General features: G+C 34.2%; 3 protein-coding genes and 1 non-coding gene across 4 annotated transcripts; all 4 read left to right on the top strand.

Moving 5' to 3' along the window:
- Positions 1-34,376: 34,376 nt before the first annotated feature.
- Positions 34,377-35,167, top strand: LOC107636785 (uncharacterized). Its single transcript, XM_016340273.1, has 2 exons — positions 34,377-34,757; positions 34,865-35,167. Exons 1-2 carry the CDS (start codon positions 34,377-34,379, stop codon positions 35,165-35,167), a joined length of 684 nt encoding a protein of 227 aa, XP_016195759.1.
- Positions 35,168-35,927: 760 nt separating this feature from the next.
- On the top strand, positions 35,928-44,817 carry LOC107639574 (AMP deaminase). Its single transcript, XM_016343113.3, has 19 exons — positions 35,928-36,591; positions 37,637-37,809; positions 38,018-38,231; positions 38,426-38,604; positions 38,710-38,761; positions 38,879-39,006; positions 39,118-39,297; positions 39,907-39,974; positions 40,080-40,222; positions 40,791-40,852; positions 41,351-41,464; positions 41,662-41,802; positions 42,444-42,596; positions 43,021-43,074; positions 43,153-43,263; positions 43,342-43,515; positions 43,594-43,674; positions 44,125-44,223; positions 44,342-44,817. Exons 1-19 carry the CDS (start codon positions 36,216-36,218, stop codon positions 44,408-44,410), a joined length of 2,571 nt encoding a protein of 856 aa, XP_016198599.1. The 5' UTR covers positions 35,928-36,215; the 3' UTR covers positions 44,411-44,817.
- A 17,111-nt stretch (positions 44,818-61,928) lies between these two features.
- Positions 61,929-62,032, top strand: LOC148568858 (small nucleolar RNA R71). Its single transcript, XR_015882385.1, has one exon. It is a non-coding gene; the product is annotated as a small nucleolar RNA R71 (small nucleolar RNA).
- A 6,672-nt stretch (positions 62,033-68,704) lies between these two features.
- LOC107636784 (uncharacterized) lies at positions 68,705-69,382 on the top strand. Its single transcript, XM_016340272.1, has one exon. It carries the CDS (start codon positions 68,705-68,707, stop codon positions 69,380-69,382), a length of 678 nt encoding a protein of 225 aa, XP_016195758.1.
- The last annotated feature ends 2,707 nt before the right edge of the window (positions 69,383-72,089 follow it).

Raw genomic sequence — 72,089 nt, 5'->3', positions numbered from 1 at the left:
AATAAAAATTAATTATAAATAATATTGTTCTAAGTTTTATTATTTAATTTAATTAGACTTAATTCATAAAAAGATTTGAATATGTAGCATTATTCTTATAAAAAAATTGTTACCTATAAACTAAAGTTTGGGACTCATTTTTTTTAGAGATGAAAAAGATCGTATGTAATTCATTGTAATGGTTAATTAGTATGTATTTTATATGGATTTTAATTATCTTTTTAAATTTTAAATAACAAATTGGGCCTTTAAATTTAAAAAATAATAAAATTTATAGAAAAATTTGAAGGTCAGATTTCATCATGATTCGATTTGTGTTGAAACAATTTCTTTACTTTAAAACAAATTGAAAGATCTGATTTACACATTAAAAAATCTGACCTTTGCTTAAATTTACATTTTAAAAAAATTTGAAAATCATCAGATTTATGATCTCTACATTAAAAAACACACAACGTCTCAATATTGTTGAAAAACACCACTACAAGCACAACACCAAAATTAGAAAGCGAAAGTTTGGAGACTTAAATCCAGAGACTGGTCCTTGAAATTAGTGTCGTATATTAAAATTATGGTAAATTCTATGATACCTTTGTTGTGATGCTTAAATTGCCTAATTTATCTTTTAAAGTAAAAAATAAAATGTTTAAAGTAAAAAATAAATCATTTAAAATTTATTAAATATTATTTATTTACCTTTTTTAGTAACTTAGGTACAAAGTAATAGGCATCATAGGATTCACTTAAAATTATTTTTGAGATTTTAGTTGCACCAATTATATTTTTGAGATCAGTAAAAGTGTACTACGTTAGTCTCTGACTCATTTTTTGTTAACGACGTGCAAATATAGTTTGATGACATGGATGGTTAGTGACTTCAGAGTTTGACTAGATATAATGGTACGATGATGAGTCGATTAATGACACGTGTCAGCTTGTGCCACATGTCGTAACATTATTCGTCCATGTGTCATCCGCTATGTCATCATTGTAAATATACCAAATTGGTTTTTGACTTTCCATTAAGTTACTCATTTTAGTTACTGAAATTGCATGTCATGCACAAAACTAGCCCCTTCACTATTTTTTTATATAAATTCAAAATTCTCAATATCTTTGAATGCATTAATTTTAATTCTATTTTTTCATATGCCATTTAAATACAAGTGTTTTTATAAAATATTTTTAGGTTTTTAGTTTTCATTATATAAATTTTCTATAATAATTTAACATTGATAAATTTTATGATATATAAATGCTATTATAAAAAAATTATATGATTGATTAAATACACTATTATTTTTGTCCAAAAATACACGTATTTTTAGCAATAAATCAAGAATTAAAATACACACTTTTTTTCCGATTCTTATAAAATACATGTTTTTGGACTTAAAAATATATTTTTTTAATTAATCATATCATTCTTTTATTAAGGGCCTATTTGGATAGGTTCGTAAGTAACTTTTTTTAACTTTTAACTTATGAAAATGTATAGTATTAATGTCTGGTACAATTTTCAATATCAAATTGCAGCTTTCTAAAAAGCCATTTAAGTGCTTATGGAGAAGTTTAAAAAAATGACTTCTTTCATAATAAAAAAAACTTTTTATCACTCTTCTCTTAAAATAAGTATTTTTAGAACTAAAAAATCAAATACAAAATAATTTATTTATAAGCTACTTTTTATATAAGCATTTATTGTTTAAGCTATTTTTTCAAAAAGAGTTTAATTAAACTGGTAACCCAAACTGGACCTAAATAACATAATCATTGTTACGAGGTGTACCTAAAACTGATTGTATACAAAGGAGCTAGACAAAAGAGGTCTAAGATAGTAGTGAGAGTGCTTGAAATTCTTTCATGTTAGCTCCAAGACAACAATTGTCACTCTTGTGAGTACTTGTAAGGAACTCCCATGCCTAAATACGCAAGAGTTTAAGTTAGTTTATGTGAAAATTCGGTTGAGAAATACCCGAATCTATTGAGATATTTATATGGAGAGATGATGACTTAGTCAACTAAATTGATGATCTTATCTAAAAAGAGTATATGGTTTTCTTCTCTTATTGCATGGGAAGTTAGCCACATCATATAGTTATTGGTACTAAATTATTATGGAAAATATTTTGTACGATTAAAACTAAAATCTTAAAATTATTTATCAAAAGCACTTGTATTTAAACAAATAAATAAGAGTAAATAGCTATTTTTAATAATAAAAAATTGAAACGCTAACAATATTAACCATGACTAATTTAAATAAGAATTATCACCATCAATGTTTATCTCCATCTAACATTTTTTAATCAAACATTGATTTGACAATAAATATCATTATGATCATAGGTGATTATCAAGTGTCCAACATAACAAATGATAATCCAACATGTCATCCAAACTCCCCTTCCTCATTCCCTCCTCGAAATAACTCATCATTCTTCACTCGTTCTCATCTTCTCCCCTAAATAAAATTTTGATTCCCCAAAACAAAAACCCTAATTCTCAATCCCCCAAAGAGAAGAGAGAGACAGAAGCGAGAAGTGTCGAGAGCAGAAGCTACTTGTAACACCCTACCACACAGACCTTTACGCCTAGGATGTAAATCAAAGGTGGTGAAGCGCTACGACCTCTAAAACAAAAATACATAAATAGATATATAAGAAGAATAGTTTAACTAGGAGCCTTGGAAGAAAGGATGATCAAAAGCAGAATGAAAACGCGTCACACTCGAAAGGCGTTTGGATAGAAGGCTTATATAGATATATAAAATTAGAGTTCTAAATGATAGTTATATAATCAAGATCTAAACTCGACCTGCGAAGCAAAGGTCGGCTAGAATATATATATATATATATATATAAACCAACAGATAAATATAAATCCTGTTTCTCCAAGTCAACCTCTAAGAGGGACAGAACATAATATATACAAGATGGAGAATCTATACACATATATAAACATAAACCAAATACAAACATCAAGTTCCAAGATAGTTCTTCACTTCCAAAATTTACCAGAATGCTCAGTACGGTGCCTCGCGTCCTGCATCTGAAAATAACATAGATATGGAATGAGAACATGGTAAAAGTACCCACATTGATAATATATAAGGTCCTGGGAAAGCTAGAGGCAATCCTAGAACTCCGACACTCAGATTTAAATCTTAAAGTTCTTATTTCTAATTTCTCTCTAACTTAAGCCCTAATTTTCGCCTTCCTCCAATTCTCCAAAACTCTGGTGCACAGACAAAAAATACAGACAAAGCAAATGCAAGTAGGACACAGATACAGCAGGTAGCAAATATAGCAGGTAAGCATAATAATCACATAGGCAAGCCCAATTAATGCATAATCAAACAAAACACACATATGCATATGATGTATGTCTGCCCTATGGCCGATGAGTCTCATTTGTCGATTATAAAGCCAAACCCGATATGGCCAGTAGCTAACCCTGGACAGAACACCAAACACTGAGCAAGCGGGACAATGCTGCAACCCTTGCATCTTACCCGCGTACTCGGGGAAGGGGACAACCTCACCACTGCCTCTTACCCAGGCGGTGTTACAGTTCTCGACCCGGAGCAAGTGGCGAAAGAACTCAGCCCTTGCATCTTACCCGAAGCCTCGAACTTTCCTAGAGCAAGTAGATAACACCACTGCATCTTACCCAGAGTCACATTCAGAAAATCATTCTTATTATCATTACAATTTATTCATATTCATTCAAATTCATAATCAAACTTAGTCCTCAACCTTCCTCTTCCTCATAGCCAACCTTATCCTCAATCATATCTCATACAACTTCATCACTGACCCAGAGTGAGTGGACAACGCCACCGCATCTTATCCGGTGTCTCAATTTATTCCCGGCCACATATATATATATATATATATATATATATATATATATATATCAGTCAATCACAATCAGTCATCATCATCTCAATTCAAACTCATTCATCATCTCATTATCATTATAATTCATTCATATTCATTCAACAATTATACTTAAAAATCAATTCTCGTCAACCTTCATTCCTTATTATTAGACCTCCCATTTCGTCCATTAACAATTCATACTCAAAACAATTCAATATTTTCTAAATAAAACAATCTCAAAACGTAATCCTTTTCTTAATAACTCAAAATCAAATTATAAAATCCTTAAAAATCAAATCTTTCTAAATAACCACTTCAAACGAAATCTCCTATTTTCATAAAAATTTCGGCAGCATCTCCTCTAAAACTTGGACTTTTGCCACCTTTCAAGGGTTCCAACCACCAAACCAAACATCTCTCAGTCATTCAAATCATTCCAGTATTAAATTATTTTAAAATCAAACTAACTCCAATATCAAATTGTTTACAAAATTAAATCACACATTTCTCAATCAATCCATTTGATTCAATTTCACAAACCTACCATCAACCCTCAACATATTAACAAATCATTATTAATCTATACTCATTAGAATCATAATCTAACTCATACAAATTCATTCATCATTTATACACACATTATATACCATATACACAATCCATCAATAATTCATTCAGTTCATTCCTATCTTAAGATCTTTTAACCTAAGTTTTCACATGACATTAAACATTAACTACGAGAAACCAAAATCATTCCTTGTCCAGTTCCTCCCTAAGCTCGGAACACCTTAAAAACCTATCCTTTCACAAAATCCAAACTTCCAAACGTCAATTCCTCAAGCTTAATCACCTGGATTTCGTTCCAAACCGCTCAATTGAACTCCAAATCAACAAGAACACAATCTAATTCACACAATATCACTATAATCATCAAAGAGTTTACTAATTTACTAATTCACAAGAGTTCAACAGTTTCTTACCTAATAGTTTCCTCAAGTTAAGTCAAGCCTAGAAGATCAAAATCACATAATCTATCAAACTTAAAACCTTAAATTTTGAAATTAGGAAAGAGTGGTTGAGTAATAAATTTCTAGATTCTTAAAAAATTGATATGTGAGTTTTGTAGAGAATTTCGAGATGAACACGTAGCCACTGATGGCTCGTCAATCGGAGCTCCGAATTGAAAGATACGGGTGATTAACTTTTCGGAGACGTTAGGTTTTCTCTCCCGATTCTCTCTTCCTCAACATAACTCCCAGGGCTGAAACGAAAGAAGGAGAGCACGTTCTTTGTGTTTAATAGGTTGGGCTTTGGGCCCAGTTCGGGTCCGGTTCAACCGGTTTAGTCTGTTCGGTTTAATCTTGGGTCAAAACCTTTAAAATTAGTGTTAAAATTCATATTTTAATTATTGCTACTTCATGAAACTATAAAATTTAATTTTTTAATTTCTTTAAATAATAATTAATTTATTGTTTAATTATTTACTAATTACTCGGGGTTTATACTTCTCACTCAGGCAACAATTCAATATCCCTTCTCATCCTTCCTCTCGGCGTCGCACCATCACCGTCACCATCTCGCAGTTTGCAGGTTTGTTCTTAATCTCACAATAATTCATTCTGGAAAAAGTGTTGTTTGATTATTGCGTCTAGATTTCAACAGATGAATGTCACCATGATTCATGGCTCAAACATACAAGATTCATAATAATATCTGTGTTTTTCCTTCTTTCTGTTAGAGCTATAGTTTCTTAAACACACTTATGAACTTCAACCTCCAAGCAAAATGCTCCAATTTGTTATGTGTTAATTTTTTTTGCCTTTACAAGTAGAAAGCACGAAGAAAAAGAAAAGACGAGCAAAATCAGATTCAGATCTTCTCATCTTCTCGAATAGTGGCTCTTTCTCCTCCCGATTGGGCTCCCTCCTCACAAATGGCCTCTGGAAACTACACAAGCCCGATTCACAAACGATGAACGACGGTTCAGAACAACAATTCCATTGGATTTATCAGAACGGAAACCATCATTGTTAGAAAGCTCTCTTTTTTCTTTGCACGAAATTACTTTTTTCATGACTCTTCTTATGTTTAAAGCAAAAGACGGGCAAAGTTAAATATGTAAATTTCACGGGTTAAATACAATTTTGGTCTCTAAGGTATAGGTCGAAAAAAATTTTCGTCCCTAACATTTTTTTGTATACAAAATCGTCCCTTTTACTTAAATACTAAAATTTTGGTCCCTAAAATAAGTACGATTTTAAAACCAAGTTAAACCTTAGAGACGATTTTGTATACAAAAAAGATATTAGTAAAAAAAATTTGTGACCTTTACCTTAGGAAATAAAATCGTACTTAACACTAAATTCCACTAATAATTAAAATAAGTATTGATATGTTGGATAATCATTTTTCATGTTGGACACTTGACAGTCAAATAGGATTATAACTAACGACGTTTATAGTCAAAGTAATGTTTCGTTAAAAATGTTAGATGGAGATAAACATTGATGAGTATAACTCTTGTTTAAATTACTCATGGTTAATATTGTCAGTATTTTAATATTTCATAGTCAGAAATGATTATTTACTCAATAAATAATATGTAAAAAAATAGAATTAAAATTAATGTATTTAAAGATATTAAAAATTTTAATTTTATAAAAAAAATGAGAAAATAGTAAAGAGACTAATTTGATGCACGATATTTAATTTTAGGGATTAAAATGAGTCACTTAGTGCAAGTTCAGGGATTAATTTGACGTATTTACAATAATAACATAGTAGATGACATGTGAACAAATAATATTGTGACACGTGACCAAATAGTATTGTCACATACGGTACAATTATCTATGTCAATATGCCGCGTGTCACTGATAAATCCACTACATACTATTATACATGATCAAATCATAAAGTGATGCATGTCACTAACGATTTACATCATCAAGCCACGTCGATATGTTGTTAACAAAAAATGGATAAGATACTAATATGGTGTACTTTTGTCATCTTTAAAATATAACTAATACAATTAAAATCTCAAAAATAATTTTAATGTACAACATCAATCTCAAAAATCACTTTAGAATTTAATTCCAAATTTAGATTAGAATCTTTGGACTATGATAGGAGGAAGATGAAAATAATTAAAATTCTATGTACTATTCATATAGAAATTTGATTACATATTACCAGTTTATTACTATAACTCTAAAAAGAATTTTAAATGTTTTTAAAGTATCGATATTTCAAAAATTTTAATGTCCATTATAAAAAATATATAATACATATTAATTGAAATCAATGATATACTAAAATTATTAGAATATCAGTGTTTCAGCAACATTTAAAAATTTTTCATTACTATAATAGAAAGAATTATATTTTATACTCATTATTTAAAAAGAATAAAATATAATAGAATTAGTTAAATAAATGTGTAGTAATATATAAAACGTAACAAAACTCATATATATTGAAAAATGATAAATTATCGAAAATGCACCCATATAATTTTGTTGCTAATAAAAATGTATTTGAATTTTTTTATTTACAAAAATATTCTTAAATTATTTAAAAACGCGACAAAAATACTGAAAAGAATATTTTTTTTATAAGCGGCAAACAACTTTTGTATTTATATTTGACAAACTGTTTATATGCATTTGATCCAAAAATTTATAGGAATATTTAGATAACTATTTAAAAAATACACAAAAAACGAATACGAATTTGATCTCTATATTTTTTTATTTTTTAAAAGTATTATTGGTTGTTGACAAAAAATCACAAAAAATTTATACTTAGTAAAAAATTACCACATTTTAAGAATAAAAATATCTTGTTTTTTAATCATGCTTACAAAAGAGCTAATCAAAATTTAATTTTTAAAATATTTTTTAAAAATACATATTTAATATTGAGTGTTTTTGTGACGTTTTTAAATTATCTAAAAGTATTTTTATCGATAACAAAATTCGAATGTACTTTTATCAATAATAAAATTTTTTGAATGTATTTTTAATAATTTATCCATTAAAAAATGTAAGTGAGTTCTATAGAGATGAAGAAAGAATAAGAAATGCCTCAAGATGAATATGATAAGCCAAAAGAAAGTTGGTTGAGAATTTAATAATCACACACACACACACTAATGCTTAGTCGAATAATTAACTCTGCTAGCTATCACCAACAGATTCTGTTTCTCAATTTGTTATATCTTATGTCAATAGTTTAAATTTTAAAAAATTAACATACCGATTAGGTTAATCACTTAGCTTTTTTGATAAAATTATATAAAAAAAAAAAAAACCAAAAAAGCTGCTAATTATTTATTATTTCTAATAGTAGATAATTTTTAAGAAGCATTGCACTTTCTATTTTTCCTAGAATAAATTAACATTCACCAAAATTGAGATCATACCTTTTTCTATTTAGTCATATTTTAAATTTGTAACACTTTTTATTTCATTATTTTTTAAATTAAAAATATTATCAAATATAAAAATTTATAACTTTAATTTATCTACACGTTTTAAATATTATGAAAATTTTGTATATTATAATAACGATCACAGTAACATTCATCTATTAATATTCCTTGTATTTGCTATTTCTTTCGATGTTTCCTTTATTCAATATTTCTGTTTAACAAGGAAACATAAAGACCCACTGAAAGAATTATTAAGATCATTAATTGAAGAATTTTTGACATGTTGATGGGATGAGGATTGAGAATTTGAGATGACACTCATCTATTTGGCATGTTTTTGAAAATGAGTGGATAATGACAATGACGCAATCCACTCAAAATATATTTGGCACACACCACTGCTTGACGAAGCAGCACCTACTCTCTCGTCCTTTACTGCATTATTTGGCCCACTTCCTCCTCCTTCTTTTTTTTTTCTTTTTAATTTTTTAAGAGAGATTGGCCCACTTCCCTCTTTGACATGTGTTTCTTAAACAACACATTATCCATGACAAAAAACAAAAGAGCACATTATCTGTCCCAATAAAAAAAAAAACAATACATTATAATTGAAGTAAGAGTTAATAGTCAAATTAATCCTGAAAAATAAGATATTTTTTAAATTATTTTTTAAAGATTTTTTTAATTAAATTGGTCAAAGACTACAAATTAATCATATATGTCCTTCAATTACTCTACTCATAATTTTCGTCAAACAGTTGATAATGTAAAATAGTAATTGATAGCATATATGACACATAACATGTTCAATTAGATATTGACTAAATATGTTTACGAAAATCTATCAATTTAGTCACTAGGTCATATTAGGAATAGAATTTTTGTAATCGAAAAAAATGACAAAATTAATAAATTTTCATAAACATATTTGGTCAATATCTAATTAAATATATCAGATACTATATATGTTATCAATTAACATTTTACGACATCAATCTTTGAAGAAAATTGTTAATGGAGTGACTCGAGGACATGATTAATTCGCAATCTTTGAATGACCAATTTGATTGAAAAAATCTTTTAGGATGAACTTAAAGAATATCTTATCTTTCAGGGACTAGTTTGACTATTAACCCATTGAAATAATATACTAATATCTCGTTCTCTAACAAATTTTGAAGGAATAAATTAACTTTTATTAAAATATTTTGATAAATCAGTATTTAATTTTTTTAAAAGATTAAATAGATAATTTTTTAACAAAATATAAGGACAAATTAATTCATAAAAAATCAAAATTGACTTTTTTTTTTGTGGAAAGGATTTTACCTATAAGGATCTATCAGCCCAAGTTTTTTAGCATTTCTTAGTATCCAAAGAAAATTTAATATATCCTAGTCTCCTAGAGTTGCTTGATGTTGATAGAAAACAAAGAAAATATAATAGAAATAGAAATCATTGGCTGTAAAATAATGTGATGTAAAAAAAAAAAAAAAAAGAGAAAGAGAATATCTTCATAAAATCAGGTCTCCTAACTTTCTTGTTGATCAAGAGTTCCAATTCTCAAAGTTTCAAAACTGAATTTGCTCAACGTGGGTAACAAAATGACAATGAAAAACTACTTAAATTATCTTGAGAAAATGATGTTTTTTTTTATGTAAAATGTTTAAATTATGCTTTTTTTTTCTTTATTTATAAAATATACACTTTTTTTTCTTGTAAGATTAAAATAACACATTTTTTAGTCTTTACTTAACCAAAATATTGTTCAATGATTATTATAATTATATATATAAATTAATGTTAATTATTTAGTTGATTCAAATAATAATTAAATAATAATAAATATAATATAATAAAATTTATTTGTTTTTATTACATTATTATTATTATTAACTTTAATTAAATAATTATTACTAATTTATATATATAATTGTCATGATTATTGAAAGATGCTTTAATCAAATAGGCCAAATAGTGTATTATTTTAGTCTTCCAAAAAAATATATATTTTATAGTTAAATATAAAATATCATATAAATATCTCACAAAAAGAATTTTTTTTTATAGATTAAGTGATTAATAGAATATTATGCCGAAAAAATATCATATAACATTACATGAATCATTTAAGATTATATGACTCTTCTCACATCATTATCTAAAATTAATCTTAGAATATTACTTAGATGATCCATAAAATAGAAATATGCCATTTCAGTTGGACTCTTCCTTTGTAAAAAATATCAGACTTCCAATAATTCTGTGTGAAGAGAAATTGAGAGTGAGAAAGAAGAGTAGAAAGTGAATTGAGAGAAAGAGAATGAGTTTTATTAGATATTTAGTAGGTGATAAGTATGATATATATAGTAGAGTACTTAAATTCTAATTAATTGTATTACATCTTATCAAACTTGGATTAATTGTAACTAATCTTGATTAACTCTAACTGACTTCTATACATTTTCATCCTCCTTCAAACTCAAGGTGTAGTGAGTTTACAACCTGTGTTTGTCTCAAAATATGAGGAATTTATCAGAAAAAACAACTTTGGTCATGATATCAATAATTTGAACATCTCCTGATATCTGACTAATTTTCAAGTACCTTTTGGTAATGTGATCTCTAAAAGAATAAAGATCAGTTTCAAAATGTTTCGAACGTGAGTGCTAAACTAGGTTGGCAGACATGAGAATAGCTTTTTGGTTATCACAGTATATCATAGGAACTAGCAATGTGATGTGAATTTCAAGTAGTAGCTATTCGATTGCAAGTAATTCAGTGGCAAGATTGCAAACACTTCTGTATTCCACTTCGGTACAAGATCTAGAAACAGAAGTTTGCTTTCTGGATGACCAAGAAACTAGATTAAGACCCATATAAACACAGCACTCAGATATCGACTTTCGATCTTCAAGATCTGAGGCCCATTCTATGTCATTATACCCGGTGAGCATGAGAGATTTTGCACGCTTTAGATGTACTCTAAGGATGATTGTTCCTTAAATGTATCGAAATATGCATTTTACTGCTTTTCAATGACTTTCTCTTGGAGCTTGCATGAACTGGCACATTTTGTTTACTGAGAAGGAGAGTTCTGGTCTTATCACTATAAAATATTGAAGGCTGCCAACTATGAACTTATAGAGACTGGAATTATCAAAAAGATCATCTTCATTTGCTGTCAGCTTCAAATTTGAAATCATAGGTGTAGGAAAAAGCTTGCAGTTCTCTAAACCAGCTTTCTTCAAAAGATCAGTCATGTATTTGGATTGAGTAAGAAGCAATCCATCTACTACAGGTGTCACTTCTATACCCAAAAAGTAATGGAGATCTCCCATATCTTTGAGAGAAAAGTTGGGATTGAATTTTCTTATAACTTCTATAATAGCATTATTTGATCCATGTAAATTTAGTGCAAGCATCAATGAAATGCAAGTAGTAACGAGCTCCATTTATTGTTGGAACTGAGGAAGTCTCTAGATGTCAGTGTATACAAACTCTAATGGACTATTATATTTTGTATTAAAATGAGAAAAGAGAGCTATTGTGATTTTTATAGACAGCAACAGACATAAATAGAACCTAAAATTTGAAAGAGAATATTGCATAATTTTAAGACTCTAGATACACCATCAAATGAAAGATGTCTTAATCTGAGATGCCAAAGTTTGAAGTTGTCTTTATTTTGAACAGATGTGACAAGTGCAGTAGGTGACTCATATCTTTTATTATTTGGACCAAAGGAATAAAGTCCGTAATCATCTAATCCTTGGAGAAAAATCTTTTTGGTATCCTGAGATTTGACAAGATATTTTATCAGTATGAAGTTCAACCCAAACATCATTGTCAGTATCAAATTTGTGGACACTCAATAAATTCTTTGTAAGTTCTAAAACATGCATTAAATTGTGCAATTTAAAAGATTTAATTGCTGAAAATAGTTTAAACAATGAGCTACCAATTTTAGAGATAAAAAGTGTGTTACTACTACCAACTTGCACTTGTTCAGTTTCATGATAGGGTGAATAATCTGTGAGTTGTGATCTATCTGGTGTCATGTGGTGAGTGACTCCAGAATCTGGATACCAATTAGAATCAAAGACTGTTGATGGAGAAATAAATGGATCAGTGGTAGTGAGATTATCTTGTGATCTGAACTGTGAGTTGCTGGTGTCAGGAGCTTGTACATTGCTTGAATACTTTCTATTAAATCTATGCTAACAATCCATAGTCGTGTGTTCATACCTGTTGCAAAATTGACAGGTAGGCCTTTCTTGATATTTTTGCTTCTTCCTCTTGAAGGCATTAAGGGCGGCAGCATGCACACTACCCGTGGGTATCCAACCTTATCCAACCCGGTCAGGTAGAGTTGCCAAACCGATCCGCTGCGGATAGGATTGAGTGCGGAACGGGTTTGAGTATAGGTAACCTGCACCATATATATGTATATGTTATAAATATATGTTATAGGTTGATGTTGAACTAAGAACTTCTCACTTAATGCAAAAGGTCTTTACTATTGAGTCAAGATCATCAAGTAATAATTTAACATTTTTGTTTATATAAAAACCAATTCTATTTTAGTGATATATAAATACAACATTGTATCACAATATTTTATTTGTGTTTGTGTTATTAATTTAAGTAAAGACTTTTATGTAGAATTGAACATTTGATGGTAATATTGTTTATGAGACAATTGTGTTATTTGTGCGATGATTGTGTTGTTTGTATTGAATTTTTAATTTGCATGCTCAATATGTTATATAATAATATTGCATATTTTGTGAAAACTCGCGGGTAGAATCAGATACCCACGGGTAGGGTTAGGGTTGGATTGTTCTCAACCCGTGGGGTAGGGTAGGATTGAGTTTTAATAACAAATTCAATCCGCAGGTAGGGTTAGGGTTGGATTCAAACCCTACCCTATCATACCCGTTGCCACCCTAGAAGGCATATAGTTTCTGCCTCTTCCTCTTGAAAAATTTTTAAATCCTCTTCTAAAATTGTTACCTCCAATTCTATTGTATCTATCATTCATGTATCTTTCTGAGCCTCTTTTATTGTTTAATCTTCTTTAAGTTAAATTTGCTTGAATAAGTTGAGAGTTTGATTTTGTAAATGTTTTTATTCATGCTTCTTGCGCCAATAACAAAGATTTAAGTGCTGCTACTGAAATTGGTGTTTCTCTTACATTGATTACAATAACAAACGGTTCATACTCTTCAAATAATCTTCCCAAAATTGTTGTGACATTTGCTACTTCATTCATTTTCACTCTTATAGATATTAATACATTAATTATTTTTTTGATTTCAAGTAAGTAATCTGTCGTTGAACTTTCTTTTTTAATATTATTCAGCTTATTTCTCAATTGATTTTTCTTGGCTATGGTCAGAGATACAAAGAAAGTTTTCAATCTCTTTCCGATCTGATACGAGAAAGTGCAACCTACTATTCGTGTGGTGAAAGAATCGGACATTGAAGCTAAAAGCCAGGATTTAAAAAATTCATCTTGTTTTTTCTAAATTTTATATTCTGATGTGGTTATTCTATTTCTACGATGCTCGTCTAAGTTGAACATCACTAAAATGTTTATTCTAAGAACATGATTCAACAATTTGTGACCTATGGTTAATTCAGCTTGATCTCTAATTTGCTTCTTTCAACTTGATTTCGATTGGATTTGAGGAGCTATGTACTCCAGCTCCAATATTTGCTTCAAGATTTGCCATGATTCAAGATCTGTAAGTTCTGATATTATGAAAGATATCAGACTCCAAGTAATTATATAAAGCGAAAAGGAGAGTGAGAGAGAAGGGTAGAGGATAAGAGTTGAGAGAAAGAGAATGAGTTATATTAAATATTTGGTAGGTGTTTAGTACGGTATATATAGTAGAGTACTTAAGCTCTAACTAATTCTTACATCTTAACAAATTTGGATTAATTGTAACTAATTCTGACTAACTCTAACTGACTTTTATACTCTTTGATTTTATAAGATAGTGTGTTATTCTCATACTCATTTTTTCAATTATCTTAAACTTTACCACTAATACTCAAATCCAATTGGTAAATTACAAAGTGTTTTGATTTTTGGTGAAAAAAAAATACTAAATCGCTATCAAAATTTATTATTTTTTGTTATTAATTAATTATTAATATTTAAAAATATGAGTTAAAATATGTTGTTAAATTACTAAATTAAAAAATTTAGATTAATAATTAAAATAATAACAAAAAATAATAAATTCTAATAACTTCTAATAACATTACCTCTGAAAAAAAATACGGAATGAACAAAATCCATCCAACTTTACTAAGTGCTCTAATCCATGCAAATTAACTATTGAAATCTAATCATGCAAGTGTAAATATAAATTAGAAGAGCATAATAAAATATGGTAGACTTTCCAACATACTACAGGTTGCGTCCTACTCTCCTACACTACTAATGGGCTAATAATCCTAACCACTTTTTATATTTAAATAGACTTTTTACTAAAATAAAATAAATATAATATGTGATAATTGTAATGACAAAAATTCTTACGTGCATAGCTCATAAATCGTAGTTTAAAAGTTCAAATATATGTAATTCATGTTTAAAATTATTATTTATGCACAAATAATATAAAAAAATAAAGAAAGGAATTGTGATACTAAGCCACAAAAATAATTGTTGTTTAATATAAATATAAGCCCTACATCTTTTAAAGATATGATTTCTAAATATTTTATAAATATTAAATATTTTTATTTATTTTTTTAGAGATTAAATTAAATTTACTCAATCTCAATTTTAATATAATATCAAAGTCTATTTAATTTAATATCGTAATCTCTAAATAATTTATAAATATTAAATATCTTTTATTCTTTATACTAACTTTTAGAATTGAATTAGATCTACATAATCTCAATTCTAATAAGATTCACCATTCATTCATTATTTTAATTAACCAAAGATATAAGAGTGATGATTCATGTGAATAAATGGTATATAATAAAAAAAGTTTTAGAGCATTAGATATTCATTTTAAATATTTATTTCAAAAAAATATTTTTTAGATAACACAGCCGGACAACAAAGAGGAATTGATGATAACTTTTTCAATTGCAAAATCTATTTGGCATAGTCAATTGCAAAATCAGTTTTACACATAATCAACTATAATTTTCACTTAAGAGGATGCACTTTCGGGTGTTGGTTGGTAAATAAAGTCAACTTACTTTAACCTACTTTTTGGGCTATATTTAAACGGAGCAAGATAAATGATCTGACCTAATAATATGTGTTCTAATACTCAATCTATATTATGTTTGGTGGATTAACAGTATTAAGTAAAAAATATTATATTAATTATTAATTAAATAAATTTTAATTCTTTATTTATTATATTTCAATTAATGACTTAAATTTATTATTTAGAAATTTAAATTTAGAGTTAGGGTTTAAAATTTATAATTTAGAATTAAAAATTTAAGAAAAAATTAATATTAAAAACCGTTAGGAAGATTTAATTATTAAAAAAATTTTAATATTAAAATTATTTAGAAGTATTAATTTTTATAATAATTAAAAAAATGACCAAATTTTTTTTGTGAAAAAACAAATATATCTTTAAGTTATTTTTTATTTATTTATTTTTTTGTAAACATATCTTTTCTCTACTTTTTTATCATACTCAAATTCTTATTGATAAACCTTCATCTTATTGACACACTTTCATCCATAATTTATAACAGAGATTTATTGGTGCAAATCACAAATTCATCATTAGTAAGTCTTCTAATTTTTTTTTAATTTGTTGACTAATTATTAACTTTAAAAAACGTTGATAATAGAATAATTAAGAGATAGATACAGAGGTAGAGCAAAGTCACAGTAATTAGGGTTACAAGTTACAAGGTGTGACATTCTTGATCACCGTTTTTCAAGTCTCAAAATTGATTTAAGCATCATGAATGCTGAATATAAATTTATGAATTCCAGATGTCACACATTTATCATGCATGGTTCATGAGACATGGCATGATGCGAATCAGGGTCGGTAGTTATTTTGGAACTGGCTTCAAAATTAAATAAGAGGCACAACACCATATTGCTATATTAGATTGATATCATCCCATAATACTAGAGAGCTGCAAATTCTTTTTTTGGAATAGCTAATAAGGTTACTAATAATAAACGTATGTAAGATCTGGGGAATATATTCCTCTTTTGGTTTTATAAACTAGTTCTTCTCAAACCTTAAGGCTACAGTATTCATATAAAACTCGTTGATTTATTAGTCAAAGCTACAGTATTCGTATAAAACTCAACGCTACAGTATTCATATAAATTGTCAAAGCATAAAATAATTAGGACGCATTTATTAGTCTTTCAGCTTTATTATTTGATTCACAGCAACAAATTTCTATTATGAGTTACGGATGAAGGTTTGTCAATAAGATAAAGGTGTATCAATAAGAATTTGAAAATGATAGATAATTAAAGAAAAGATATGTTTATATAAAAAAATAAATAAATAATAATTTAAAAATGTATTTATCTTTTTATAAAAAAGATTTGGTTATTCTCTCTAGTTATTATAAAATTAATACTTTTAAATAATTTTAATATTGAACATTTTTTAATAATTAAATATTTTTAACAGTTCTTTGTAATAATTTTTTTAAAATTTAAAGAATATTGCACTCGTTTTTTTACTGGGGCGTATTAGCATTCGTCCAAGTTAATATATCATTGATAAAAATAAAAATAAAATAAAATAAAAATAAAAACAATTAAAGATGATCCTGATTGAGAAATTAGAAAAGCAAGTAACATGGAGGCAACGATTGATGATAAGGGGAAGAATACATAAATCATGAAGAGGAGGATGGAGGAAGTGTAATGGCCAATGGTTGCTGAGAATATATGTCTCACTTATATATACTATGGCCCATCCACTACCATTACCATGCTTGGCTACTTGTCATTAGAAAATAGTTGCTATACTTACATACTTACATGTATTTGAGTCCACTTGGCATCTTCTCCTCATTTGTTGTGCTTGCCTAGCGTCGTTAATAACTTAATATTACGGTATGACGGTATGTCATGTTATGTGCTCGTGAATCCGATATATGAAAAATATTTATTTAATTCGTATTTTTATTAATATTTTTAATTTTATTTTTTATTATTTAATTTATATAAAAATTATTAGGAGTCTTAATTTATTTTTTAATTATTTTTATAATTTTTAAATAAAATTTATTTTTTTTTATTTTTTTAGTATTGAAAAGATATATTTAAATTCTTATTCATTTAAGTATTAAGAAGATAATTAAATTCTTATTCATTTTTAATAGTGTTCTGTTAGGGTTTTTTAGTGCTCTGTTAGGGTTTTTTAACGGAGTTTCTACTGCCGTCAAGACTACATTGTCAACGTCAATTAAATCTCAATACAAGTCTACGTAATTTGCATGGCTGAGACAACGAGGGATGAAGATCGGACCGAGGAAGACAACCAGAAAGGAGGTAGGAATGTGATTCTACTGGAAGAGGCAGACATATAAGAAGGTATTAACGCTTGCTCCAATAGTCTCTATGGCAGACTCTTTGCTTCCAAAACCTTCTCAATTGGAACCATGGGGAATGCTTTAAAGGCTATATGGGAAAACCCGGAATGATTTAGCGTGATTGACAAAGGGGATAATTCCTTCCAATTCTTTTTTAATAAAGAAGTGGATGTCTTGCGTGTTGAACGTGGTTCTCCATGGCTATTCAAAGATTATGTGCTCCATGTCAAGATATGGAAGGAAGATCAGAACTGTGAAGAAGAGATTATTTCCAATTTTTCAGTTTGGGTTCAATTTTGGGATTTGCCAGTATCGTTTAAAACCCTCGAAGTTGGACGTAAATTGGGAGAGAAACTGGGCACAGTGTTGGAGGTAGGTAAATTTCAGATGCGAGGCAGAGAAACTAGGATTGTGAATATCAAAATCAATATTGATGCTGCCAGGCAAGTGAGAGATCAGTTAATAGTGGCAGGACCTAATAAAAAGGAGGTAGAAGTGGCACTGCGCTATGAGAGACTTGGAAAGTTTTGTACCTATTGCGCAAAATTGGGGCACGAGGTGAAAAACTGCCATGATCTGCTGAAGGACACAGAGAGTGATATGGTAAAAGAGGATGACATTGGCGAATGGGTTAAAGCCAGCCAAGTGGGAATGCGAATCTACTCTGAAGGAGAAAGAACATTCAATAACTCAACCCAAAACCAAAATAAGGCCACTCAACGTAAGAAAAAACCGGTCTTAAACTGCTTATTGAAAGAATTTGCAGGGATGTCAATGCAAGAAGGGAAACAAAGTTTGAAACCACAAGACACTGATAACAGGGCAGCACCTGAGTCACCTCAATCAGCCAATTCTAGAACAGAATGCATGAAGGTTATCATAGCTGGCCAGTCCAATACCAAGGAGGATGAAGGGCAGCTTATGCAATTCGCTATTGGACAGTGTCTCACCACAGAGAAAGGTAGGAAGTGGAAAAGGTTAGCAAGACAAGGTGCTGCAGAGTTAGATACTAAAAGTGAACCCAAAAAAAGGTTGATGAGTGGTATAGCTGAAGGATCTACAAAGAAAGCAAGAACAGATGATGAAAATGCAGTTGAACAGATGGTGGAGGGTGCCAGACTACAAATGGCACCCAAGACGCCATGAGAACTATAGTTTGGAATTGTCCTGACAATTCACACCTTAAAAGGGATCTGTAAATCCCACTCCCCCGAGATTGTATTTATAAGTGAAACAAAGAACCAATCTCGACAGGTGGAAGCAAAATTTCGGGTATGTGGCTACGAAAACTGGCATATTGTTAACCTGGCAGGAGTGGCAGGAGGACTTGTGCTAGCTTGGAAGGACAGCATCAGTGTTCAAATTATTAGTAGTGGAGAATTCTTTGTGGCAGCCGAAATTAAGGAAGTCGGAAGCAGTGAGGTATGGGCGTTCATTGGTGTCCATTTAAGTTGTTCGGAACAAATTCGATCCTTACAGTTTGAGGAGCTTACAACAATGAGCCAACATCTAAAAGGAAAAGTGGTAATAGCAGGCGATTTTAACGCTATAACAAGTCAAGCGGAAAAGGAGGGTGGAGGCCAAAAATCAGCAACCACCATTGCAACATTCACTAATTTTATTGACAGTAACGAATTAGTGGATATTGGAATGGTGAGGCGCCCTTTCACGTGGAAAAATCAAAGACAATTAGAGGATTTGGTGAAGGAGAGGCTTGACCGCTATTTAGTTGGGATGGAATGGAAGTTGAAGTTTTCGAATGTAGTGGTGCACAGGCTCACAGAGTTAGGATCGGATCATGCTCCAATTTTGATGGAAACCGAACCTCAATCCTGGCATAGTAAAAAGCGGTTTAAATACCAGGAACGTTGGTGTGGAGAAGAGGATGTCAAGAGAATTGTCAGTGAAGTGTGGAGAATAGAAGTTGTAGGCTCGTCTATGTTCTCCTTGGCCCAAAAGTTGAAAGTTTGTAGACATAGACTAGTTCAATGGCAGAAAACTCACAAAGCAAACTCCCGGAAAGAAATTGAGGACCTTCAAGCTAAACTAGAGGAGTTGCGGGTGGCTGGAATCAATGGGGGAGAGGAGGTTACCGGTTTGGAGGAGAAGTTGGAGCTGGCATATTTGAAAGAAGAGAGCTATTGGCGAGAAAAATATAGAGTCAAGTGGCTAAAAGAAGGAGATCAGAACACTAGATTCTTTCACCAGAAATTTCAATCAAGGATGCAAAGGAACAGAATCTGGAGATTAGTGGGGAGGGACAATGAGATTGCATCGAAATCGGTGGATATTGCAAAGGTAGCTGAAGACTACTTTTGCGATATTTTTACTTCTTCTTGTTCGGCTGACCCGAATCCATACTTAGAGGATTTGGAGCCTAAGGTTACAGCTTCCATGAGCCGTAGGCTCCAAAGGCCAGTAACTATGGACGAGGTCAAAAGAGCTACATTTAGTGTTCATGCTCAGAGTGCTCCTGGTGATGACGGGTTTACAGCTAAGTTTTTTCACTTTTTCTGGGATATAGTTGGAGGTGACGTTTTTAAGGTAGTGAGAAGTTTCTTTCACAGTGGTAGAATTCTAAAAAGTTTCAATCATACTCAAATTTGTTTGATTCCAAAGGTGCCAGATGCCAGTGACATGACTCAGGTACAACCGATCAGTTTGTCTTCAGTTATGTATAAAATTATTTCTAAAGTTATGGTGCACCGATTACATGTATTATGAATAAAATTATAAGCCCAAATCAGAGTGCGTTTCTTAAAGGTAGACTCATTTCAGATAATATTCTAATTGCCCACGAATGTATGCACTATTTGAAAAATAAGAGAAGTGGGGCAGAGCATGAGATGGCTATTAAACTAGACATGAGCAAGGTTTATGATAGGGTTGAATGGCATTTTTTATGGTATATTATGGATAAGCTGGGCTTTGATGCTAAATGAATTAACTGGACTAAGGAATTGGTAACGACTGTTTCTTACTCTGCCGTTGTGGAAGGTCAACCTTTTGGCTATTTTAGGCCAAATAGGGGCATCCGACAGGGTGACCCCCTATCTCCATATCTCTTTCTTTTTTGTGCAGAAGGGCTTTCCTTCTTGCTACACAAGGCAGAGCAAAATAGATTAATTTAAGGAGTTCAAGTTAATTGGAGATGCCAAACAGTTAATCACCTTTTGTTTGCTGATGATTCAATCTTTTTTTGCAAGAGTGCACCTAATACAAGCCAAAGTATTCTAGAATTGCTAGAGATCTATGAGGATTTCAGTGGACAAAAAGTCAATTTGAATAAGTCGGCTATCTTTTTCAGTCACAACACACCTCAGAACACAAGACTAGCAGTTGCTCAGACACTAAATATTGAACATATCGGAGCATAAGACAAATACCTGGGACTGCCCTCTATAGTTCAAAAATTAAAGAAAGCAATCTTTGGAGCTATCAAGGATAAAGTTCAGAAGAGGATTATGGGTTGGAAAAGAAATCTATTATCATCAAGTGGCAGGCACACGCTATTGAGAGCGGTGGGGGAGGCGATTCCTATTTATACACTCTCTTGTTTCAAGCTCCCGGACACGCTGTTGACTGAGATTCATAGCATGCTCTTGCAATTTTGGTGGGGTCAAAAAGGCGCAGAACGAAGAATGGTTTGGATTAAATGGGACACAATGACAAGACCGAAGAAAGATGGAGGGCTGGGGATCAAGGACCTAAGGGCGCAAAATTTGGCTTTATTGGGCAAGCAATGTTGGCGTCTAATGAAATAACCTAATTATACTCTATCAAGAATGCTCAAAGCTAAATATTTTAGATATACAGATTTTCTACATGCAGAGATAGGAAGCGTACCGTCATGGGGCTGGAAAAGTGTTCTTGAAGGGCGCAAGGTGATCGAAAAAGGCTTGTTATGTAAAATAGGCTCTGGCACTAATGTTCGCATCTTCCATGACCCCTGGCTCCCACCACCAGTGCCCCTGAATGTCCCTCAAAATGCACTCACAATCCCGCCAAATCTGCAAGTGTATTACGTTAGTGCGTTACTAAATCCTGATAGAAGTTGGAATAGAAATCTAATTGAGTCGATTTTTTCAGCTGATATATGCAATAAAATTTTTTCAATCAAACCAACAGAGGAGGAGGGTGAAGTTAATTGGTGCTAGACAAAATCTGGTATATATGAAGTTAGGTCAGGATACAAAATTGCTTATGGATTCTTTCATTCTCCTACTTCATTGAGGCCCCAGAACATACACAACAGAGTCTGGAATAGTATTTGGGAGTTGAAATTACCACATAAAATTAAGATTTTTCTATGGAAAAGTCTTCATGAAAAGCTTCCGGTGTTGCAACAAGTTCACAGCCGGTTCGCATCCACTCCTGCCACTTGTCCAAGATGTATGTTGAAGGCTGAATCAATTTCTCATGCTTTGTTCCAATGCCCCCTGTCTTCAATAATATGGAGTCTAAGCTTAATAACCCCTGACCTATGGATGAGAGAAGAAGAGACATTTTTCAATTGGTGGCAACGAGTCTTATCCTGGGCAGCGGCTCAATTCGACGGTAGACAAAAGACCCTCCTCATAGCGGCGCTGTATTGGAGCACTTGAAAAGCGAGGAATCGGTGTGTTTTTGAGAAGGTAATAAGCCCGGCACTAGAGATAGTGAAAGAAGCCAACAATTTAGTGCGTGAACTCGTAAGCCATACTTGATAGATGCTGCTAATTTTCTTTACTCTTACTTTACTCTTCTTTAAGCTCTTAGTATTTCAATCACAGTTGGTGATAAATGGAAATACCCAATTCTTTTGTACTTCTTTACAGAAACACTTTTATTTTATATTAATAAAATAACATTTATCTTTGAGAAAAAAAAAAGATAATTAAAAGAATAAATTAGGTCTCTTAATCATTATTTATATTTTATTATTCTAGAATGATATTATTTATAAGTTTTATTTTTAATAGATATTTGACTAATTAATTCAAATAATGAGGATTATATATTTTATTTGTAAATTATATTAATTAAGGTTGATATATAATAAAAAAAATACAAATTAGATTTATTAAAATAATTAACAATTAGTAAGATTTTAGTTATTAAATATCAATTTTTATATAATTTTAAAAAAGATATTTTTTAAAAATATTCTGAGAGGAGAGAGAGGTATATATATTGACACAAGAATGCATTATGTCAATATTTTTGACCCGGATACTACCTATTGTAAAATAATATTAGTGTATGTACTCGTGCGATGCACAAAAAAATCTTATTTTTATTTATATCTAAAATATTTTTAATAAAAAAATTCTTCAATATATTTAATTTTAAATTAATCTTAATTTATTATTTTTTATTGGTGTAAATACTAAGCAAGAATGCATAACAAAGAAATTAACAAAATAATTAGATTAATTAAAAAAAAAAAGTAGCATGCATGCAATAAATAAATGTCTTAATTTTTATAAAAAAATATGTTTATAATTTTTTGTAAACAATCAAAATTTTAGTCTATGTTTTTGAAACATTGATCATTGCACAGTCACAAGCTGTATTTTTATTTCCGTATTAAAATATCCTAATTTTAAATTTTATGTCCAGATATTTTTTTGAGATTCTTAATAAGATTATACCTGTAAAATAATTAAGATAAAATCAAAAGTGAAAGAATCTAAGTAAACAACTTAGAAAAAATTATATTTAACAATATATTAAACTCAAAATTAAAATATAACTTAGTAGTCATAATAATTGTTAAAAAAAATATAAGTCTCAAATATAAACGTTTACAATTACGTAATACACTAAAAAGACATATATATAGTGTAGGATTCATCTAATAATTTAAATTAAAAATAAAAATATTCAATTAATACTAAATAATTAATTTGATTATCTATTTTTAGAACAATCATTTTAATTATACGTGATCAATAAAAAAGGGATACATATTAGATTTATTATAGTGATCAACAATGAGTAGAATTTTAGTCATTAAATATTACTTTCGTATAATTTTAAAAAATATACTTTTTTAAAATATTATGAAAAGAGAGAGATATACATATTAGTATTAAAATGTGTTAGGTTGGCATTTTTTTTTGCCAAAATATTACGTGATCTAAGATAATATAATAATATTATTTGTAGGTTTTAATAAATATTTGACTAATTAGTTCAAACAATGAAATGTATATATTTTATTTATAAATTATATTAATTAATGTTGATACAATAAAAAAAGATATTAGTTAGATTTATTAGAATAATTAATAATTAATAAAATTTTAGTCATTAAATATTAATTTTTAAATAATTTTAAAGGAGATATTTTTTAAAATATTTGAAAAGAAAAAAAATATACATACTGATATTAAAGCGTATTATATCCGTTTTTTTTTTTTTTGCTAGAATATTAAGTGTGTTTTAAGATAATGTAATGATCAAGGAAGACTTCTACAATAAATAAATAAATTAATGACATGGATAAGAATAGAAGAAGAGAAGTAGATATGCAATGTAAACTAGTGAGAGGAGGACAAGACTTTAAAAATAGGCAAAAAGAAAAAAAATGACTTGAGGATTTAAGTTAGGTTTTTTTATTTATCTTCTTATGTACTATTTTTATTTATAATATCTAAAAATTATATATAAAACTCTTGTTGGATAAATATTTAGGTTGAGAGAAAAGGGTTTTTACAGTTCAATTTACTTATTTAGAGGTTAATTAGATGGATAAATTAAATTTTTTCAATCAGATCAAAAGTTTTGTACTATTAAAAATATTTGGGTGCATTGTAATGGATTAGATTCTTTTGCCACTTCTAAATGAAAACATAAAAATAAAATAAGATTGTATATAAAATATATTATTTTTTTGGTGGATTATAAAATATATTAATTTAAAACTATTGGTTTTTAAAATCTTTTAACAATAATAAAAAATATGTCAAATATACTAAAATTTGACCGTGTTAAACGATTTTTCTGTAGTGTTAGATTTTGAAAAATGTTTAGTGTGCGTGATTTGTCAAAAAAACTATTACTTTTATACATAAATATTTAGAATGCAATAGAATTATTCATAAAAATAAAATTTAATTTTAACAAGTACCCTTTGTCAAGAATCGATGACTTAATGAATCAGTTGCAAAGAATTAGAGTGTTTTCGATGATCAATTTGAGGTTAGGTTATCACCTGATAAGAGTGAAGGGGAGGATATTCCGAAAACTGCATTCAGAACACGTTATGATCATTATGAATATGCGATAATGTTCTTTGGGTTAACGAATATACCTGTTGTGTTCATGGATTATATGTGATATGACCAGTAAAGTCGGTTACGAGTTATAAGCTCGGTAACGTGCTCACAATCATAACCGAATATTTGCAATAACCAGCATTCATTTTCACTTAATAACGTCGGACAGACAATCAATTTCCTCTCCAGACGTTACAACCTACATCTAACGTTCAGCCTCAAATGGATATAAGAAGGAAGACAGGAACGAAGGAAGGTATGTAATCTTTCTAAGAAATATTTACATACAAAAATACTCTCACTAATTTGAGCGTCGGAGTGCCTTTGCAGGTACCCACCTCCCTGGTTCCTCATCGTCGGCATCGCCCGCGTTATACTTCGGAGATTCGCCGACTTTATCAGGAAGGCGATCTATTCTTCGGCAAAGTCTGGTAAGAACAATATGAATATAGTATTTCGTCCCTTTTTAGATAAATTTATGGTGGTGTTTATATATGACATCTTGGTCTATTTAAAGATGAGAAAGGAGAACGAGGAGCACCTGAGAACAGTGTTGCGATTTCTGAAGGGAGAGGAAGATTTATGCAAAGTTGCCTAAGTGTGAATCTTGAAAAGAAAAGGAAAAGTTTTTAGGCCATGTCATGAGTAGAGGAAGAATAGCAGTGGATCCTTTAAAGATTAAAGCGGTGATGGAATGGAGAAGACCGACGTCAGTGACTCAGATTAGGAGTTTTTTGGAATTAGCCGGATACTACCAAACAAAAATATCTAAATATTAAATTGTTGGTGACTCCATTAAAATATTATGTTCAATTTTTAAATTATCTAATTTCATCATTTTCAACCTTTTGAAATTCTCATATTTACTAATAAAAACCTTTAAATCAATCATTTTGAACTAAAAAAAAGTCAAACCATCTTCGCAAACTATAACATCAGTGCCACCAAAATAAGAATAACAATAGGTTTATCATCAATGACACCATCACAATTGCATCTCCTTCTATATTGTTACAATCTCTCTCTCCCTTTTCTAATTGAAATCTGCCATTGCCATCCAAATCTTCTCACTCTTTATTCGTCTTTGTAGCGTTGTGTCACCCTCTATCACCATCTTCATCTTTTCTATGCTTTTAGGTTTCAAATCCATGTTAATATCCTGCCAAAATAATTCAACAAAATATGTAACAACACTTCAACCGACAAACACTACCTTACTATCTCTCCCCCTCCCTTTGTTTTTTTCCTAATTTTTCTTTATAGCTTAATTCTTCAAACTCTACTTATTACAAATAGGGATGACAATAGGTATTTGTGAGGGCAGGTACCTTTTTCATACCCATTTTTATTTATAAAAATGTCTCCTGTTCTCTCTCTATTTTTGTTGCGAGTCCTCATTTAATTGTCCTTGTGAAGATGATGAATATTCGCGAGTATCTATATACATAATCTCTAAAAAAGTTTTAAAATAATTTAACGTAAAATCCATAACACAATCCTTAAAAAATTCAACAAAGTTTAACTTAAAGATAATCCATTCAAAGTTTGAAACACAATTTAACACAATTGAAGACAATCATTAAATATTCAACATGATAACATATAACTTTTACATATAAATAAGGATATTTTGGTAAATTATCTCCGTGAAAAAATTTTGCAGCTCTTCAATGGGCAAATAATTCTACCTCGTCTTCATTTATTCGTGGCGACTAGTCCCCATCACATGGAGATTTCACGGATACTCGTTTCTATGGGTATTTTTGTCATCTTGTATAAATTTTCTTTTTCTTTTCTCAATGATTTTGAAGGGTTGAATGTGGGCCATTATCAACATTTAGTGATTTGGGTGACAAAGGACAAGTAAGAAATGGTGGAGGAAGATACATATTTTGTGCACAAAAGATTTGAAAAAAGGGATGTTGAAGAAAAAGGAAAGGGAGGTGTTCAACAAAAAATGAGTAAATAGTTATTTCTGATCATTAAAGATTTGGATGCTGACATTGATAATGAAAAATTGAAATTAAAGTTATACCAATATAAGATAAGTTTCATTATACAAAAATGACTAATTGTCAAACTTTTGTTGATAATTTCATAAATATCCCTCTCCTTTCCTCTTCTTTTTTCATCTTTGTAATACCTTAAGTTAAGTCCTATCTCTGAAGGCCTTTGGATAGGGTGTCACTCTTTTGAGAAGTAACTTATCCTCCAAGCGTTATGAAAGAAAGAAAAGAATATTCATAAAGATCTGGGTAAAATCAATAACGATTAAAAGATGGAATTGAACACACATAACCAGGTTCGAGCAAATAAATAAAGAAAGGCAAAACAACAAGGTTCCCATGAGTATGGCTCCTAATCGAAAGAGAAGTGGTAAACAAAAATAACTATGACAAAAAAATTCAACGTGTCCTAACTAAATTCGTCGAAGAAACTCCCATCTTTGTGTCATATTTCGTCCTTCGTCAGAACCCTTTAGTCCTCTATAAATCGGGGTACCAACAGTCCTCTCCTAACACTTTTTCGCGAGGTGAAGATCCGGTTCTGTTGTGTGGGGTGAACTAAGATCTAACGGGGTGCTGAAATGGGAGAATAAGGCACGTACTCCACCTTTGGGCTCCCATGAAAGGTTAATTTCTCCTCCGGGTCCTCCTCCTGACTAGGGCTGCTGGACTCTTCTTCCTCTGTCTCAGAATCTGATTTGAGATAGACCACCTTGAGTGATCATTTTTTGGGTGCTGGAATGTTCGTATCTAAGAAGGTTATGACAGCAGTTGGAGGTTTTCTTCTACGGAACCTCAACCTAAGTAAATAGTCTAGAGCACGTTAGTAGTGGTCGTAACTACCCACGCGTGCTTTGAGGGATCATACTCAAAAGTCACCCTCGGGGGGCACTGTGTCGTCTCCACCCGGTGTGCCATGCTCCTCTAGAGATAGTATGGAAAAGAGAAAAGGGTGAGAACTTAAAAGATCTCAATAGGAGTGCTATGTAACACCTCTATATCTATTCTCAGCTCACTTATGGGATTTTAAAAATGATATGGCATGGCATGTATTATGAACTTTTCTTGTAAAGCATAAAACATAATATGCACAAAAGGAAAGCATGTAACGTTGATAGACAAGCTAAGTAGAAAGGATAATAACTTATGAAAAATCAACATGACTTAAGAAAATAACCTTGAAAATAATAATCACAATCAAACTTCCCTTTATACTTTCCATTTCTTAACTTGTAGCTTTTATAGAAGGTATTGAGTTCAAACTAGTATAAAAGTGGGAGTCCCCTTCACTTACTGAAGGTTCTTATCTCAAATGTTTTGGCAATCACATGCCTTTACCGAAGGATCATCTTGATTGATCACCTTCCCTTACCAAAGGATCATATCGATATCTTGTCTTTGGGGGTCACCTTCCCTTATCGAAAGATCATTTCCTCAGTTCAATTTACAAATAAGGTTGTTTAGGCATACACTAAAAGAGAATCATGCAAAGGAAATAAGTGTATATGAGGGTGACAAAGGGGCACGTTAAAATAATGATATCATAATGATAGATACATGGAATAGGAGAGACATGTACTCTCTAAAAAGATAGTAATAGTGACATAAATTACATAAATGCAAGATCGTGTAGTATCACATGTTTTAAAGAATTCCATGATAATGGGGGCATATTAAGGAAAAGTATTGGGAACCAAGATAGAGTCTGCCAAGTTTTGACAACAACAATTAATTATTAATTTTAAATTAAAAAACAAAATTTGAATAATTAGCATTAAACAGAATTTGAAATATAAGGATTAGGCAAATAGTAACCTCCCCATAAACATCTCCACCCCTTCTCATCCCAGCTTCTGAAGTGCCCTGGCTCCCATCGTGCAGACTGTCGCATCGTCGTTTCTGCAGTGCGTCGCGCACGTCGCCACTCTCCTGTCACACCGCCGGCTGATTTGCATCACTTGCATCCACGCTGCTCGCTTGTCGCATCCTCGCCGCTTGCCACTCGCATACCCAAGGCCAAGCTCGCGTTTGTGCTCCTGCAGCCTCCACCTTGATGATCCTTTGTGCAGTGCTAATGCCCTCCGCAATCAATCTCCGTCGTCGCAACGCGCTCTCTACATGTGCTGTTTCCTCCTCCACAGGACCACCATAGCGCCCTTCCCATCGTGATTTTTTGCGTCGCCGCCGTCCACCGCAGTGCGCTCCCTCTCTCTTGTATCCACCTTCTCAATCCTTTTTACTCTCTTTCTGGTGAGCCAATTCATCTTCGTTTACTTTTTCTTTTCTAATTTCCTTCTTTTTCTGGAATTTAATTTAAAAATACATTTTTTTAATTATTTTGGTTGTTCCAATTTACTTGTTTTTATTATAGACTATGATGATGAGTGTGGCAGATAGTGAATTTGTGTCGAAATTTATGATTTTTTTTGTTGTTGGTTCATTTTTGGAATTTGCACTGTTTGTTGATTTTGTGTTATGTTGTTGCTAATGAAGATTTAGGTATGCGATTATTCTTGGAATATGATTCTACCTTTGTTGTGAAGTTGTTGCCCTGTCAAGAATCATGAAAATTTTGCCGAATTAAAGATGTGAATATTATAGCTTAGGTTAAAAGTTTTAGGTTTCAAAATGTGTTTTTAACTCCTTAATTTTCAATCTATTATGGTTCTTTTTTTAATTGACATAAATTGTGATTATTTTAAGGTATAAGTAATATTTTCAAGTATGTAATATATTGTTTGTGTTGAAATGTAGCTTTCTTTAGTCACCAAAAAAAAAATATAGCTTTCTTTGGATTGAAAATTGAATTCAAACATGTATGTTCCCCTGATTTGTGGATATTGTGTTCTTATGTTTAAAATTAAAGTCTAGCTTTCTTTGTTTTATATCTTTCCTCAGCAATTAAGATGTGATTGGTTATATGGTTGGAGTTGTACTCTTCAGCTTATGCCTTCCATAGAAGAGTAGTTAGTCTTTTTATAATTAAATTTTGTAGATTGGAAGCAATAGTGAAAAACTAGAAGTTTTTATTGATATGAATTCATAGTTTAGAGTTTAATTGCATTAGTTCTCTTTGTTTTTGATTTGCCTTTTATGATTTGACTTTATGCGCTCTGAAAAACTAGAAGCTTTTATTAATATTTCGGTTGTTTCTTGCAAAATAAATGGATGTTATGCTGTATGAACATGAATTATATGTGCCATTTTGAATTTGGTTGTTGCCTAAGGACTTGGACTCTCCATTTTGGTATGAAGACAATTGGTTCAGGTTGATGATTATGTTTCTTAGTTTTGGAATATAGATGGTGCTTGATAACATAAGTTACTAACCTTCAAATTTAATTTCCTTATCTGTATTAGCGGATCATATGTTGGGAGAGGCAACTAAATCTGATAGATCAAGGCAGCCTAATCCGTCTGAAGACCCTATGGTGTCCTATGATGCTCATGACCAAAATAATAAATAATTGATTTGTTTTAAAATTTTTGTTAAATCTTTTACTCAAATTTTCTATTTTTTACATAGATAAACTGTGAAGCTATTAATATCTTGTTGAAATTAAATGCCTAAAGCATGATAACTACAATGTATAGTGGTGTTGCTTACAAGCCTTTTATTCAGGCATGTTGTTTTCTCGTGTATTATCAACCTTGGAATATGACATAATATTATTCTCAAATTTGAAGTTTATTGTTTAGTTTCATGAACAGCAAACATTGGGTTGTAGTCAATTATGTTCAAATCATATGACAAATAATTATTTGTTTCTTTTTTATTTTTGTAGTCTTGATCAAGGGTTTGTCCTCTTTACTAAAGGTAGGGGCTTGTATTCAAATATTAGATTAGGGTGCACTAGAGAGAATCTAAATCTTGTCTGATTTTAAGTAGTTATGAAATTAACGACACATCCAAACAAGTTTTAAAAAGAAGACACATTCATAAAAGACATATCTAACAGCAAACACATCCATTAAAGACACATATATTAAAGACACACTCCTGTTTGGGAAACTATTTAGTCAAAAGGTACATTCATGAAAGACACATCAAATCAAGTTTTAAACAAAAGACATATCTATCACAGACACAGCCAAAGAAGTTTGAAACACATGACACATCCAAACATTAGTTGGTTAAAACTTAAAACAAAACAAGTGTTTAACAAATGCAAAAAGACATGTTAATGTCTTAACAGAGAAGACACATTCACACTTAAAAAATTTCACAAGAGTCTCAATAGAGATATGCACTAATAAGTCCAACAAAGAAGAAAAATTCGGGTCATAACCAAAGAAAGTCTACAAGTCTTGAAAAGTAACATCGAAGTTCTAAACAGAGGACACATCCATTAAAAACACATTCAAATAAGTTTTAAATAGAAGACACATCCATTAAAGATACTTCCAACAAAAGACACATTCATTAAAGACACATCCAAACAAATTTTAAACAGAAGACACATCCAACAAAAGACACATCCATTAAAGACACATCAAAGTATTAACCGGCTAAAACAAAACAAGTGTTAGCACTCTTAACATAGCAAGGAAATTAGATACCTCTGCTGTCTTCATTTCTAACAATTTCTCCTTGTATGCTAATTAATCAAATAAAGTATCTTAAGAAACTATAATAGAATAATTTAACTAAAAATAATGGCTCTACCAAGCTAGAATAATTTAACTAAATGAATTCAAAGGACATAAGGGAATGTTATAACATTCTAATTCTCGTTCAAAAAAAAAAAAATACAAGTTGACTTTCAACAAGTTTTTTGAGCATCTCATCATTTGTAAGATCAGGTGAAGCAAGGGTCCTATCAAAGAATTCTCTATACTGTACAATCTTTTGTTTCTTCTCCATCTATGCATCTCCCAAAAAATTGGAACAAGCTTTGTCTTAGGAATTCATGTCAAGCACCATATGATCAACTATTTACAAGTTCCTACTTTGCTCTTAAATCAACAACAGAAGAAATTCACCATAGTTATAAATAAAGACTAGCCATTCATGACTATTTCAACATCTCATCATAAGCATATAGAGCGTATATGCATACTCTGAAAGTGGATCAATTAGGTAGATATTAGCAATAGTGCTTCCTAAAACAAATAACTTGAACCTTTACTCAAATTGACACATCCTAATAGTCTAAACAAAGATGCTAGATACTTATTATGATTCATGGTGGTCATTACTTTCCCTTGAAGGGTGATGTCATTTATCGGTTCTCTTGAATCAATGTCCCCAATATACACTACACTGAAAACTTATGCACCAAATAATAAAGCCTCATTTTCTTTTTGTTATTATTTGAATTCTAAATGCAAATGCTACTACACAATTCTAACTTCTAACACCTAGACAATGACAGGTTTTAGCTTGTAACTAGTTTTTGTGTTTACCAATTAAGAGTATGGATAATGAAAATAAAAAAGTCTACATATGCGGTGATCAATTTGAATAATATCCAAAAATCTTCTAAAGAAGTTACCCGGGACAATGTAACCATATGATCCAGCAACCCTGGACATGGCACCGGCACCGGCACCAACACCAGCACCTTCCTCAACAGCGTCACGCTGCAAGGTCTTCGCAAGCCCAAAATCCGCTACATGAGGCCTAAACTCATGATCAAACAATATGTTATTGCTCTTCACATCCCTATGAACTATAGTAGGCACATAATCATAGTGAATTGGTGTTTAATAACGATGGATTTTTGCTAAATTCAATTCTATGGTGTTTCCATTATAGCATATAACTAATAAAAAACTAATAAACTCATCATAGCATATAGCTAAAAATAACAAAGTTACACCAAACATACATATAACCAAGTAACAAACACATAGTGGCAAATGGAAATTAAATGAAATTACATGAAAGTCCAGAATCAAAATTCGGCATTAAAATCAATATACACCATTATTTTAAAAGGCACAAACAATAATATATATTTTTAGGACAATTTACTTAAATAAATTAAGTGGAGGAAAAATTTATCCAATTACACATTTCTGAATACCAATACGCAAATGCATTTTTTCATAATTCTATAGAAACCGCTACTGGTACTAGCGGATTAGGGGATAACAGAAATCGTTATAGGCAGCAGTGGTTTCTATGGAAAGAGATTTGGTCATAAACCGCTACAGGCAGTAGCGATTTATGTGTATTGGGTGTTGAATGTAGATCGCTGGAGGCAGTAGCAGTTTACGTGGAGTGTGTGTGTATGCTGGTTGCCTATAAATACCCCTCCAAGGCATTGAGCTAAAAAGAGTGTGTGTCATTTCTCATAAATGGATGGTGAGGAGTGTTTTCTGGCTCTGGTGCATTGCTCTGGGAAAATTCAAAAAAGCAAAAGGCACGGTGTTAAATTTAGAGACAGGAACCGCTTAGTGTTTTTATTCGGTCGTCAAGTACATTGGTAGAGATAAAACATAGCATATTACAGAAGTTGGATGTGTGTGGGATAAAGTGGGTTAAAAAATTGTTCTACAAAATTCCCATTGCCGTTGTGTCGGCCGGTGTGAAGTATGAGACGTTTGTGATAGGGTCCGATGAAGACATGCAGGTCTTGTTTCATCGTCGGTGGAGTTTTTCGGAGGTCAGAATACCCAAGTTATTTGCGAAGTTAGAAGATGGCGTCGACAGCTCTGGGGCATCGGCACCGAATCCTCAGTCGACGACGATGGGTGGTGCCTCGACGTCAATGCCGGTGGTAGCACCTTCCGGTCCAATCCCCGATCCTCCATGTGTTGCGGTTGGTACTGCTAGTGTGCCTCGTGGTGTTCTCGATTTTGACTTTGAGGTTGGACCAGATCGTGTTGAAAATGCCATGCGAGACGATGATTCAGCCGATGAGCCAGTCGACATTGTTGAGGATAGTGATGATGATATTCCGAGCAATAGGCATATACCCCAATGAGCATATGGTTCTGACACACAACAATATCCTCCACACTTGTCAGCGTTGAACTTGGAAGCCATAGGTGAACAGCAGGAGGTCGGGGCAACCTATGTGGGTCAGGGTCTGCATGATGCAACCGCTCTGACGAAATTTCAGATTGGCCAATCTTTCCAGAGTAAGGAGGAAGCCGTGCTGAGTGTGAAGGATTACAGCATCCGACGTGGAGTTGAGTACAGGGTGATGGAGTCAGACCATCTCAAATACCAAGGGAGATGCAAGGAGTTTTGAAAAGGGTGTAGTGGATGATTCGTATCGCGCTGCGGCAACGAAAGAGCAGTTGGGAAGTTAGGAAGTACAACAAACCGCACACGTGTTTGGCCACTTCCATATCGAGCGACCATAGACAACTTAATTATCATGTCATTTGTGCGAGGATCTTTCCATTGGTCAGGGCGGATGTGTCGGTTACGATTAAAGTGTTGCAGGAAGCAACTGAGTCCACCTATGGTTTCAGGCCTAGTTATAGGAAGGTTTGGATGGCGAAGCCGAAGGCAGTAGCACAGATCTACGAGGACCAGGAGGAGTCTTATGGCGAGTTGTCCCATTGGATCCTTGCGGTGACGTCCACCATGGAAGATACAATAGCACTTCTGAAGACCTCTCTGGTTAGAGTGGGTGATCAGGTTGACGAATCGACTGTCTACTTTCATCGTCTTTTCTTGACATTTCCTCCCTGAGGCCTTCTGACACTGTAAACCGCTAATCAGATGGTACGCAATTGTATGGCAAGTACGGAGGGACCTTGTTATTAGCTATTGCTCAAGACGGAAACTCGAACATCTTGCCTATTGCATTTGCACTTGTGGAGGGAGAAAATGCAGAGTCTTGGACATACTTTCTGACCAACTTGAGAAGACATGTGACTCCACAATTGAGCATTCTGGTAATCTCTGACAGGCACAACAGCATCAAGACGGCACTAGAGGCACTTGATAGTGGTTGGCAACCTCCTCATGCTTATCAGACATTTTGTATTCGACATGTTGCCGCCAATTTTGTTCCCACGGTTTTTGTAGACACACCCTCCACATAAACCGCTACTGCCTCTAGCGGTTTACGTTCAGCACCCAATATACATAAACCGTTACTATCTGTAGCGGTTTATGGCCAAATCTCGTTCCACAGAAATTGCTGTTGCCTATAGCGGTTTTTGTTATGCCACCAATATACGTAAACCCTAATTCACTACTACTAGTAGCGGTTTCTATAGAATTATGAAAAAATGCATTTGCGTCTTGATATTTAAAATTGTGTAATTGGATAAATTCTTTCTCCACTTAATTTATTTAAGTAAATTGTCCTATTTTTTTATAAATAATACTATACATTCAAGTCTTTTTATAAATAAAATTTAACTAAGTTAAATAATAAAATTTGAAATAATGCTAATAATAATTAATTTTTCTTATATTAGACCAACTTAATTAGACTTGATTAATAAAAAGCTTAGATATATAGTATTATTCTTTTTATATTTAACAAATAAAAATAAAGTATATGTACTTTTTAAAAATTCAAATACCTAATCAAAAAATTTTATCCAACTAAATCTCAAAAGATTTTATAGACTTTATGATTTTTCTTTAAAGTATTTTTTGTTATTTGTGAAATTAATGAACACAATTTACTTTTTTTATTTATTCAATATTATAATATAATAATATAGAATTAGTTAAATTAGTCCATGCTTTATCTTTTTAACTAATAATATTGAGTTAATGTTTATATCATTAGATTAGATTTTTTTATTAATTTTGGTTCAATTTTATTCCTTTATTTTTGACATCCTTGCCATTATTAAAGAGAGAGAGAGAGAGAGAGGTGTGAGGTAGACATACCCTCCTGGCTGGACTGTTCTTGCTGGTGTTCTTTTCTATAAATACGGACATACCATCTCTTCTCTCTCCCCTCTCAGGTCTCACCTCACCTCACCTCACCTCACACTTCTCTCTGACTCATAACTCTTTCTTTTCTCTCTTTCTTCTTTCTCTTCGCTGCCATTTCCACCACTTGTAGGGTTTATCTATCTCTCTATTTCTCAACACTCTCACTATTTATAACAATATTCATCATAGCGATTGATGATGGACGCTTATGCCTTCCACCTCGCTCTTGCCGCTCTCGTCGGAGCTTCGGCGGTAGCTGTCTCTGCCTACTTCATGCACCGCAAGACCCTCTCCCAGCTCCTTGAGTTTGCGCGCGCCGTCGACGATGACGCCGGTGATACCGGCGGTGACGGAGATTTGACGAACCATGCAAGGAAGCATGTCAATGGTGGCGGCGGTGGAGTCCGCGCCAGGAGGAGGGGGAGAGGTTACTACCGGCGAGGGCTGTCGCTGCCGGATGTCGGAGCGATCTCCGGCGGTGGCGGAATGGACGGTGAGGATAAGTGGAACGGACTGCCTCCAGTCGATGGGATTCCGGCAGGATTGCCGCGGCTGCAATCGCTCCGGGAAGGTATGGCTGTCATCAAAATGCTTGATAGTAAAATTGTATAATTTGAAAATATGAAATTGAAGTCACTGTTATGAATTATGATGTGTTTTTCATTGATTCATGGATTGGAGTTAAGGGCTATGTGAATTGATGCGGTAGTTTCTGGAGCTACTCTATTAGTGGTTTATGAAATTTTTGAATCTTTGTGAATTTTTATTTGTAGTAGTAATCTAGTAATTCGAAAATTTGATCTTTGCTTTGGAAGGCTTGGAAATTCGGATTCCATTGAATTAATGGTACAGGCATTGGATAATGGATATGCCTTCTTTTTTCTCTTTAATCTTTTTCTTTTTATCCTCCATTGTTTTGTTCCAGTTCATAGTATATGTGATTGAATGAAAAGTTCAGAAGATAGAGGATCAAGCTGGGTAATTTAAAAATTTTAACATATAGAAAAACAATTTAAAGAAAAAGCCACTGAAGAGGAGAGAATATGGAGCACTAAGCAAAAAGTTCCTTTTTAAAAAAAAAAGGTAAAAAGAGCAAACAAGAATATTTTCTATGAATAAAAATATTAAAGTATCAAACTTCTTGTAGGCATCTTCACCTCTTTTGGATAGAAAATGAATCTTAATCATCCAAAAAATGGAAAATTAATTCTAAATTGTTTTCTGAGTTTATTCTGCTGTCTGGTTGAGATGGAATAATTGAATGGGAAAGATGTTCCACTATATTGAATGTGGGAATATTACTTTATTAGTAAAGTGGGTTTTAAAGTATAAAATTGATTGAAATAGTGAGAAGCATTTGGTTTCTAGTATAAGTATATCAGAAAGGTGCTTTTGGTGAGAAAATGATCCCTTGAGCTAATATGGATTGCATCTAATCTACTTTAAAATGTTGCCATGCCCTTTTCTACAACAAAACTTTATGCTATGTTTAAGCATAGTTATCACTGTGCTTTCTTTCTTCCCTGCCTTCTTTTTGGCATGATTCCCACGTAAATACAAGAAATGTTTGATCAAATCATTAATTTGTTTTATTAACCAAGGAAAAAACTTTACAGCAAAATCCATGCATCCTGGTACCCCAAAGAGAAATATTTTAAGACCGATTTCTCCCAAGTCACCTGTTGCAAGTGCCAGTGCCTTTGAAAGTGTAGAAGGATCAGACGATGATGATATTGCCGCTGACAATGCTGCAATGGATACAACATATCTGCATACAAATGGAAATGTTGTAAGTCTTGTGATGTTGTTCTTCATAGGTTTAAATCTACATTCATATAGCATTCTATAAGCAGAACCTGTTAACTGTTTTCATGATATAAATTTTGTGATGTTGCCAACTTGCCATTGCTCTGTTCCATCTGATGCGGTGTTTTGCAAAGTATAATAATAATATTTAAATGCTATACATTGTTGAATTTTATATAACGTGCGAGCAGGGTACAGAAGTTAAAAACCCATATGAGACTTTACCTGATAATGTTAATGCTAATGGAGAGAAGATGCAAATAGCTGCCACAACACCAAGTATGATCCGTTCTCATAGTATGTCCGGTGACCTGCATGGTGTTCCACCTGATCCAATTGCAGCGGACATTCTCAGGAAAGAGCCAGAGCAAGAAACTTTTGTTCGACTTAAAGTTTCTCCCATTGGTATGAATATTTCCTGTCTCTTAATTCTATGATTTGCCTTAAATTTGTTTTTCGATAGCCTGCAGAGTCCATTTTCTTTTGAAAAAAAAAAAACAACAGATTTAACTTCTGTCTACATGTGGTGGCCTTGCAAATTTGCCAGTGTTGAAAATCATTTGCCAAAATTATAATTTATATATTTTTATTGGGTTTAGAGGCTCCATCACCTGATGAAGTGGAAGTCTATGTGGTTCTTCAAGAGTGCCTTGAAATGAGAAAAAGATATGTTTTTAAAGAAGCGGTTGCTCCATGGGATAAAGAAGTTATATCTGACCCCAGCACTCCAAAGCCTAACCCACAGCCATTCTTTTATGCACCTGAAGGAAAGTCTGATGTGAGTTTTTATGAGTTTATTTTATACTTTTCCATCATCGAAGAGGTAGATATCCCAATTTTATCTTCTGTGATTAAATGAATGTTATTTTGTTTTGTAATGCAGCACTACTTTGAAATGCAAGATGGGGTTATTCATGTATATCCAAATAAAGACTGTAAGTAATTAGTAATACACCAAGTTTCTTGTAGTGTTGTCTTTAGACCTTTTTTCAAAAGAAATTTGTTTCTTCTTTTTAACTGGATTCTTATGCAACTTTGCTTATAATATGCAGCAACAGAAGAGCTTTATCCTGTTGCAGATGCAACTACTTTTTTCACCGACCTCCATCATATACTTCGAGTCATAGCAATAGGGAATATACGAACTTTATGTCATCACCGGCTTAATCTTCTAGAACAAGTAAATACTAAATACATTCAATGTTGCTGTAACTTCTTATTAAAGTCATAAACTGCATTATACTTGTATTTCATTTAAAAATAATATTTGACAGTTCTATATATATTTTAGAAATTCAATCTGCATTTGATGCTAAATGCGGATAGGGAATTTCTTGCCCAAAAAAGTGCTCCACATCGAGACTTCTACAATGTCAGGAAAGTTGATACACATGTCCACCACTCAGCCTGCATGAATCAGAAACATCTTTTAAGGTTTATAAAATCAAAGCTGAGGAAAGAGCCCGATGAGGTGATAATTTTGATATGTTATATATTTATATTATTACATGAATTGCTTCTCTCTCTCTCTCTCTCTCTCTCTCTCTCTCTCTCTCTCTCTCTCTCTCATATTTTTCTAGAATTATTATTATTATTGTTATTATTATTATTATTATTAAGCTAAAGTTATGAATTCAATTTTCAAGATGAATGGTTTTCTTTTAAGCTGCTGTACTGGATAAGTATGTACCAACAAAATGTCGGTGTGTGTATGTTTAACCAGTATGCAGTGGGACAATTGATAATTCACATGTAGGCAATTGTTTTGCTTATTAGTGCATGCTTCTTTAGTAAGTGTAAAATGAAATGTCTTACATGTAAAAGGTTTCAGTTTACTATGGAGTTCAATTGTTCAAAAAATTACAAGAGTTCTTAGACATGCAAATGATTGATTGATTTCATGAGATGCACCAGTACAGATGATATTCATGCTTGCAAGTTACAAAACCAAAATATGATATGCTATGCATTATGTTATGCTCTTTCAGTTATGGATACTGTGACTGATAATCTTGGAAAGTGGTATACATTGCAATGATTGGATACTCATTACAACCTCTATAATTTTAACTTCATTCAGGTTGTAATATTTCGAGATGGGACATATCTCACATTGAAAGAAGTTTTTGAGAGTCTGGATTTGACTGGGTAACAACTTCTATCTAATTCATACCATAATTATAATTTCTAATTGAATTTTCTTGGCTACATCTTAAAATAACAATTTTTTTTTTCAAATTGCTTTTTGAGCAGATATGATCTCAATGTTGACCTTTTGGACGTTCATGCAGACAAGAGCACATTTCATCGCTTTGACAAATTTAATCTTAAATACAATCCTTGTGGGCAAAGTAGGCTGAGGGAGATATTCCTTAAGCAAGATAATCTCATTCAAGGTAATTTTTTTTTTAATGAGGACAGTTGAATCTCTCTCTCTCTCTCTCAATAGAACAACAACCCCCCCCCCCCCCCCAAAAAAAAAAAAAAAAAAAAACCACAACAAAAATTACAAACACTCAATCTCAAAATTGTGTCAAACTTTTTTGTATTTTTTATTTTACTAAATATTGCTTCAGAGGCATCACCTCGTTTTAGTGTTCTTAAGAATTGGATCATTAATTTGCTTTAAATAGAGTTACGGGTTCCTAATTGGGAAATTTGTATCTGTGATTAAAATGGGCTGGTTATTATTGAAGGAGGTTCATAATTCTTTGAAGTTGGAAATTTCATATATTTATTGTGGTCTTGGCATTTTCAATTGGAAACAAGCAGCCAGGCTTTGAAGTCAGTTTTTGAATTATATTTCCAAAAGCAACTATGATTGTGGATTGGTATAGTAGTAGAAGCATCAGAGAAAGAATACCGGTGGTTGTTGGGAATCAGAACTCATTTGCATTAATTCTAATCATTTCAAGATCATCTGACTCATGTTCATAATGTTGTCATTTGTGTTACACCAAACAGGTCGTTTCCTTGGTGAGGTGACAAAGCAAGTGTTTGCTGATCTTGCGGCCAGTAAATATCAGGTATTTTCTTAACTTCATCTATATGTTTTCCTCTATTATTGTCTAATGAAATGTAAAATTCAAGTTAGACTGCTAATTTTCTGTGCTGGGTCTTTCAAATTTGTGCTTCTTGTCTTATACACCCTAAGAATCAGCATGGTTTTACTTTGGTGAGTCATGCCGGTTAATGTGTTAAATTTGCCCTTGCTTCCATAATCATGCCCACTTCTTTTGTTCTTCCCTCCACCCCACATTTTGTACTCACAAGAGGTTGAAATGTTGATGAGGATTGTACTTATAGCTAGCTGTATTTCATTCATGTCGAAAACCTTTTTGTAACCGATGATAAAAAAAATTCTCACGTATATTTTATAGCATTGAGGGGTAATAGAATTTACTTTTTATTTTTATAACTTACTATAATCTTTCATCTCTTGATTTTTATTTCTGTATGCTTATTCCCTTTGAAGTGGGTGCCAAATGATTGCGAGCTTATTGCTTTGCATGTATTGTTCACAGATGGCAGAGTATAGAATATCAATATATGGGAGGAAACAAAGTGAGTGGGACCAACTAGCAAGTTGGATAGTCAATAATGAACTGTATAGCGAGAATGTTGTTTGGCTGATCCAGGTATTTATTTATTTCACTCCTTGATTACTATGCATAGTAGTTAGTTCAGGAGTTTTTAGATATATACTTCAGTTTTTGTAATTATTCTTTTGCCACATCTCTTAGGAGTCTCTATTATTTATGACATTTACCCTTTTTTCTTTATTGCTAATAGATTGTAAAGTGTAGCTAAGTAGTTTTAAAAAATTGTCTTGCAGCTTCCAAGGTTGTACAACGTGTACAAAGAGATGGGAATTGTGACCTCATTCCAGAACATCCTTGACAATATCTTTATTCCACTTTTTGAGGTTACTGTGGACCCTGATTCGCATCCTCAACTGCATGTTTTCTTGAAACAGGTTTGATAGGATTTCATTTAATTTAAATTGTTAAATAGTAGTTTGACTTGGGCTTACTTTGGTAAAGTTTTTACTTTTCAAAAGTAGCGTATAAAAGGTAGCTTTTTAAAAGTTGTAGCATCTGTGTCTGGTAAATTAAATTAAAAATGACTTTTAACAAGCATAAACAACAAGTGCGTTTGGTAAAATAACTTTTAAAATTTAAAAATACTATAATAGACATTAATGTAAGAATTAAATTTGAATATTAATTAATGTACGAGGTTATATTAGATTTTTTAATTTTGATAAGCATAAGTTAACTTTGAAAAGCTCCTCCTTAGGTGCTTTCAAAAGCGCTCCTAACTTTCAAAAGTTGCAAGCATAAGCACATGAGCTTTTTATTTACCAAACCCAAAACGAAGTGCTTGCTTTTGAAAAGCACAAACACCCCTCCGAAAAGCGTTACCAAACCAAGCTTGCTAGTTTTGCTTTGTAATTTTATGTCTCGCCCACCCGAAAAATTATTTTAAAAAAAGAAAACAAAACAAAAACAGATTTAGAGAGATATTTAATCAATCATGTTTTATTGTTTTGTAGTGCTTTTCTTGTGAAATATAGAGCCGTTGCCCAGTTATGAGTTTTTGTTTATGTATGTTTAGGTTGTTGGGTTGGATTTGGTGGATGATGAAAGCAAACCTGAAAGACGGCCAACAAAACACATGCCTACACCTGCTCAATGGACTAACGTATTCAATCCAGCATTTTCATACTATGCCTATTACTGTTATGCCAATCTTTACACCTTAAACAAGGTTTGTAATGGTTTTTCTTAAACAACTTTATACTTTCGTCAATTTTGATTAGCTGTTCTAGCTATTCACTTCACCACAATAGAAATCAACTCCCTTTGTTGACAAGAGGAAGAGTAAACAAGGGTTCGCACTCTTTTCTTTTAACTACTATGTAGCATAAGTTGCAGACCTCTTGATCATATTGTACCAAAATCATTACTATATATATTTATTGTGTTGCTTTCTTCTTCTTTCATCAGTCATCCATGGATTCCCTTAGATGGGCATACTAAGATTTTCTGCTTTTAAATTCATAATGAGTATCCAGAAACCCCCAACTAAAAAATTAAAAAACAAAAGAAAGAAACAATAATCATAGTGAGTATATAGGTATCTAGAATTTGTTTTGACACACCAAAATTTGACATAATGTAATATTTCTCAGCTACGTGAATCAAAGGGAATGACAACAATTAAATTCCGTCCACATTCTGGAGAGGTAATTATTGGATTGCAATTTCTTTTGTTTGCAAACTTGTTAGTTGTATTGGTCCCTGATATATCATGTTTGATGCAGGCTGGTGATATTGACCACCTAGCTGCAACCTTTCTTACGGCTCACAACATTGCGCATGGAATCAATTTGAGAAAATCTCCTGTGCTTCAGTATTTATATTATTTAGCTCAAGTATGGTTAATTTTCAATTGATTTTTGTTTATTTAAATTTTTTAAGTGACTAATTGGTAATTGTATATTTGTTATCAGATTGGGCTGGCAATGTCTCCTCTCAGCAATAACTCCCTATTCTTAGACTACCATCGAAATCCTTTTCCAATGTTCTTCTCACGGGGATTGAATGTTTCACTTTCTACCGATGATCCACTCCAAATTCACTTGACAAAGGAACCATTGGTTGAAGAATATAGCATAGCAGCTTCTGTAAGTTACATATTTCATTCTCTACCCCTTTCTCTCTCTATGAGCAGGCATTGCTGATAGAACACAATTCCTCTACAGGTATGGAAGCTGAGTGCATGTGATTTGTGTGAGATTGCCCGCAATTCTGTTTATCAATCAGGTTTTTCACATGCATTGAAGGTAATCTTAACTTGAATTTGGTACTCTTGTGAATAAGTGAAAAAAGCTGAGATCTTTTCTGTGGCCTAAGTATGGATGGCGAGAGGTGTCATATGTTTACAGTGAGCTCTTCTAGGAGAGCATTATCCAATACTCAATATCATTCTTGGTATTTTAGAATTATAAAATTTTTAACATCATTATTTGGATGACATATGAATCCTTGTTTATATTCAAGGAGAGAATATGATTCACTGAACGAGGATAATAGTACATAACTGCAAAGTGTGAACTACCAACTTAATTCAATGTTATACTTTGACGATATTGATGAAATTCAAACTTAATAATCACTTAAATCATTGCTTGAATATAGTGAAGAGACAAGAATGATAATTATACATACATGGATAAAAATATATTTTATATATACACATACACACACAAATTCATCAGCTTTTCCTGTGGCAGTCACATTGGATAGGTCAGGAGTACTATAAGAGGGGGCCAGATGGAAATGATATTCAAAAAACAAATGTTCCACATATACGATTGGAATTCCGAGACATGGTATGATTTCAATGAATGGGTGAATTCAATATTTTAAACTAGATTCTTTTTGTGCTATATAAACAAATTAGGATAGAAAATTACGTTGAAGCTATGTGTATAATTGCTGTCCTTGCAGATTTGGAGAGATGAGATGCAACAGGTTTATCTGGGCAAAGCCGTCATTCCTGAAGTAGTGGACAGATAGATAATATGCCGGAGGCACATAGCATTTGTATTTGGCTCTTTCTCACTTGCTCCATAGAATGATTGAACCTGTTGCCCTTAGCCCACATTACCCACCCGGCAATCCAGCATAAGGTTTTAGGCTTTTGGCACGCACAAACTTAGGCCGAAGGCATTTTGGTTCGAAGAGTTGGACCTGAGACAGAGTATATATGTATCCCACATGATGTCCTAGCTGCGCCATGGATCAAATCAATTTGGTGCTGTAAAAGTGCTTTTTCTTTTGTTCATTTGGGGGCTAGAGTGAAAAGAGTGGGGTTGCCAATAATTGCAGGTGCATTGATCAGTGATGCTTGTTGCAGTTAGTAATATATGTGACATAACAACGCAGTTGAAAGAGAGGCATCCAGTCTCAAATTTTGATTCCAATTTGTTTATAGGGTGTTCTTTCATTGTTGGTGTATGACTATAAGAGGGCCTCAGTTTTGGCATTGTGAAGTACTGAAGTGTATCAAAATTACTTAACAATATAGCTAGATAACCCAATGAAACCTAAAATCATAACAAAAAACTGTTTTTTTCCCACTCAATCCTTCCCTTTCAAATTCAAATTGGTTCAAATTAAATTATTCATCTAATTCAATTCAACCGAAAACATTAAAATTGTACTAATTTAGATTTAATTGGATTTTATTTTTGATAAATTGTATAGATTGGATTAGATTTTAGATCTATTTCTAAAAAGTAATCTAAATTGCATAATGTGATATAATATTTATTATATTTAAAATTTTAGTTATAATATGTTTAGTTTGTTATTATTATTATTATTATTATTATTATTATTATTATTATTTAGTGAACATTTTATGAATTTAGAATGAGATTTATTTATTCAATAATATTTTACATCCATGCAAAAAAACTTAACCAAGTCATCCAAGTAAAACTTAACCAAGTCATCCAAGTTCTTTTTATTAGACGCGCCTTTCCTCCTCCCGTTCTGTGAAATACACGTGCTCCTCCTTCTCCCTCCTATTAACGTAATAGAATTACGTAAAGCTACTTCTTCAACGTAAGCATTCTTTAATGTTAATGATTTGCATTGTAATTTTTGGATCTGCAATCTTTGCTGCTTGTTCTTTTTTCTTCTTTGCTGCTCGTTCTTCTTTGTTGCTCGTCGTTTTTCTTGTTATTCTTCTTCGTTTTCTTCTTCGATCTGTGGATTTCAATAGGCTATCAAAACAATAAATGATTCAGCTTCAAATCAGTTGAATGGGAGCGATTTGGATTATTCTTTTGAAACGAATTAAGTGGACGAGGTTTGGATTATTTTTCAATCGAATTGAATGGAATGTAATTGCTGAATTGAATTGAATGGACGCAGGTGTTCTGAATTGAATTGAATTGATAATCTCTAAATTGTAGACACAGGTGTTTTGAATTTGATTTTATATAATGGATAATGTTCCGTTCATTTAGTACTATACAATTGTTTCATCTTAATAAAATGTTCGGTTCATTATGCAAACCAGGTGTGTTGTGGATGAATAATTTGTCCCAAAGGTCAGGATGACTTTCAAGATACTAGAAAAAGCTGGAAAGTTCTACAAAAATTATTTCAAACTTGCCGGTTTTTCTACCAAAATAAGGAACACGACTCGGAAGGGAGATAAGATTAAGAATCAACTAATCGTATGCAGCAGAGAGGGGAGGTGGAAATCCAAGATATCTCCAACTCTGAATAGTCACTTTTTTGTGTTAGTTTTTATTGAATAGCCACTTTTTTGTGTTTGATATTAGCTTTCTAAAATTCTTTATTGAATAGTCACTTTTTTGTTTATTGAATAGGCAATTTTTTCTGTTATGTTAAAGAGTTCAGGTGTTTCTGAAATTGAATACTGATAGCAATATTTTTTTTTTAAAATTTAGCTCTCTGCTATATTGATATATGCACTTTTTCAGTTCATTCAGTGTATTAATTTTGGTTCATTTGTGTTTTGGGGGCTCTTAATGTTTGATAAATGCCCTGATTTCATTCACTGTGAACTTAGAACAAAACAACAGCTAGACAGTTCCAACAGATATATACATTAACATCTCAGACCGACAGGATAAGGACTAATCCATCTTGAATCAGATATATACATTAACATTAGATTTCCAATAACATTTACATTAATATTCACATATATACATTGAAAGAAGCAGTGTTTGCTTTTTTAAACAAGTTAAACAAAATAGTCTTAATTACAACCAGTCAAACAAAGTATATCCTATTTACTATCTATATCCCCATATGTGAATTTACAATAAGGGCTGGAGAGGGCAGCAGATAGCTTTGGGAGTCTTATTGCTTCAGATGCCCGAATCACTTGGTCTCTAATTTTGGTGATAAATATATTTAATGTGTACATATTCTTACATTATAGCGTGGCTTCTCCTTCTTTGTGGCCATTGTCTTCTTCATATTTGCTGTAAGGACAAAAAAATTTGGTCAATACTTTACTCAATACACCGACAAGTACAAGCATGTATATTTTAATCAAGTGAATCAAAATGACCAAGCCCACTGAACCAAACTCCCTTGATGTTCTGAATAAAATGTGATAAATATACAAACAGCTAGAAAAATATTTTTGCATGCAAAAGAATCCAACTGAACACATAACAATCAGGTGAATCAAAATCATCAACTCCACTGAACCGAACCCTATTCATGATTTGAATAAAATGTGATAAACATTCAATCAACAAGATAAACATTTCTGCATGCAAAAGAACTCTACTTAACACACTAACAATTAAGTGAATCAAAATGGCTAACTGCACTGAATTGAACGCAATTCATGTTTTGAATAAAAATGTGATAAACATTCAATCATCAAGAAAAATATTTCTGCATGCAAAAGGACTCAACTGAACACACTAACAATCAAGTGAATGAAAATCACTAAGCCCACTGAACAAAACACTGTTCATGTTTTGAATAAAATATGATACGCATTCAATCATGAAGAAAAATATTTTTTCATACAAAAGAACTCAACTGAACACTTAACAATCAAATGAATGAAAATGACCAACTCTACTAAACTGAACACCATTCAAGTTCTGAATAAAACATGATAAACATTCAATCATCAAGAAAAATATTTCTGCATGCAAAAGGACTCAACTGAAACACACTAACAATCAAGTGAATGAAAATCACCAAGCTCACTGAACAGAACACCATTCATGTTGTGAATAAAACGTGATAAACATTCAATCAGCAACAAAAGTATTTCTGCATGCAAAAGGACTCAACTGAAATCACTAACAATCAATTGAATCAAAATGACCCACTCCATTGAACTGAATGAAAATAAGAACACATTTCCATTCCTATGCCCTAGTTACACAAAAAAAATTGATTCAAAATAAGTCGATCTACTAAACGAAGCAACTCAATCCAGTAAACCTAAAATGCAACTAGGAGAAACGCGAGATTACGAGATTTTAAATGAACAGTAGTTTTTATCATACCTTTCGCAGTCTCTGCTGCTGTTTTCGTTTGTTTTTTCTTCTTCCTTTCAAAATCTTCTTGCGATTCCTGAGTAGAAGCAGTTTTCGTAGAGAAAACGATCGAGCTTTGAGAGATTTGAGAGAGATTCGAAGTACTCCAGTAGCAGTTTCAAAGTTGAAGAAGGAACATTTTTTCATAATGAAGCGCGAATGAATGTTAAACATTTTCGGGGGTTTGGGCGTGTGTAATACACGCTCATTTAATGGGATTCGGTTTTTTTGGTATTGGGCCAGCTTGGATGAACTTGGATGGAAAATTATATGGATGTGTAGCATGACTGTTATTTATTTGTTTATTTTAACTAACTTATAATTTTACGAAAAAGTTCTACAACTAAGCAAAATACCTAACTAAGTCCAACTAAGTTATTATAATGTATTTCACATATACGCACTCGCACCTAGACTCCTGCCGCTTCTTCTTCTTCTTCTTCTTCTTCTTCTCCTCCTCCTCCTCCTTTTTCCTTATCTTTCTTTTTCGTTATCATTGTCGTCATCACCACCACCTCCTTCTCTTCTTCCTCCTCCTTTTCTCATTTAGTTTCTTGTTTTCTTTTTTCCTCCTTCATTATTATCACCACCACCACCACCACCACCATCATCCTCTTAGTTAAATATCACAGATTTATTTAGTTGTAAATGATATGGTTAAAAAATTTCGGTGTCAAAATTAAAATTTTATATGTCACAGTTAAAAAATTTTGGTGCTACTTTTCTAATATAATTCAAAATTCTTATTCCTCCTCTTCTTCATCATGATCATGATCATGATCGTGATCATCATCTTCTTCTTAACAAGAACCTGTGTCACGGTTAAGAAAATTTGATATCAAAATTAAGAAACTTCTTGTGTCACACTTAAAAAGTTTCGGTACTATTTTTTGTTGAATTTTGGATAACTTAAGTCCTCTTTCTCTTTTTCTTCTTTTTCAGTTTAATACCACACAATTAATTCAGTGATCACAAAACACATTATTTAGTTAGAAATGACACATAAATTTTTGATAAATGATACAAGAAATCTTTAAAGAATTACAAGTCCAAAATCTTAACTCACTCAACTAACAAAAAACTGTCAAATATGTTTTAAAACAAAAAATTATATCAATTATTGTAAATGACACAGGCTAAACCTCTTATATATGAATTCAATACCCACCTAACTAGTTTAACGATAATAAAAATACATTATTTAATTGAAAATAACACGGTTATGAAATTTCTATGTCACAATTAAGAAATTTCGATGTCAAAATTAAGAATTTTTTTTGTGTCACGATTGAACAATTTTGGTATTATTTTTTTTAATAAATTCTGCACAATTCAAAACTCTCCTTCCTCCTCTTCTTGGTTCACATTATCATAATTCTTGTTTTATCATCTTAACAAGAACTTGTGTCACGGTTAAAAAATTTTGATGTCACAATTAAAAAGTTTTGGTGCTATTTTCTAATGAGTTCTGCATAACTCGAAAACTACTTCTCATAATCTTCATCATTATATTCTTGTTTATTTCACCTTCTCATAATTCTTTATTCCAAAAACTACTTCTTTATTTCACCTTCTCATAATTCTTGTTTTACCCGCTTAACAAAAATAAAAATAAGAAAAAATTAAATAAAGAAAAAAAAACACATAATGTTACAAAACTACCAGGAAGAGGAAGAAAAAAAATGCAACAACAAAAAATGACAATGAAGAGAAAACAAATGAAGAAGAAGGAACACAAAGAAAAATGTATTTATGTTAAAGAGCGCGGGATATGTTCACGTTAGTGGAAAGTTGGAGCGTGTCTAACACCTCTCACTAATGGAAATTGGCCTGGGATACACCCTGACCTCATGAGTCACAAGCTTGTTGTCTACCTGAGCTCACGACCTGTTCAACAAAAGTGACAAAAGCTCGGTCCTAAAAGAGCACAAGTCATTGAAGAGCAAGTGCAATCTTTATTAGAAGCCGGATTCATAAGAGAGGTAAAATATCCTTTATGGCATACTAACGTGGTACTCGTGAAAAAACAGAACATGAAGTAGAGAATGTGCGTCGATTATACCGACCTCAATAAAGCCTGTCCTAAAGACCTATACCCATTTTTCGGCATTGATATCTTGGTGGATTTAGCTTCAGGGTATCGATACTTGTCTTTTATGGACGCATACTTGGGGTACAATCAAATCCCTATGTATAAGTTGGATCAAGAGAAGACCTCCTGCATTACCCCAAAGGTCAACTATTGTTATGTAGTGATGCCTTTTGGATTAAAAAATTTTGGAGCCACCTATCAACGGCTAATGAATAAGGTGTTTTCATCCCACCTTGGTAAATTGATGGAGGTCTACATTGATGACATGCTCATCAAAACAAAGGAAGACACTAAGATCTTGTTCGACTTAGCTAAGGTGTTCAACACCATAAGGAAGCATGTGATGATATTAAATTCCTCAAAATACACATTTGCAATGGAAGCCGGAAAGTTCTTAGGCTTCATGCTCATCCAAAGGGGTATCGAAGCCAACTCGGACAAATGTAAAGCAATACTCAAGATAAAAAGCTCGACTTGTCTAAAAGAAATCCAACAATTGAATGGAAGATTAGCAACCTTATCCAGATTCTTAGCAGGATCAGCCCTGAAATCTCTACCCATGATCTCAATACTCAAGAAAGGGTGCTAATTTGAATGGACTTGGGAATGTGAGCAAGCTTTTCAAGACTTCAAAAACTTCCTGAGTCAACCACCAATACTCACCCGACCTGTTCTAGGGGAAGAGCTCGTGTTGTACTTAGCAGTTGCAAGTAGGGCCATAGCCTTAGTTTTAGTCCGAGAAGATGAGAACGGATAGCAGCTGATTTATTTTGTTAGCAAGGGTCTACAGGGGGCAAAACTAAACTATCAGAAAATAGAAAAGTTCGCATATGCCCTTGTGCTCACTTCCAGAAGGCTCCAATCACATTTCTAAGCTCATAGCGTAAAAGTCTGAACTAATCAACATATGAAGCATATCCTCCAAAAGACAAACACAGCAGGTCGGATGCTACAATGGGAAATAGAACTGTCTGAATTCGACTGAAGATATAAAATTCGGATAGCAATCAAATTCCAATACCTGGCCAACTTCATGGCCGAGTACACCGAAACCTAGAAAAGTCTTACAACCTGGAATTTATATGTGGATGGATCATTCAATAAAGTTGGAAGTGGAGTAAGAGTCATCCTGAAAGGTGAATAAGAAACTCGGATAGAGCTTTCATTAAAATTTGAGTTTTCAGCCTCCAACAATCAAGCACAGTATGAAATATTACTTGCTGACTTGAAGCTAGCCAAAGAGGTCAGGGCAGTAAGGTTGATCGTGTATAGCGATTCTCAAGTGATAACCTCTCAGGTAAATGGGACTTATCAGGCCAAAGATCCCAACATGAAGAAGCACTTGGAAGAAACATTGTCACAATTAGCTCAATTTCCCGAGGAAGAAGTCTGACATATAGCCCGAGAATCAAATATCCAAGCTGATGCCCTCTCCAAGTTGGCCAGCACCAAGCTAGGGACAACAATAGAGGTTTAATCCAAGAAACCCTTCACACACCATGAGTGGTCAAAGAAGTTGACAAGTTGGAAATAATGACCATTTCCAATCTAGGTCTGGGTTGGATAATCCCTATTATTGAATATCTTAAATTCGATATCATCCCTAAAAAAGAAAGAGAAGTAAGGAGGCTCATAAGAAAAGCACAAAAGTACACATTGGTCCACAACATTCTCTATAGAAGAGGAGTATCTACACCTTTATTAAAGTGTATCCTGACCTCCAAGACTAAAGAAGTCCTAGAGGAAGTCCACAGTAGCATATGCGAAAACCACTTAGGAGCATAGTCACTAGCTAAGAAAGTGATCCGAGACGGCTTCTTTTGGCCGACCTTACAAAGAGAGATAGCCGACTTCGTCAATAAATGTCCACCCTGCCAAAAGCTTGCTAACTTCTATGTGGAACCCCCTAAAGAGCTCATTAATTAGCATGACCTCACCTTGGCCATTTGCAAAATGGGGTTTAGACCTCCTCTGACCATTCCCACAAGCACCCGGGCAGTTAAAGTATCTCATAGTTGGGATTGATTATTTCACTAAGTGGATAGAGGCAGAATCTCTAGCAACCATCACAGCTCAAAAAAGTCGGAAGTTCCTCTATAAGAATATTGTCACTCAATTTGGAGTTTCACACTCCATCACCACGGACAATGGAACTCAATTCATTGATTCATCATTTAGAAGCTTGGTGGCAAGCCTCAAAATTAAGCACCAGTTCACATCGGTAGAACACTCTCGAGCTAATGGACAAACAGAAGCTGCAAATAAAGTCGTACTAGCCGGGATGAAGTGCCAACTACAAGATACAACAAGAGCATGGGCTAATGAGCTCCCTCAAGTCTTGTAGGCATATTAAAACCCCCCACTCAACAATTGGGGAATTTCCATTCTGACTTGCTTATGGAATCGAAGTCATGATTCTTATAGAAGTCAATGAAGAATCACCAAGGGTTAGATTCTATGATGAAGTAAGAAACATTTGAGTTCAAAAAAAGGAACTTGATCTCCTCCCAGAAGTATGAAAACATGCTCGGATAAAAGGGGAAGCATTAAAGAAAAGAATGTCCCTAAGGTACAACAAGAAAGTCATCAAAAGAAGTTTCGCCACAAATGACCTCATACTAATCCAAAATAACATCGAAGTACCAAAGTCAGGCGAGGGAAAGTTGGCTGTAAACTAGAAAGGACCTTACAAGATCATCGGAGTCTTAGAAAAAGGTTGTTACAAAGTATTTGACCTGTAGGAAAGTGAGCTCCCAAGGTCGTGGCATGAATGTAACTTGAAGAGGTATTATAGTTAGAAAGTGCACATTGCTCCCTGGTGTAATCTTTTTTCCGACTTCATGATTTTTTTTCGAGAAAGGTTTTTCTGGAGGGGGTTTTAACGAGGCACCATAGCAAGGGCTAAGGTTTAATGAAAAACTCTTAGTTGCAAGAAAATTTATGTAAATAATTTTTTCTTATTAATGATATTTTATTTTCTCATTGAATTTCCCCTTCAAACGCACAAATTTAAGCACAAAAAATCGTAAAAATTGTTGCCTAACCTAGGTGGTCGACAAGATGAAGTGACGAGGTACAATTTAGTATGAGAAATTATATAACAAATCATGGTCCAATCTCATTGAAACTTAAAGAGTTTGACCTAAAACGAATTGCAAAAGTAACTTGCTAAAACTGTCTACTTAAAGTTGAAGCACAATTAATTAAAGGGAAACAATATTGACCTTACAAATAAAAGGTCCAACATAAAGGCTGATATACTTTGACCGACAACTTAAAAAACTTGACGAAGTTAGAATCAAAAGTTATCAAATGACTAAAATTTTACTAAGTCACAGAGAACTAAAACACCAAATAGTGCTAATCCAAGAAGAAATTATTTAACAATCAGTCGTACAAAAAACCACCACTAATCAGAAAAGTGGGGAAACATTTTTAAGCAAATACCAAAGTAAAGAAACAAAGTATCCAAAATAAAACTATTACAAAAGTTGTTCATAAAAGACCCACAAACCGAGCCATTAGATATCGCAAAGTAAAACTAAGAGGGAGGAAGTTGCTCATTGGAAATCATGTTGGAGGTGTCTTCAACCTGTACTGAAGGAGATGGGAGAGTTTCAAGATGGGAGGAAACAAGCTCGTCTTCTATCCGAGTGGGGAAGCTCTGAGAAGCTCCTTCAACTCGGATGTCTAAAGTCTTTAGGTCGGGCATATGAGTGTCGTTCTCATCATCAGAAGCGGGAACAATCTTTCCATCAACCATGATCATATCGGGACTGATAAGGGAGAGGTCCACCTTGGGAGCTATAACTCAGAACTGGGCCTTCAGGTTCTCAACTAGTTCATCCATCTCCTGAGTTATAGTCTCCTCCAAGTCGGCATATTTCTCCTTTGACTTGGAGACCTCATCCACCAAATCCAACTTCTCCCTAAAGACCATGGTGTAGCTCTCCTTAGCCTTCTTTATCAAGCCCTCCGTCATAGCACAAGCAGCTTGAGATTGTTTTACCCTCTCTCGAGCCTTCGCAAGGTCGGTCATCAGGACCTCCTTCTCTATTTCTAACCCTAATTTAGCATCCCACAAAGATGCTACCTCAGCCTTCAAGTCGGCCAAAGATTGCTGATTAGCACTAAGGAGAGTCTTCTTAAGCTGCTTCAGTAAGGCAAAATACACTTCCGCCGTCCTTATCCAACCCCGAGCTAAGACTTGAAGATGGTGTTTTACAAAAACATCATCCATACTTATAAAATTGTTTAGGAAGATGTGTTTCTCACAAAATGCCACCGCGTCAAAGCCTTGTTTGTAGATACCCACCGATTCAGAAGTCTTATGCCTTTTAGGCTTCGGCTCGAGAATAGGAGGCGAGAGGGGAACTATTTGATTACCAAAACCAGTAGAAGGAGGAGTGATGCGTGAGCATTTTGTACCCTTTTTCTTATCATTTTCTAGTTGTTTTTAGTTAGATATTATTTTTTTACTTGATTTTAGTGCAAAATCCTCTTTAGATACTACTTTGAGTTTTTTTAGTGTTTTTATGATTTCAAGTGAAATTCGGAGCAATTTGGTAGAGTTTGAAGCAAAAAGGAAAAAAAGCTGGCAGCACCCCCCTTGGGCGCTAAAACGCCCAACTGGCGTTTAGCGCCAGCAAGGGATACAAACCAGAACGCCACTGCTCCCTCTAGGGCGCTAAACACCAGAGCAAGGCTGACCGAATTCCCTCTCTTTGGGCATCTCAAGTGGATTTAGCATTTATTAGTTTTATTTTATTTTCTTAATTTTTATTTACAAGCAACACCTTTTATTTTTGGGATTTATTATTTTATTTTATTTCTGAATCAAATTAGGTTAGTATAAAAGGAATAAGATCAACCCTTTCTGGGAGATCAGACAGCCGCACATTTTTCAGAACCCTAGTTTCTTTGTAAGTCATGAGCAACTAAACCTCTTAGTTAAGGTTAGGAGCCATGTTTATTTCTATGGATTAAAATTATTGCTTTTCTATTTTAATTAATGTATTGATTCAATTTCAAGGATCATTTTTGTTCTTAATCTTATGAATCTGGGTGAAACGAGAGTATGACCCTTATTCTACTTGAGTTCTTGTGATTCTCGAGAGAGTTATCTTGCTTGAACAATAGCTTGAAAACAAACTCCTCCTAAATAGCTGGTATGCGAAATTGTTACTCAGGTTGTGAATTATTGTTCGAAATTGATTCCCTGGTGATGGCACCAAAAACGGATGCACAGAACCATGGTCTAAACATATCTTCACAACTTCGCATAACTAACTAGCAAGTGCACTGGGTCGTCCAAGTAATAAACCTTACGTGAGTAAGGGTCGATCCCACGGAGATTGTTGGTATGAAGCAAGCTATGGTCACCTTGTAAATCTCAGTCAGGCGGATATAAAATAGTTATGGAGTTTTCGAAATTAATACTAAAATAAGGATAGAAATACTTATGTAAATCATTGGTGAGAATTTTAGATAAGCGTATGGAGATGCATTCATTCCTCTGAACCTCTGCTTTCCTGCTGTCTTCATCCAATCCGTCTTACTCCTTTCTATGGCTGGCCTTATGTAAGGATGTCACCGGTGCCAATGGCTACTTTCAATCCTCTCGGGAAAATGGTCCAAATGCTCTGTCACAGCACGGCTAATCGTCTGGAGGCATCACCCTTGTCGTTGGTTGCATCCTATTCCTCTCTGTGAAAATGGTCCGATGCGCTGTCACTGCATGGCTAATCATCTTGGAGGTTCTCGATCATACTGGAATAGAATTTACTATCCTTTTGCGTCTGTCACTACGCCCAGCACTCGCGAGTTTGGAGTTCGTCACAGTCATTCAATCCCAGAGTCCTACTCGGAATACCACGGACAAGGTTTAGACTTTTCGGACTCTCATGAATGCCGCCATCAATCTAGCTTATACCACGAAGATTCTGATTAAGAGATCTAAGAGATACTCATTCAATCTAATGTAGAACGGAAGTGGTTGTCAGGCACGCGTTCATAGGGAATGATGATGATTGTCACGTTCATCACATTCAGGTTGAAGTGCGAATGAATATCTTAGAAGCGAAATAAGATGAATTAAATAGAAAACAGTAGTACTTTGCATTAATCTTTGAGGAACAGTAGAGCTCCACACCTTAATCTATGGAGTGCAGAAACTCTACCGTTGAAAATACATAAGTAATGAAGGTCCAGGCATGGCCGAATGGCCAGCCCCCAAACGTGATCAATAGATCAAAAGATAATCCAAAGATGTTCCAAGATGTCTAATACACTAGTAAAAAGTCCTATTTATAATAAACTAGCTACTAGGGTTTACAGAAGTAAGTAATTGATGCATAAATCCACTTCCGGGGCCCACTTGGTGTGTGCTTGGGCTGAGCTTGAAGTCTACACGTGGAGAGGTCATTCTTGGAGTTGAACGCCAGCTTTTGTGCCAGTTTGGGCGTTGAACTCCACTTTGCAACTTGTTTCTGGCGCTGGACGCCAGAATTGGGCAGAGAGCTGGTGTTGAACGCCAGTTTGAGTCGTTTAAACGTGGGCAAAGTATGGACTATTATATATTGCTGGAAAGCCCTGGATGTCTACTTTCCAACGCAAGTGGAAGCACGCCATTTGGAGTTCTGTAGCTCCAGAAAATCCATTTTGAGTGCAGGGAGGTCAGAATCCAACAGCATCAGTAGTCCTTCTTCAACCTCTGAATCTGATTTTTGCTCAAGTCCCTCAATTTCTGCCAGAAAATACCTGAAATCACAGAAAAATACACAAACTCATAGTAAAGTCCAGAAATATGAATTTAACATAAAAACTAATGAAAACATCCCTAAAGGTAACTAGATTCTACTAAAAACATACTAAAAACAATGCCAAAAAGCGTATAAATTATCCGCTCATCACAACACCAAACTTAAATTGTTGCTTGTCCCCAAGAAACTGAAAATCAAATAGGATAAAAAGAAGAGAATATAATATAAATTCCAAACTATCAATGAAACATAGCTCCAATCAGATGAGCGGGACTTGTAGCTTTTTGCCTCTTGAATAGTTTTGGCATCTCACTTTATCCATTGAAGTTCAGAATGATTGGCTTCTATAGGAACTCAGAGTTTAGATAGTGTTATTGACTCTCCTAGTTCAGTATGATGATTCTTGAACACAGCTATTTTATGAGTCTTGGCCGTGGCCCTAAGCACTTTGTTTTCCAGTATTACCACCGGATACATAAATGCCACAGACATATAATTGGGTGAACCTTTTCAGATTGTGACTCAGCTTTGCTAAAGTCCCCAATTAGAGGTGTCCAGGGTTCTTAAGCACACTCTTTTTTTGCTTTGGACCTTGACTTTAACCGCTCAGTCTCAAGTTTTCACTTGACACCTACACGCCACAAGCACATGGTTAGGGACAACTCGGTTTAGCCGCTTAGACCAGGATTTTATTCCTTTAGGCCCTCCTATCCACTGATGCTCAAAGCCTTGGGATCCTTTTTATTTGCCCTTGCCTTTTGGTTTTAAGGGTTATTGGCTTTTTGCTCTTGCCTCTTGGTTTTAAGAGCTTTTGGCTTTTTCTGCTTGCTTTTTTTTTCGCCTATTTTATTTTTTTTTCTGCAAGCTTTGTTCTTTGCTGCTTTTTCTTGCTTCAAGAATCATTTTTATGATTTTTCAGATTATCAAATAACATGTCTCCTAGTCATCATTCTTTCAAGAGCCAACATATTTAACATTCTTAAACAACAACTTCAAAAGACATATGCACTGTTCAAGCATACATTCAGAAAACAAAAAGCATTGTCACCACATCAATATAATTAAACTAAGTTCAAGGATAAATTCAAAACTCATGTACTTCTTGTTCTTTTGAATTAAAACATTTTTCATTTAAGAGAGGTGATGGATTCATAGGACATTCATAACTTTAAGACAAAGTTACTAACTACTAATGATCATGTAATGAAGACACAAACATAGATAAGCACTTAACATAGAGAAAACGAAAAACAGAGAAAGTAAGAACAAGGAATGAGTCCACCTTAGTGATGGTGGCGTTTCCTTCTTGAGGAACCAATAATGTCCTTGAGCTCTTCTATGTCTCTTCCTTGTCTTTGTTGCTCCTCCCTCATTGCTTTTTGATCTTCTCTTATTTCATGAAGGATGATGGAGTGCTCTTGATGTTCCACCCTTAGTTGTCCCATGTTGGAACTTAATTCTCCTAGGGAGGTATTGATTTGCTCCCAATAGTTTTGTGGAGGAAAATGCATATGAGGCATCTCCGAGATCTCATGGTGATGAGCTTCCTGCGCCTCTTGAGCTCCATGAATGGGCTCTCTTGCTTGCTCCATCTTTTTCTTAGTGATGGGCTTCTCTTCCTCAATGTGAATGTCTCCTTCTATGGAAGCTCCAGCTGAGTAACATAGATGGCAGATAAGATGAGGAAAAGCTAGCCTTGCCCCAAGAGAGGGCTTTTCGGCTATTTTGTAGTGTTCAAGGGAGATGACTTCATGAACCTCTACTTCTTCTCCAATCATGATGCTATGGATCATGATGGCCCGATCCACAGTAACTTCAGATCGGTTGCTAGTGGGGATGATGGAACGTTGGATGAACTCCAACCATCCTCTAGCCACAGGCTTGAGGTCCAATCTTCTTAGTTGAACCGGCTTGTCTTTGGAGTCAATCTTCCATTGAGCTCCTTCCACACATATGTCCATGAGGACTTGGTCCAACCTTTGATTAAAGTTGACCCTTCTAGTGTAGGGGCGTTCATCTCCTTGCATCATAGGCAAGTTAAACGCCAACCTCACATTTTCCGGACTAAAATCCAAGTATTTCCCCCGAACCATTGTAACATAGTTCTTTGGATCCGGGTTCTTACCTTGATCATGGTTCTTGGTGATCCATGCATTGGCATAGAACTCTTGAACCATTAGGATGCCGACTTGTTGGATGGGATTTGTTAGAACTTCCCAACCTCTTCTTTGAATTTCATGTCGGATCTCTGGATACTCATTTCTTTTGAGTTTGAAAGGGACCTCGGGGATCACCTTCTTCTTGGCCACAACATCATAGAAGTGGTCTTGATGAGCTTTGGAGATGAATCTTTCCATCTCCCATGACTCGGAGGTGGAAGTTTTTGTCTTCCCTTTCCCTTTTCTAGAGGATTCTCCAGTCTTAAATGCCATCAATGGTAATGGAAAAACAAAAAGCTTATGCTTTTACCACACCAAACTTAGAATATTGCTCGCCCTCGAGCAAGAAAATAAAGAATTAGATGAAGAAGAAGAAGAAAAGATGGAGAAGAGGAGGGAGGTGTGTTTCGGCCAAGAAGAGAAGAGAGGGTTGTGTTGTGTGAAAATGAGGAAGAATGGAAGGCTTTATATAGGGAAGGGAGGGGAGGGGGGTTAAGGTTCGGCCATATGGGTGGGTTTGGGTGGGAAATTGATTTGAATTTTGAAGGTAGGTGGAGTTTATTGGGTAGGTTTATATGGAAGAGTGGGTGGATGTGAGTGGTGAAGGGTTAATAGGGAAGAGGGATGGGGGTGATAGGTGAAGGGTTTTGGGGAAGAGTGTTTATTGGGAATAGAGAATGATTGAGAAGAGAGAAGAGAGTGAGTGGAGGTAGGTGGGGATCCTGTGGGGTCCACAGATCCTGAGATGATCCTGTGGGGTCCACAGATCCTGAGGTGTTCAAGGATTTACAACCTTGCACCAAATTAGGCATGTAAAATGCCCTTGCACACAACTCTGGGCGTTCAGCGCCAAGTTGGTGCCCATTTTGGGCGTTCAACGCCCATTTGTTGCCCATTTCTGGCGTTGAACGCCAGAACCATGCTTGTTCTGGGCGTTCAGCGCCAGCTCCTCTCCAGGGTGCAATTCTGGCGTTCAGCGCCCAGATGATGCCCATTTTGGACGTTCAGCGCCCAGATACTGCCCATTTTGGGCGTTCAGCGCCAGAACCATGCTCTATTATGGCGTTGAACACTAGGCAGGTGCTTCCTCCAGGGTGTGATTTTTCTTCCACTGTTTTTGATTCTGTTTCTAAATTTTTCGTTTATTTTGTGACTCCACATGATCATGAACCTAAGAAAACATGAAAAACAAAAATAAAATTAGATAAATAAACATTGGGTTACCTCCCAATAAGCGCTTCTTTAATGTCAATAGCTTGACAGTGGGCTCTCATGGAGCCTCACAGATGTGCAGAGCTTTGTTGAGACCTCCCAACACCAAACTTAGAGTTTGGATATGGGGGTTTGACACCAAACTTAGAGTTTGGTTGTGGCCTCCCAACACCAAACTTAGAGTTTGACTGTGGGGGCTTTGGTTGACTCTGCTTTGAGAGAAGCTTTTTCTGCTTCCTCTCCATGGATGCAGAGAGAGATCCTTGAGTTGTAAACACAAGGTTGTCCTTATTTAATTGAAGGATCAATTCTCCTCTGTCCACATCAATCACAGCTCTTGCTGTGGCTAGGAAAGGTCTTCCTAGGATGACGGATTCATCCTCTTCCTTTCCAGTATCCAGGACTATGAAATCAGCAGGGATGTAAAGGCCTTCAACCTTTACTAACACGTCCTCTACTTGTCCATAAGCCTGTTTTCTTGAATTGTCTGCCATCTCTAATGAGATTTTAGCAGCTTGCACCCCATAGATTCCCAGTTTCTCTATTACAGAGAGGGGCATGAGGTTTATTCCTGAACCAAGGTCACACAGAGTCTTAAAGATCATGGTGCCTATGGTACAAGGTATTATGAACTTTCCAGGATCCTGTCTCTTCTGAGGCAATGTCAGTTGATCCAGATCACTTAGTTCATTGGTGAACAAGGGAGGTTCATCTTCCCAAGTTTCAATACCAAATAATTTGGCATTTAGCTTCATGATTGCACCAAGGAACTTGGCAGCTTGCTCTTCAGTAACATCCTCATTCTCTTCAGAAGAGGAATACTCATCAGAGCTCATGAATGGCATAAGGAGGTTCAATGGAATCTCTATGGTCTCTAGACGAGTCTCAGATTCCTTAGGTTCCTCAGAGGGAAGCTCCTTATTGATCACTGGACGTCCCAGGAGGTCTTCCTCCTTGGGATTCACGTCCTTTTCCTCTCTTGTGGGTTCGGCCATGGTAATTAATTCAATGGCCTTGCACTCTCCTTTTGGATTCTCTTCTGTATTGCTTGGGAGAGTACTAGGAGGGATTTCAGTGATCCTTTTTCTGAGCTGGCCCACTTGTGCTTCCAAATTTCTAATGGAAGACCTTGTTTCATTCATGAAACTCACAGTGGCCTTAGATAGATCAGAGACTAAATTTGCTAAGCTAGATGGATTCTGCTCAGAATTCTCTGTCTGTTGCTGAGTGGATGATGGAAAAGGCTTGCTATTGCTAAACCTGTTTCTTCCACCATTATTAAAGCCTTGTTGAGGCTTTTGATCCTTCCATGAGAGATTTGGGTGATTTCTCTATGATGGATTGTAGGTGTTTCCATATGGTTCACCCATGTATTTTAACTCTGCTATTGCAGGATTCTCAGGATCATAAGCTTCTTCCTCAGAAGATGCCTCTTGAGTACTGTTGGATGCAACTTGCATTCCATTCAGACTCTGAGAAATCATATTGACTTGCTGAGTCAATATTTTATTCTGAGCCAATATGGCATTCAAAGTATCAATTTCAAGAACTCCCTTCTTTATAGGCGTCCCATTTCTCACAGGATTCCTCTTAGAAGTGTACATAAACTGGTTATTAGCAACCATGTCAATGAGTTCTTGAGCTTCTGTAGGCGTTTTGTTTAGGTGAATGGATCCACCTGCAGAATTATCCAATGACATCTTTGATAGCTCAGATAAACCATCATAGAATATATCCAGGATGGTCCATTCTGAAAACATGTCAGAAGGACACTTTTTGGTCAGCTGCTTGTATCTTTCCCAAGCTTCATAGAGGGATTCACCTTCTTTCTGTCTGAAGGTTTGAACATCAGCTCTAAGCTTGCTTAGCTTTTGAGGAGGAAAGAACTTGGCTAAGAAAGCCGTGACCAGCTTATCCTAAGAGTTCAGGCTGTCTTTGGGTTGAGAGTCCAACCATATTCTAGCTCTGTCTCTTACAGCAAAAGGGAAAAGCATGAGCCTGTAGACTTCAGGATCTACTCCATTAGTCTTAACAGTATCACAGATCTGCAAGAATTTAGTTAAAAACTGAAAAGGATCTTCAGATGGAAGTCCATGAAACTTGCAGTTCTGCTGCATCAGAGAAACTAGCTGAGGTTTCAGCTCAAAATTGTTTGCTCCAATGGTAGGAATGGAGATGCTTCTTCCATGTAAATTGGAATTAGGTGCAGTAAAGTCACCAAGCATTCTCCTTGCATTATTGTTGTTGGGTTCGGCTGCCATCTCCTTTACTTGTTCGAAATTTTCAATAAGGTTGTCTCTGGATTGTTGTAATTTAGCTTCTTTTAGTTTTCTCTTCAGAGTTCTTTCAGGTTCTGGATCAGCTTCAACAAGAATGCCTTTTTCTTTGTCCCTGCTCATAAGAAAGAGAAGAGAAAAAGAAAAGAAGAGGAATCCTCTATGTCACAGTAAAGAGGTTCCTTATTGTTAGTAGAAGAAGAAAAGGAATAGGGGTGAAGAAGAATGAAGAATCCAAACACAAAGGTGATGATAGGAGCAGAGATGTGAGATGAAGAGAAGTGTTAGTAGATGAATAAATAAATAGAAGGGGATGAGAGGAGGAGAGAATTTTCGAAAATAATTTTTGAAAAAGAGTTAGTGATTTTCGAAAATAGTTTTTGAAAAAGGTTAGTAGTTTTTCGAAAATTCAAATAAAAAATAAAATAATTAGTCTAATTAAAAAGAAATTTTGAAAAAGAGGGAAGATTTTTTCGAAAATTAGAGAGAGAGAGATAGTTAGGTAGTTTTGAAAAAGGTAAGAAACAAACAAAAAGTTAGTTAGTTAGTTGAAACAAATTTTGAAGAGATAAGAAGTTAGGAAGTTAGAAAAGATATTTTGCAATCATTTTTTTGAAAAAGGTAAGATAAGAAGATATTTTTGAAAAGATATGATAGAAATTAGTTTTTGAAAAAGATTTGATTTTTAAAATCTCAATTAATGACTTGATTCACAAGAAATCACAAGATATGATTCTAGAATTTAAAGTTTGAATCTTTCTTAACAAGTAAGTAACAAACTTGAAATTTTTGAATCAAAACATTAATTGATGATGTTATTTTCGAAAATATGATGTAAATTAAGAAAAAGATTTTTGAAAAAGATTTTTGAAATTTTCAAAAATAACTAAAAAAATTGAAAAAAAAGATTTGATTTTTGAAAAAGATTTTGAAAAAGATAAGATTTTTTTAAATTGAAAATTTGATTTGACTCATAAAAACAACTAGATTTTAAAATTTTTTGAAAAAGTCAAATCTAATTTTCGAAATTTTAAGAGAGAAAAAGGGAAAGATATTTTTTTGATTTTTGAATTTTTATGATGAGAGAGAAAAACAAGAAAAATGATGCAATGCATGAAAGTTATGGATCAAAACAATGAATGCATGCAAGAATGCTATGAATGTCAAGATGAACACCAAGAACACTATGAAGATCATGATGAACATCAAGAACACATTTTTGAAAAATTTTTAATGCAAAGAAAACATGCAAGACACCAAACTTAGAATTCTTTAATGCTTAGACATAAAGAATTCAGGAATGCATATGAAAAACAAGAAAAGACACAAAACATGCAAATGCAAAGATCAAACAAGAAGACTTACCAAGAACAACTTGAAGATCATGAAGAACACTATGAATGCATGAATTTTTTCGAAAAATGCAAGATGAACATGCAATTGACACCAAACTTATAACATGACTCAAGACTCAAACAAGAAACACACAAAAAATATTTTTGATTTTTATGATTTTCTAAATTTTTTTTTCTTTTAATTTTTTCGAAAATCATTTTGAAAAAGAAAAATAAGGATTCCAAAATTTTTAATATGAATTCCAGGAATCTTATGCTCTTTAGTCTAAAACTCCAATCAAAGGGTCAGGCATGGCTTAATAGCCAGCCAAGCTTTAGTATGTAACTCAGACATGACACGCCTAGCATGCCCTATCCAAAAGAATTAGACATGGCTTTACAGCCAGCCAGGCTTCAACATGCTTCATGAAACACTAGAATTCATTCTTAAAAATTCTGAAGAAAAATATATTTTTGAAAACATTTTTATATTAAAATTTTTTCGAAAACAAATGAGAAATTTTTGAAAGATTTTTGAAGAATTTTTTGAAAACTTTTTGAAAATAAGAAGGAAATTACCCAATCTAAGCAACAAGATGAACCGTCAGTTGTCCAAACTCGAACAATCCCCGGCAACGGCGCCAAAAACTTGGTATGCGAAATTGTTACTCAGGTTGTGAATTATTGTTCGAAATTGATTCCCTGGCGATGGCACCAAAAACGGATGCACAGAACCATGGTCTAAACATATCTTCACAACTTCGCATAACTAACCAGCAAGTGCACTGGGTCATCCAAGTAATAAACCTTACGTGAGTAAGGGTCGATCCCACGGAGATTGTTGGTATGAAGCAAGCTATGGTCACCTTGTAAATCTCAGTCAGGCGGATATAAAATAGTTATGGAGTTTTCGAAATTAATACTAAAATAAGGATAGAAATACTTATGTAAATCATTGGTGAGAATTTCAGATAAGCGTATGGAGATGCATTCATTCCTCTGAACCTCTGCTTTTCTACTGTCTTCATCCAATCCGTCTTACTCCTTTCTATGGCTGGCCTTATGTAAGGATGTCACCGGTGCCAATGGCTACTTTCAATCCTCTCGGGAAAATGGTCCAAATGCTCTGTCACAGCACGGCTAATCGTCTGGAGGCATCACCCTTGTCGTTGGTTGCATCCTATTCCTCTCTGTGAAAATGGTCCGATGCGCTGTCACTGCATGGCTAATCATCTTGGAGGTTCTCGATCATACTGGAATAGAATTTACTATCCTTTTGCGTCTGTCACTACGCCCAGCACTCGCGAGTTTGGAGTTCGTCACAGTCATTCAATCCCAGAGTCCTACTCGGAATACCACGGACAAGGTTTAGACTTTTCGGACTCTCATGAATGCCGCCATCAATCTAGCTTATACCACGAAGATTCTGATTAAGAGATCTAAGAGATACTCATTCAATCTAATGTAGAACGGAAGTGGTTTTCAGGCACGCGTTCATAAGGAATGATGATGATTGTCACGTTCATCACATTCAGGTTGAAGTGCGAATGAATATCTTAGAAGCGAAATAAGATGAATTAAATAGAAAACAGTAGTACTTTGCATTAATCTTTGAGGAACAGCAGAGCTCCACACCTTAATCTATGGAGTGCAGAAACTTTACCGTTGAAAATACATAAGTAATGAAGGTCCAGGCATGGCCGAATGGCCAGCCCCCAAACGTGATCAATAGATCAAAAGATAATCCAAAGATGTTCCAAGATGTCTAATACACTAGTAAAAAGTCCTATTTATAATAAACTAGCTACTAGGGTTTACAGAAGTAAGTAATTGATGCATAAATCCACTTCCGGGGCCCACTTGGTGTGTGCTTGGGCTGAGCTTGAAGTCTACACGTGGAGAGGTCATTCTTGGAGTTGAACGCCAGCTTTTGTGCCAGTTTGGGCGTTGAACTCCACTTTGCAACTTGTTTCTGGCGCTGGACGCCAGAATTGGGCAAAGAGCTGGCGTTGAACGCCAGTTTGTGTCGTCTAAACTTGGGCAAAGTATGGACTATTATATATTTTTGGAAAGCCCTGGATGTCTACTTTCCAACGCAATTGGAAGCACGCCAGTTTGAGTTCTGTAGCTCCAGAAAATCTATTTTAAGTGCAGGGAGGTCAGAATCCAACAGCATCAGCAGTCCTTCTTCAACCTCTGAATCTGATTTTTGCTCAAGTCCCTCAATTTCTGCCAGAAAATACTTGAAATCACAGAAAAATACACAAACTCATAGTAAAGTCCAGAAATGTGAATTTAACATAAAAACTAATGAAAACATCCCTAAAAGTAACTAGATTCTACTAAAAACATACTAAAAACAATGCCAAAAAGCGTATAAATTATCCGCTCATCAATAGCTAATTTTATGAACTAATGGGGATATGTGACATATAATCTTGTTAGCTTTGGGTAATTAGGGTTTTTATGACCATAAACTAGTTTTTGAACTTAACCCTCTAATCAAAATTAAGTGACCACGAGAGTGGTGGTTAATGAAGGTTAGAGGAGGCCAAATCACTAAGAGATTAGGGTTTAGACATTTATAGTTTGTTATGAAATGAATCGTGCATTGTTAAAATAGTTGGTAAGAACTTTTAATCCAGAAAGATAAACATCTCCAAAGCCTTAACTATTTTCTTGCACTGTTTTACACCAAACCCTTTATTTGCTTTCTTTACGCTTTTGATTAGTGTTTTATGCATTTTTAACCATTAACAACCCTTTTCTATTCGCCTAACTAAGCCAATTGGATAATTGTTGTTGCTCAGTCCAAAAATCCTTGTGGGATCGACCCTCACTCACCTGAGGTATTACTTGGATGACCTGGTGCATTTGCCGATTAAGTTGTCGGAATCTCGAATTTCCACACCAAGTTTTTGGCGCCGTTGCTGGGGATTGTTTGTCATTGACAACTACCAGTTGTCTAGTCGCTTAGATTAGGTGTTTTTCTCAGTTTTGTTTATTTAGTTTTATTTTTTATTTTAGTTTTATTTATTCTCCCTTAATTTTCAATTTTAAGTTTGGTGTCCCTCTAGGGATTTTATTTTTCTGATTTTCGAAAACTTTAATATTTTCCATTATTTAATTTTCAAAAACCCTGCTTTATTTTTTTGTAGTTTTTGAAATTTTTAGTTAATTTCTTGCTTTATTTTATTTTATTTCTTTTTACATAGAATACCTTACAGGGAATCCTCTACACTCTGACGTAGAGATTTCCATTTCTCTTTGTTTTCTGTTTGTGTATGTGCAGAAACAGGGAGAGTTCACTATGGATCCGAATGGTAATGCACAACTTAGAAGAACCCTGGGCTCTTACATAGCTCCCATTTCTGATTTCTATGGAAGGAGTATTAGTGTGCATCCTATTGGAGTAGATGATTTTGAGCTCAACCCACAGCTGATCATCCTAGTGCAACAAACTTGCCAGTTTCATGGACTTCTACAGGAAGATCCTAATATGTTTATTTTTAACTTTTTTTTCTACAGATCTGTGACACTGTAAAGACCAACGGAGTGGACGCTGAGGTTTATAAGCTAATGCTCTTCTCATTTGTTGTAAGGGATCGAGCAAGGGAATGACTTGATGTTCAACCCAAGGAGAGCTTGAACACCTGGAATAAAGTAGTTAATAAGTTCTTGAACAAGTTCTTCCTCCCACAGAGATTGACTAAGCTGAAAAAAGATGTTCAGACCTTTAGGAAGGAAGAGAGCGAGTCCCTCTATGATGCTTGGAAGAGGTACAAGTTGATGCTTAGGAAATGTGCTCCTGCTATGTTCTTAGATTGGATCAGGGTACATATTTTCTACGAAGGACTCTCTGATATGGCTAGGATGTCTCTATATAATTTTGCAGGTGGCTCCCTGCACATGAAGAAGACACCTGAGGAGGCCAATGAGCTCATTGATATGGTTGCCAAGAACCAGTACTTATATTAATCTGAGAGGACTCTAGTAAGGAAATGAGTTTTGGAAGTGGAGACTGTAGATGCACTTCTTACTTAGAACAATCTTATATTTCAACAGATGAGTCTTCTCACTCAACAATTGGGTGGCATGCAGAGCCCAGTTGCAAAAATTCAGAGCACCTCTCCAGATGTTCCTTATGATATGCATGGTAGCTCCCCTCAAGGTGAAACTTGCAACTATGACCACTATGCACCTGAGGAGGTCAATTACATGGGAAGTTCCTCCAGACGTACTGATAATGTTCTTTATTCTTAGAACGTTAACCAAGGAAGGAGGAATCAGCAATCGACTTATGCCAGCAGCTCTCAGGGGGACTTTCCTTTTCAGCCCCCACAATCTCAGAGTACCTTAACTTGGCATCCATTGTTATAGAACTTGCAAAGAGCCGAAAACCTTTATGCAGGAAACCCGAGCCTCCCTCAGGAACCTAGAGATGCAAATGAACCAGAAAGACCAGTGAACACCTGAACAAACCCCACTTAGCAATATGGCCCCCAAAGGCGGAGAGGAATGCCAGACAATTCAATTGAGGAGTTGCAAGACATTAGTCACTCAACATTAGAACAGTGAGGAATAGGGTGAGAAAGAGACACCAGAGAGCAAAATTGTAGAAACAGAGAATACCACCAAGGGCACTGAACGCTCGGTAGGGAGCACCAAGGGCGCTGAATGCCCAGAAAGGGGGGCATTAAACGCCAATGAAAATTCAAAGAACTTTCCCCCCAGGCACTCTGACAACCCCTTTCCAGTCACTCTTGACATCCATCCTGTACTACCCAAGGCCCCAGAGTACAAGGCCAAATTATCATACCCTCAGAAACTTTAGAAAGCAGAAAAAGACAAGCAATTCTCCAAGTTTTTGGAAGTCTTTCGGAAGCTTGAGATCAACATCCCCTTTGCAGAGACCCTTGAACAAATGCCTCTGTATGCTAAGTTCATGAAGGAGATGTTGAGCAACAAGAGGAACTGGAAAGAAGTAGAGATAGAGGTACTTACTAAAAAATGCAGTGCAATCATCCAGAGGAATCCCCCTGAAAAACAGCAGGATCCCGGGAGCTTTGTGATTCCTTGTACCATTGGAAACACCCTTATTCGGAAGACCTTGTGTGATCTTGGAGCAAGCATCAACGTCATGCCACTATCATTGATGAAGAAGCTCCAAATTGATGAAGTAAAGCCTACCCGTATTTGTCTCCAACTTGCTAACCGTTCTATCAAGTTTTCCTTTGGAGTGTTGGAGGATCTACTTGTGAAAGTAGGGTCTTTTATCTTCCCTGCTGATTTTGTGATATTGGATATGGAAGAGGACAAGAATGCATCCATCATTCTTGGAAGACCCTTCTTAGCCATAGGAAGAGCCCTTATAGATGTTCATAAGTGTGAAGTAACTATGAGGGCCAATGAAGAGGAGATTGGGCTAAATGTTTTAGAGGCTTTGCAATATCCTGATGATTCTGAAGGATGCATGAGAATTGATATCATTGAACCTCTGGTTGAAGAATTGTTTGAAGCTGAAAGGCTTGAAGATGATCTCAACACTTCTCCTGAAGACACTCTGCTTGAAGTTGATGAGGCAGCACTGATGAGCGGATAATATATATGCTTTTTGGCATTATTTTTAGTATGTTTTTAGTATATTTTAGTTAGTTTTTATTATGTTTTTAAATAAAAATCACATATTTGGACTTTACTATGAGTTTGTGTGTTTTTCTGTGATTTCAGGTATTTTCTGGCTGAAATTGAGGGACCTGAGCAAAAATCTGATTCAGAGGCTGAAAAGGACTGCAGATGTTGTTGGATTCTGACCTCCCTGTACTCGAAGTCGATTTTCTAGAGCTACAGAAGCCCAATTGGTGCGATCTCAATTGCGTTGGAAAGTAGACATCCTGGGCTTTCCAGAAATATATAATAATCTATACTTTGCTCGAGATTTGATGGCCCAAACTGGCGTTCAAAGTCAGCATAGAAATTCTGGCGTCAAAATGCCAGAACTGGCAGAAAAGCTGGAGTTAAACGCCCAAACTGGCACAAAAGCTGGCGTTTAACTCCAATAAAAGTCTCTACATGTGAAAGCTTCAATGCTCAGCCCAAGCACACACCAAGTGGGCCCGGAAGAAGATTTCTGCATTAATTACTTATTTCTGTAAACCCTAGGCTACTAGTTCTCTATAAATAGGACCTTTTGCTATTGTATTTTCATCTTGGTTCTTCTGGTTCCCTCTCTGGGGCCGAAGCCAATGATCACCATTATCACTTTTGTATTTTCAATGGTGGATTTTCTACACACCATAGATTAAGGTGTGGAGCTCTGCTGTTCCTCATGAATTAATGCAAAGTACTATTGTTTTTCTATTCTATTCAAGCTTATTTTTATTCCAAGATATTCACTTGCAATTCAACCTGATGAATGTGATGATCCGTGACACTCATCATCATTCTCACCTATGAACGCGTGCCTGACAACCACCTTCGTTCTACCTTCGATTGAGTGGGTATCTCTTAGCCTCCTGGTTCATGATGCATGGTTGCCTCGCCTGACAATCGAGCCTTCCATTCCATGAAATCAGAGTCTTTGTGGTATAGGCGAGAATTAATTGGTAGCATTCTTGAGATCTGGAAAGTCTAAACCTTGTCTGTGGTATTCTGAGTAGAATCTGGGACGGGATGACTGTGACTAGCTTCAAACTCGCGAGTGTTGGGCGTAGTGACAGACGCAAAAGGATCAATGGATCCTATTCCAACATGATCGAGAACCAACAGCTGATTAGCCGTGCGGTGACAGCGCATTTGGAACATTTTCACTGAGAAGACGGGAAGTAGCCATTGACAACGGTGATGCCCAACATAAAGCCTACCATGGAAAGGAGTATGAATGATTGGAAGAAGGCAATAGGAAAGCAGAGGTTCAGAAGGAACAAAGCATCTTCATACGCTTATATGAAATTCTCACCAATGAATTACATAAGTATCTCTATCTTTATTTTATGTTTTATTCATCTTTTAATTATCAATTCTCCATAACCATTTGAATCTACCTGACTGAGATTTACAAGATGACCATAGCTTGCTTCAAGCCGACAGTCTCCGTGGGATCGACCCTTACTCACGTAAGGTTTATTACTTGGATGACCCAGTGCACTTGCTGGTTAGTTGTGCGGAGTTGTGACAAAGAGTTGAGATTACAATTGTGCATACCAAGCTGTTGGCACCATTGATGATCACAATTTTGTGTACCAAATTTTTGGCGCCGTTGTCGGGGATTGTTCGAGTCTGAACAACTGACGGTTCATCTTGTTGCTTAAATTAGGCAATTTTATTTTATGTTTATGCTTTTTACTTTTTATTTTTTTCAAAAATACAAAAAAAAATATTTCTATTTTGTTCTTTAGAACTTTTAAGAATGAATTTTAGAGTTTCATGATTATTTGTTGAAGTCTGGCTGGCTGAGAAGCCATGTCTAATCTTTTGGACCGAGGTTTCAACTTATCATCACAAGGGCTTGTTGATTTCTGTCAAACTTGCTGTTGAACGTAATGATTTGCTAAAGCTTGGCTGGCCATTGGCCATGTCTAGTGTTTTGGACCGAAGCTTTCACTGAAAGCTTGGCTGGCTAGTAAGCCATGTCTAATTCCTGGACCGGAGTTTTAGACTAACATTGCATGATTCCTGGAATTCTCATTAAGAATTTTGAAGTCCTTTTTCTCTTTTTCCATATAATTTTCGAAAAATCACAAAAAAATTTATAAAATCATAAAACCAAAAATATTTTGTGTTTCTTGTTTGAGTCAAGTGTCAATTTTTAAGTTTGGTGTCAATTGCATGTCTTTATTCCTCTTGCATTTTTGAATATATGCATTATGTTCTTCATTGATCTTCAAGTTGTTCTTGATGATTTCAGTGCTCTGATCTTTAATTTCTCTTATTTTATGTCTTTTGTTGTTTCTTACATACATTTTCAATTTGTTATAGTCCTTAGTACACAAACTTATAAGTTTGGTGTCTTGCATGCATTGTTTATTTGATCTTAGTTGCATTTTTTATTGTTTCTCATCATTAAAAATTCAAAAAATTTTAAAATTGTGTCTTTTCAAGTCAATAACACAAAGAATTGAAGATTCAGAACATTCAGCAGAGGAATTACACAGAAAATGCTGGGCGTTCAAAACGCCCAGTGAAGAAGGAAAACTGGCGTTTAAACGCCAGCCAGGGTACCTGGATGGGCGTTAAACGCCCAAAAAGGTAGCATTTTGGGCGTTAAATGCCAGAATGGATGCCATTCTGGGCGTTTAACGCCAGGAGGA

Source organism: Arachis ipaensis, chromosome B4 (assembly GCF_059453495.1).
Source record: "Arachis ipaensis isolate K30076 ecotype BB chromosome B4, ASM5945349v1, whole genome shotgun sequence".
In the NCBI taxonomy this organism is placed as follows: domain Eukaryota; kingdom Viridiplantae; phylum Streptophyta; class Magnoliopsida; order Fabales; family Fabaceae; genus Arachis; species Arachis ipaensis.
Note: the sequence above shows the minus strand (reverse complement) of the source record. Positions and strands in the feature narration are given on the sequence as shown.

What these genes read in the sequence shown, in the direction of transcription:
- LOC107636784 (XM_016340272.1), top strand. Translation starts at nt 68,705, where the DNA reads ATGCCTCTGTATGCTAAGTTCATGAAGGAGATGTTGAGCAACAAGAGG.
- LOC107636785 (XM_016340273.1), top strand. Translation starts at nt 34,377, where the DNA reads ATGATTCGTATCGCGCTGCGGCAACGAAAGAGCAGTTGGGAAGTTAGG. An exon ending in TGGTTAGAGTGGGTGATCAG is followed by an intron (nt 34,758 to 34,864) that starts GTTGACGAATCG and finishes TTGTATGGCAAG; the next exon opens with TACGGAGGGACCTTGTTATT.
- LOC107639574 (XM_016343113.3), top strand. Translation starts at nt 36,216, where the DNA reads ATGATGGACGCTTATGCCTTCCACCTCGCTCTTGCCGCTCTCGTCGGA. An exon ending in TGCATGTTTTCTTGAAACAG is followed by an intron (nt 41,803 to 42,443) that starts GTTTGATAGGAT and finishes ATGTATGTTTAG; the next exon opens with GTTGTTGGGTTGGATTTGGT. An exon ending in GATTGGAATTCCGAGACATG is followed by an intron (nt 44,224 to 44,341) that starts GTATGATTTCAA and finishes CTGTCCTTGCAG; the next exon opens with ATTTGGAGAGATGAGATGCA.